Below are 72,089 nucleotides of genomic sequence, written 5' to 3'. Positions count from 1 at the left end.
CACACGGAGATAGGTGAGTATCCCGTGTGACTTCAGTTTCCGCCCCTTCCTCGGGGAGGAAGACCTTTACTCGTTTATAAGTTAAAATTTTAAAACTTTTATATACTTTTCTAACTTTCTTAAAACTCAAGTCTCACGCTGAGTCTCTTCCCAACAGTTAGCACTCTCACATTAAGCCTTACCCGACTAGTTCTTGACAAAGTCACAGCACACTCAAAATACAGACCATGTATATCGGCACTCATACTATATCCAGCTATACATAATCTGTGCGTTTTCGATTCAAGTCCATCGCCTTTTTAAACTCTGGACATTCATGATTCGCTGCACTATGTTCACTGGATATGTTTTTCCTTTTACAGTTAATACAAGAAGGAACTAAATCCTTTCTCGAACATTCTTTATATGAGTGTCCTGCTAGGGAGCAATGGCCACAAAAGGACTCGCCTTTGCAGTATTTGGCAATGTGACCAAACGCCATGCATCTGTAACACTGGGTCACCGTGACTATGTCACGGACCCCGCAGGCAGACCAATGGATAAATACTCGTCCTGCTCTTGTTAGCTGCTTATGCACTAGACCCACCACCTGAATTATCCAGTTGTTCAAGTTTTTATTCTTTGCCTTGTTAACCGATATCACAGTAAAACTTTCTTGGAGTAATTCTTGTTCTATTCCGTAGTCTTTTAGGTTCTTTAACCATAATTGTTCTACCAGTTCAGTTTTGTCCACTTCCTGTTCAACGTCATAGATTAAGACCATAGGATTCCGCTTCTTCACCTTTTCAACACACAGTTTTAGATCTTTAAACTTAGAGCACTCCGTTATCACCTCTATATCTTTTTCAGACTCTACCTCAATCACAATCTTTTTGTCCTTTACAGTTCTGAGGTTCCTTCCCTTGACATCTTGTAACACTGGTCGTACTTGAGTTATTAAATCCTTTTTCATATCATCAATGCTTTTATGCTTATTGTTCTTGGTCGTGATTATTGCGACTTTAGGCTTAGCAAAACTTTCTTTTACTACGGTCGCATATTCCTTCTTGACCTGAATTTCCTTCTTTTCAGCCCTGCATATCTTAAGATCTATCTCAAGCTCCACTATAACCATTTCCAGTTCGTCCCATATTTCTAATATCTTAGCCGCTGCATTTCCAGATATGCGATTTTCTTCTTGGAATAGGGCATTTCTTAACTTACTTCGGGCACTCACAACCTTATCTAGATTAGTTAAAACAACAGTTTCTAGCTCAGTACTTTTTGTTATAGAATTTAAGACAACTTTCATTGAGTGTATTTCTTCTGACTTCTTTTCCGGTGTCCACTTAGATTTTTGCACAGTTTCTGTTTCACTAGGTAGCTCAGCCACCTGGTTACTTTTAGCCTTCTTATTTATTGTGGCACCAGTCTTCTTGGGTCGCCTCTTCCTTTTCGAGGCGGAATCCTTTGGCTTCCCTTTATTTTCCGCTGACGTTTGTTTCACTTCTTCTAAAACTTCTTCTTCTAAAAATGTTTTCTACTTCAGTTAACGTCATTCCATCTACTTGACACTCGGAGTCATCACTCTCCGAATCAGACGACAAGTCGCTACATGGCTTCAATTCAACACCAGCTTTCTTATTGGGAAGAGAGCCAGCGCTCGATTTTTTTCCCGACATTATATTAAAAGGCAAAATACCTAAACTATTTACAACTATGTACAACTTTTAGTATGAGTCAGGCAGTCAATTTTAACAACCCCGTACTCAATTCAATTTTAATTCAAAACGAGAATCCGAAAATCTGTTCAGATTCTAATTTAAAATCTTCCCTCACTCAAGTGTAACAAATGAGGGTCCCAAGAACTTTTAAATACCTGAGGGCACGTTAATGAAAAAATTTATCTCAAATTCTCTCTGCTCCACCAACCTCGATACCCGTTCAGCCGGCCAGGGGTGACCCCCTAACCGCCCATCCCAGACATCGAGGACGTAGGGCAGCTAATTAATGCAACTCGTGCAAAAGAAAAAAAACTATAACTGGTGGCACAGTGGATAATCCGGATATACCAGACGTAACGTATGTTGGGTAGAAATGTTCTAGTTATTGCACCTTTGCTGGAGGTCTCCCATAGGGCCTGCCGAGTTTGTTGGAGGTAAGCGGAGAGACGGTACCTTTATACTTTGGGATTATCTGACAGGTCTATGGTGTAGTCGAAGAATGTTGCCGTTCTGCCTTCGGTCAGTGGTAGAGTAGCACATGCTTGACAATCTCCAGATCCAGACGGAGGGATCACGTTAGGGCCTGGATTGCGTGGGTACTTACACAATGTTACATGCTCCCGAGATGGTTATGAGTATGTGTCGCTACGTAGTCTCCAGTTTTTTCCGGTTCTCTGCTTTATGAGTAAAAAAAGTGTAAAGTGTGTTTAGAGTCGAACGGCAACAGGGGTATACTCCATCTCGGCGTTGTTTTCATTGTGGGTATACCAATTCGCTGGAAATGCCAGAGATTTAAAAGTGTGCGGATATTGTATTTGTGCAGCGTCATGTACCGTTGTTCTTCTGGACGTTTAGCCGCTGGACACTGGGAGGTAGACCATGAAACATTAGTAGACTAAGATTTACTCTGGCAGGTCCTGCTGCTTAATTTCCTGAGAATTCCGCGGCTAGGACCTTAAAAAAAGGGGGGGGAATAATCGCGTAGTGGGGATAGCGTTAGGATTTGAGAGGTTGGAAATATTAATGGGTGAATGTAATTTACATTAGTGTAATTAGGTATGGAAAGTGTGGGGCATTCGCTTGCGTTAGACAGGGTGGGGGAGGGAGACTGAAGGCTAGGGGGGAATAGAGAGAAATATTGGAGTCAACAGGCAAGATGACTCCAGATTTCGGTGGGGCATGCCCATGTCCCACCAGAAGGGAAAGGGGGTGGCAAGGATATAGTGTGTTCGTGTCTAACGGCACCAGGGGTTTCTCCCATCTCCGCGTTGCTTTCATTGTGGGTGTAACAGTTCACTGTAAAGGCCATAGATTTAAAAGTGTATGATTCTGTAAGTGTAGTGTTGTGTATCGTTGTTCTTCTGGCCATTTAGCCAGACCCCTGCTGGGGCCCAACGTTGTCCACACTGTCTCGTGGAGGCAGACCAGGTACCCAGTAATTTTAAATTTTTAATCTAGGAGGTCCTGCCACCTAATTTCCTAAGATTTCAGTGGCTAGGACCTAAACAGAAAAAAAAAAATATAAAAAAAAAAAAAAAAAAACAAATAAAAAGGGGGGTGGCAAAAACACTGGAAAAGTAAGGCCGAAAGAGGTTTATATTAATGCGGTTTAATTTTGGACGTTGTTGAATTTTGACATTGTGTGGGGTGTACGCTGACAGTTTAGGCAGAGTGGGGGGGAGGCTGAAGACTGGGGGAAAGGCAGAAGTATGGGGACAATAGAGAAGGCGACCCCAAAAAAGTCAGTGGGGCAGACCCAGGCCCCAACAGGAGAAGAAGGGGGAGGCAGGGGAGGGGAGGAGTTAGAAACTCGTATCCTCCTCCCCGTCCTAGGAAAGGGAATTTATAGGGTACTAGGTTAGGCACCTAGTTCGAATGGCCAGATGGCACTTGATGGGGTTTGAGTGTCTCAGTTTCCTTATTTTCTGCTGTGCGTTAATGGAACTTCTCTCTCAATCAAGGCTCCAGTCAGTGATTCAAAGCTGCGTCATGAGTTGTGGGTGGTACTGTACAGTTTTAAAGTTTGTGTCCGTGGAAGCGCCCTACGTCAGGTGAACAATTCTTGACAAAGTGCGTGAAGGCAATGTAGTGTTTGGCGTTATCAAGGACGTGCTGTTCCCGGTCTTTTGGAAGATAGTGGATTTTGGTGAAGAGAGTACATCTTAAGTCCTCATAGAGCTTGCAGTCATACATTAAGTGGCTCCAGCTTTCCGAGGAACCTCAGTGGTATAGGGGATCATCAATAATGCTTGTAATGCCTAGTGCTTGTAATTACAAGCAATAATGCCTAGTGCTTGTAATTTCCCTTTGATTGGCCCATGGCCATTTAAGAATAACGTGGCATGGAGGCCGGGGGAGAACCATTTCGGAATTTCTGGATAAACCCTAGTAGTGTCGGGAATGAACTTTGTTGTAATCTCTCCTTTAGAGGAGTTGGTCCACCTGGATTGCCAGGTTTGTTGTAGGTAGTGGGCTAGGCGTTTTTTCTCCGCTTTAGCTGGGTCTGTTGGGTAATACACGATTGATACTGATTTGCCCTTAGAGAGGTGATATAGGTAGGTATAGGTATATTTAGGTCTAACGGCTCCTGGGATTTCTCCCATCTCCGCATATGTACACTGTATCGGACAAGCCAGGGATTTAAAAGTATGTGGGTTATGTGTTGTGCCCTTGTTCATCCGGCCTGTTAGCTGCCGGGCCCCTAATGGGACCCGACGTTACCATACCTCGCCACGGGGAGGCCGGCCGGGTGTTACCTATATAGTACTCTGGCGGGACCTGCCACCTACTTTCCTGGGATTACAGTGGCTAGAACCTAAAAAAATAATAATAAAATAAATAGAAAAAGTGCTGCTCGCGGTTAGTTAATAGCGTTTGTTAGAATAATTTAGAAGCTTGCGAGGGAATATACGCTGAAATAATATTCTCTATATGCCTAAATGGGTCGGGCAGGAAATTTTGATGTAGTTAAATTTGGATGCGTGGGGCTGAAAACTCTGTGAAAGTCAACAGTAAAGGGGGTGTGAAGACTGAAGATTGGAGGGAAGAAAAGGAAGTGAGGGGCCGATAGAGAGGATGGCACCGCGATTTTAGTGGAGCAGGCTGGTGCTCCACCAGAGGGAAGAGATTTGGGGAAGGGGACGAGTGGGGGCAAAGCCCCCCTCTCCCCACGGGAAGGGAAAGAAAGCACCGTTCAAGAGAGAAACGGTGTATGTTGAGTCATATGACAACCTTGGATGTCCTTTACTCCATGTGCCCAACAGAGCAAGATGGGGTTCTTCTGGTTTTCTGTGGTGTCTTTGACCAAGTTGAATCAGAGTCTTAGTTGCGTTTCTATTACTCTGGGCCATTGAGAGATGGCTGTTGTCTCGTGATTGATATTGTCCTATTCATGGATTTGTGAACTTTTGGGATACCTCCACGCAAGTGGAGGGTAGGATCCGTTGTCTTGTGAACAGATTTTGCGGAAAAAGTGTGAATGCTTTGTAGGTCTCTTCCCCTTGTAGAACGATGTCCTCCTGGTTTCGAAGAAGCGAGTGAATCTTGGTGTATAGTTGACATCTGAGGTCCTCGTATTGGTCACACTCGTTGACGAGGTGCTCCCAGGACTCCTCCTGTCCACAGGAGCACCGCGGTGTAGCTGAAATTCCAAAGTCATATAGCCTCTTTCTAAATGAGCCATGTCCGATCAATAGGTATCTGGTTTGGAGCCCAGGCGAAAACCAGGCAGGGGAGTGTGGATAAACTTGTCCGACATCCGGTATAAACATCTTAGTAATGGAGCCTTTGTTAGTGAGGTTCCAGCGATTTTGCCATAGTGATTTCGCGTGTTGCGAAATCCGTCTGTTCTCCACAGTTTTGGAGTTTTTTGGGTCTGTGGTGAATCCTATATGGCAGACTATTTTTCCTTTGGAATGTTGGTACAGCAACCCCCAGTACGCAATCTCCAAGTCCAGGGGAAGGCATCCCGCCAGGAACTGGAGCGCGTGGATGCTCAGAGAGCAGCAAGCTCTTGTCGTTATGAGTAATATCGATCGTTGTGTCATCTCCAGTTCTTTCTTGTTGACAGCTGTGCTAGTCTTTGTATACCAGGCCCCAGCTGCATAGGCTAGTCCTGGGATAAAGAATGGCTTATAGAGCACGCCAAGGGCCCTCTTCTTCAGGCCACAGTCTTTCCTAGTGACTCTGGCCAGTAGGCTCGCATATCTTCTTATTTTTGTTCTCAGGTAGCAGAGATGTGGCGTGAAGCTAAGGTTTCTGTCAAGCATCAATCCGAGGTATTTTATTTCTGTTAGCAACTTTATGAATTTCCCGTTTATCTTAATCTGCAGTGGTCTTCTAGGATCAAGGAATCCTTTGAGAAGTACTGAACTTGTTTTGTCTGAGGAGATAGTAAGGAGATTTGCGCTAGCCCAATTTTGCAAGCCGCTAGTGGCCCGGTGTGCTATGGCCTCCAGTGGTGCCCGGCTGTCAGCCTGCATCATCATCATCATATTTGCACTCATTGGAGCGTTCCCTGAGCAAAAGATCAACAACGCAATTTAGCTATTTACATCGATCTATTTGGCCTTCCGAGCGGCAAGAACTCGCCCTGCTGCAGGGAAGTTCACCATCCCTAGCCCCGTGGAGGCAGGTCGCTACTACCTTTAAATTTACACAAGCTTTAAAACTCTAAGTTCATATAATTCAGATTGCTTTGATCAAACCACAATCTAAAAACTACATCAATTTAGAAGTCAAAAGTTTTGTACATCAATTTGGAAGTCTAAAGGTACCATGTACATATAATACAAAACTAAATAAGCAATTACAAGCAGTTGCAACACAATGCTAACATCCGCAAGCATGTGGGGATAAAGTGAACCCATCGGTTCAAGCAGTGCCCTGAGCACCACGAATAATATTTACATTTTTTAGATACGTCCAGAAAACTTTATATATACTTTCATTGTCAAAACGCCTTTGCATTTCATGGGGAGAGGAAATAACTACCCTGCTAAGAAGCCTTCGCCTTGGTATGTCAAATAATTGACATTGAAAGTTTACATGCTGACTATCCTCAATCTGCCCGCAACGACAGCGATCACTCTTTGCGAGGCCTAATTGATGTAGCCGCAACCGAAGTCCGTGTCCAGTAACAACCATAGCTTGAAAGACCCCAAGCTTAGGCCATCTACATATCTGTTCCAACTTCGAAACATCAGGCAAAGTTCAAACGTCACTCTGCCGTTTGAGGACGTCACTCAACTTTCTTACCAGAACTGATGGACCTCTTGCGAAATACGCTTGCCCTCTTCCTTCAAGCCGGGTCTGCCGTATGTTCTTCCCGCATCGGGGCAACAACTGACACCCATCAACTCCATGGGTAAGTTATTCTTGGTTCGGTATCTCAGGAGTCGCTCAAGAACAACCAAATCAACTGGCACTGTGCCAGCGATGATCTGCAGGGCTTCTGTGGAGACAGTGCGGCAAGCTCTGGTCACGCAAAACAGCGCGAATCGCTGAGCCGCCATCAAGTGTCGCTTCACGACACACCTGTCAGTTGCCAGATCGCAGGCTCCACAGGCATAGGTAATAATGGGAACAGAGAGGCACTTATACAGGATGTCTAAGTTCGGTCCTTTGATACCCCAGTCAGTTCGGGTTATTCTCCTCAGTTTCCCATACAGCTTTTTAATCTTATCCCTCAAGAATTTCGCATGAGGAATAAAACTCAGTCTCTGATCGAGATTGACTCCCAGATACTTGATCACCGGAGAAAAACCTAAGGAGAACCCCCCACCAAGGCCTACTGGGATGTTTGTTCGGACTAAGAAGTCCTTGAAGCATCATGCACTGCGAATTCGTCGACGATATCATTAGCTTGTGAACCGAGGCCCAAGTCTGTATCCTGCTCAAAACCCAACTGGCTTTTTGTTCCAGTTCTAATCGGGCGTTACCGCACACCAGTACGGCAACACCGTCTGCGTAAGCTACTATCTCCACACCATTCCAGACTTGGTTTAATAACTCGTCCAAGACGAAGTTCCACATGAAAGGACTAATGATGGACCCCTGCGGAACCCCTCTGGAAACCGAGTGACAAACTTTCTCGAAGCGGTTATAAACCACCACTCTCTGATCGTGAAAGTAGCTACGCAAGAGACGGTAGATATCATTGGGACAGTCCTCAATCCTCAATCGGCATAGAATGCTTTCCCACCATAGGCGGTCAAAAGCCCCCTTGAAATCAAGGAAAATGCTCAGACCAACGAACCAGTGACAGCAGTCTCACCACGGCGTCCTCAGCTGATCGGCCCTGTCTGCCAGTCGGGCTCCTGGTGTTTGTCTCCGTACACTTTATTTAAGCGATTCATAATGAGCCTTTCAAACGTCTTTCCAAGAACAGATAACAAGGCAATGGGCCTGTAAGAAGACGGGTCAGTTCTCTCACAATCGTCTCCCTTCAGGAGAACGACGAGTCTAGCTTCTTTCCAATTCTGTGGAAACGCGCCCTCTTCGAGGCATTGGTTGTAAAGCGACAGCAATAAATCAGGACATTGCCGGAAAAATTCCTTCAAGATCTCCCCTGAAATGTTGTCAGTGCCAGGAGCCGTACGATTTCTTATGTGCTTAACGGCCCACTCAAGTTCAGCTAGGGTAAACATCTCGCTGGATGCACCAGGACTACTGTCCTGGTCAGCTAAACGAATAGCAGTTTGCTCTGCCGTTTCACCATCGAGATCGTGAACGGGAAAAAGCGCATGAAGAACCGTAAGAATCGTATCGTTCCAGGTCTGAGTCTCGCTCAATCCCCCGAAAACCGAATGCTGGACTTGGTCAAGTCTAACCTTATCCATAACTAACCGGTACGGTAGTCCACAAGGATTCGAGTTGCCTCAGTCGGAGACAAAGTCCTGCCAAGCCTTCCGCTTGCAGTCGCGAATCGCCTTGGTATAATTTCGCCTTGCCGTAGCATATCGCTCCCGGTAGTCATCCAGGTTCCGGTAGACTGACCGTCTGGCTCGCTGAAACTTTCTGCGAGTCTGGTTGACAAGGCGCCTAAGTCTGTTTAACTCCCCGCACCACCAGGGCACATTCCATTTTAGCCTCCATAGAGGAAAGACCACTACCTGGGCCGTAGCCCATCCGTGGATTTTACCTAATGGGATCATAATTCATGTTCTATTAGAGTTCACAATTTTAATTTATTAAAACGCAATTAAAACTCACAACACAAAATAAACAATTAACACAAATTTCGGCCACTTAGCCTCCCATCAGAAAAATTAACTTTGGCCTTAAACTTTATCCTGTTAATCTTAATGATGAGAGTTGACGCCCCTGCCCCGGGGAGGCGGACCTCCACTATCTAGCATCAGACCATAACGTCTTTTAAAGGCAGCTTCTACATATTTATTAAAATAGGCAAATAATCTTCTGTCTTCAAACAAGACCCATAGTCCATCTCTCACCGACATACCAACTAAATTTTCCAAATCAAATCTTAAGTCGGCATAGTTTGGGCAATCTAACATTACATGTTCAGATGTCTCTGAAATTCCACACTCGCATAACCCACTATCACGCAACCCCAACTGGTGCAACCTTAAGGCAAGTCCATGGCCAGTTATCAAAAAGGTTGCATTCAAACCGAATTGCAACCAATTTTTATTTCTATGATTAATAAGATCTACTCGAGGTAGAAATTTATAGGTTGGTCTACCTTTTATACTACTATCCCATTGATCTTGCCACTTATCCATTATCATTTTTAAAATTCTTTTCTTTTCCAACTTAACATCACTTATCTGATAAATTCGATCTTCAGGGCAAGATGATATTCCAAACAACGTATTTTTAATATTATTTTTAGTATAGTAGACCAACCTATAAAACAGTACCATATATTGAGCTGGTATTTTGCCTGAAAGCACCTGTAAGGCTTCAGAGGAGACGGTTCGACATGCTCTAGTAATACCTAGTAGAGCAAATCTCTGAGCCTGAGTTAAGTACTTTATAATAGTAGAGTTCTGTACTTTATGAACCCAAGCTCCGGAGGCATAGGTGATTATAGGCACAAATACACAATCATATAATAAATTCACTGCTCGGCCTTTGATGCCCCAATCATTCCTAATTACCCTCCTGAGCTTGGCATATAATGTCGAAACTTTTTGTATTAAAAATTTTGCATGCTCAGTGAATATCATTCGCTCTTGTATGCTTATTCCTAGATATTTAGTTACTCTCACATATCGAACAGTTACTCTCACATATCGAACCCTGAAGCCTCACGGTGGGGGCTCGGTTCATGCTAAGTCTTCCTTTCAGAAGCATCTGAACAGTTTTGTTTCTTGATATCAATAATTTATACATATCAGCCCAATTCACTAATTGTTCTAAAACCAATTTTGCCCTATTTTCAATTTCAGAACGGGCATTACCCCAGACAACCAGGACGAGATCATCCGCATATGCAATTTTATCAACATTTTCAACATTTACTTCTAAAAATTCATCTAACACCATATTCCACGCAAAGGGGCCGATCACCGAACCGTGAGGACAACCTCTATATACATTTCTTTTCACCTCACTATATTTAGTTCTTATTACTATTTCTCGATCTTGAAAATAACTTCTAAAGCACTTAAAAAGTACTTCTGAACATTCCAATTTCCTAATGCGACTTAAGATACCTTCCCACCACAATCGATCAAATGCACCTTTGAAGTCAATGAAAATCCCAAGAGCGTACCTTCCATCACAAGTCTCGACGGTCCGGACCAACTTATAAATTGCATCCTCTGTGGACTTACCCTTTTTGAAACCATATTGGTTCCCAGAGGACATATTCATTTCCTTGTATTTAATCATAATTCGATTCATAATTAACCTTTCATAAGTTTTAGCCAGAACCGACAAGAGTGCCATAGGCCGGTACCCTCCGGTTTCATTTAATAACCCATCAGTATTTTTAACCAGCAACTTTATTTCAGCTGTTTTCCAACTTAATGGGAAGGTACCTTCTTGCATACATTTATTAAAAATATACACATATAATTCAGGCATTAAATAAAAAACCTTCTTCATTACAATCACTTCTATTTTATCAAGGCCCGGCAACCTTCCATGCTTTGCGCGGTCTACAGCTTCTATTACTTCATTCATAGTAAATTGTTCTTCCACAATGTTTGACTTATAACTTTTATTCCCTTCCAACATTTGCATCTGATCCCGCCCCAGTTCTCTAGTGTCCATCGGGAAGAGATCTTCCAGGATCCTGCTTACAGAATCTTGCCAACTTATAATACACGTATTCAAATCATTAGGCGTATAAACTATGTCCTGCATGGCCTTTTTATTAGTAACTAACTTAAAAATCGAACTCCATGGATCTTTAGATCCCCCGCTCTCCAACAAACTTTCTCCAACTATCTTGTTTTGTCTTATTCAACAACCGGACATAATCTGCACGAGCTCTCTGGTAAACATCTTTATATAACCCACATAAATAACTATCACCTAACCTTCTAACACGCTGAAACTCCCTTCTTTCAGAGAACATATTCTTCCTTTTCTCCGTCAGTTCTGCTGTCCACCAAAAAAATGGCTTATTGACTTTAAAGTTCTTCTTCATAACTTTCACACACACATTCACAATAACTGTAGTCAAGGTCTTAACACAATCCTCTGCACTCTTATCAGTCCAAGATATATCACTGAACCTTTTAACACATTCTTGTTCAAATCTAGCCCAATTCACATTCTTGGTCTTAAACCTGCCAGTATCAATACCACCAGTACCACCAGGGAACAGACGTCGTTCTATTCCTTTCTCTCCTCATAGAAGCAATACAAGCCGTCTGAAGGAGCTCGGTGATTAAGGAAACTCTTTGGGCCGCCAGGCTACGACTCCAACGTTGTCTCCAGGCTTCATCGGCAGTTACATCGGTTAAGACTGACTTAAACCTCCTCCAGTTAGCAGTACTCACCACAAATCAATCCACGTAACTATTGACAGTTCTGCGTTCAAACGGACGGCTCTCACATCGTAAGACCCGGTGATCACTAGTCGACCAATCGGTCTCCACAGACCACTCCGCGATTTCATTGACTAAATTGCATAGCGTTTTCATTGACTAAATTGACCAGTGCATAGCGTTATATCGATGTTAGACTCGCCTTGCAGTGAAGAAAAGGTACAAGGTTGAACAGGGACATTTAGGATCTCGAGTCTATTTGCCAGTATACAATCTTCAAAGAGCAGTCCTCTATAGTCGGAATTTATACCACCCCAGCTTACTGACTTAGCATTGGCATCAATGCCTATGAGAATTTTATTTCCTGCTAACACAGCACGCAATTCATCTATGTACCGCAGATAGACCTGTGGTTCTTCCCGATACTGGGCGTAAATACTAACCAAATACACTCTGCCAAATGAGCCAATAATCTCCGCAAAAACACAGTGCGTGGAGCACAACTTCTGCAACTGTGTAACCACCAGATCTCTGTTACAGACGACTATCGCGGCCTGACAACCCTGACCAGACTGAACAACCCTATAATCTAGGGGATATCCGCGAACCTTATCATTCGCCGTGTACGGCTCTTGCAAAAGGATACAGTCACATTTTTCTTTCTTGGAGCGTTCGGCCAACTGTAGAGCCACCGGATACGATCTCTGACCGTTGATCTGTATTACGCTGAACCCTTCGGTAAAAGCTGTTATGGGTGTACTATCCATAAACAACCTTACTCTTTATCTGTTCTAAATAACTTTTGTAGATGGGACAATCTCTACTACGAACAGGATAGTCAGAGACGTTACCTCGCTTTTTACAGTTAACACAAGTTGGCTTCTCGGCCTTCATGGGACACTCCTTGAAAAAGTGGCTTTCTCCAGCACAATGACCACACACAGCCTTGAATTTACAGTTCCTCGCTAGGTGCCCGAAGGCAAGACACTTGAAACGCTTCACTGTGAAGTGACGATATCACGGACTTTGTAGGACAAACAATGCAAGAACATAGTGACATAGTCGCATAATATTTTGTGGAAGGCACCACCGATGGTTTCCCACATCTGCACCATGGAACTTTGTGAAGAATTTACAGAATCCCTGTAAAAGCCAGAAAAAGTGTGGTGTCTGGTTTGTGACAGAGTACTGCTATGTTCTGTTGTTCTGTCTCTGGCTGCTTAGCCGCAGGGCCCCTAAGGGAACCCCACGTTGCCCGCACCACCACTGGGAGTTGAGCCAGGCTGCCCATTTTAGTCTGGCTGGCCTCTGCCAGGGTTGCCTGAGCTTCCTGACGAAGACCAAAATTAAAAAAATAATAATAAATAAAATAAAATAAATTAAAAAAATATATATATAGATAGATATATAAATAAATTAAAAAAAAATATATATATAGATATATATATAAATAAATTTAAAAAAAAATTTAAAAATAATCATAAATAAATAAATAAATATATAAATAAATTAAAAATAAATAAAAAAATAAATAAATAAAAAAGTAAATAAAGTAACAGATAAAAAAAAGAGAGAGAGAGAGGGGCATAGAAGAAGAGAGGATTTGAGGGAGAATGAATTTGTGTGGGTTGACAGGGGAGAATAAATCCACCCTAGTTTAGGCGAAGTATAGGAAAGAGTGTGGGTTTAAAACTCACAGGGAACAGGCGCCCCTGTGTAATTGCCAATGGCATAGTGCCTGTAGATCCAGCACTGTATTCAGTGCCAGCAATCCCGCACCTAGATCGGTGCCAGCAGTATATCCTACACATTTCGGGTTTGCGATGACTTTTAAATCCCGGACTCTGAGGAGTTCCAGCATCCTGCACCTTGGATGGTGCCTGCAATAGATCCTACCCTATTAGGGTTTGCATGATTATGTCTGCGTTGTTCCGGGGGGATGGAGAGTTATCCCACGCCGGTCCGGTTTAGTTCTTGGGCTCTGAGTTCTGCAATCTTAGCTCGCCTAAGTGCAAATGTTTCTTGCGCGTAGGTGGTTAATGCCTTATAGGTATCTTCCTCAAGTAGCAGAGTGAATTCTTGCGAAGGGTTCTCTGTATTGTGGTGAAGAATTTAAGCCTAATGTTGTCATAACTGGGGCACTCATACATAAGGTGCCCCCAGGACTTCGCCGCCATGGCAACGTGGATCATTCTCGATTCCCATGGCGGTCAGTTTTTGTTGGAAGGATCCATGGCCGGTGATGATAAAGGTCACATGGAGCCCAGGCGAAAACCAAGGTTCCGGGTGAGATGAACTTATAGATGGAAGGAATCGTTTTGTGATGGCCCCTTTTGTTGTAGTGTTCCAGTCATGTTGCCATATCTCTTGTAGATGTTGTGTTATCCATTGTCTTTCCTGCCTGGTGCCGTTTGTGGTGTCAAGTTGAAAATTTAGCAGTTGTGTTGGAACTCCCTTCCTTAAGTGATAAAAAAGCCCTCTTTTAACAACTTCAAAGTATAGTGGCTGACATACAGTTAATACCTGCAGAGCAGGATTGCTGACGGTGCGGCACGCCCTGCAAATTGAAAGGAGCATGAACCTCTGAATTGAATCGAGCTTACGTTTATTTCTTGCTAGGATGGCTTTTTGGTACCAGATGGAGGCACCATAACACACAATTGGCACGTATACCGCCTGGTATATGAGAGTAAGAGCTTTGTGCTTCAGCCCCCAGTCTGCCCTGCTGACCCACCTTATCATAGCACTGTACCTTTGAATTTTGGTGGCTAGATACTTTAGGTGGTGGCGGAAGGTAAACCCCGAGTCTAAGAAGATACCTAGGAGCTTGATTTCAGTGTGCAGCAGTATGGGCATAAAGTTTAATTTTATTGTAGGTGGTCTTGTGATTTGTAGCCGGCCTTTATGGAGTATGGATTTTGTTTTCTCTCCTGAAATGGTAAGGTTGTGCAGGGCTGCCCAGTTCTGAAGTTTTACCAGTGCTCCATTTGCCATTTTCTCCAGGTTCATCCTGGTGTTAGTACATACCAAAAGGACAAGATCATCCGCGAAGGCCAAGGACTCAACATCTCCCAGGTCCATGCCCAGGACCTCATCCAGGACAATAGACCAGAGGAAAGGGCCAAGCACAGAGCCCTGCGGACAGCCTCGATCGATGTACCTAGTCACTGTCTGGAATCTGTTGGTAACTTGGACTTTTCTACCAGTTAAATATGACCTTAAACTGTTGTATAGGTTGTTGAAAACATTTGATTGCCGAAGCCCCCGAAGAACACTGGGCCACCACAGTCGATCCAAGGCCCCAGCGAAGTCTACCATGATTGCAAGGGAGTACTTAAAGGCTGTGTGAGTTGCTTGAGTGATTAATCTGTTAATGGCATCTTCTCTGCTGCTACCTGCTTTGAATCCAAATTGCTTGTCACTTGGAAGTTTTTGTTCTTCATATCTGGCGGTTAAGCGAAATAGGAGCAGGCGTTCATGTAACTTGGCCATTACAGAGGGCAAGGCAATCGGGCGGTAGGAGCTTGGAATTTGTGGTGGCTTGTCAGGATTTTTCAATATAAATTTCAGGGTTGCCGTTTCCAGGATCCTGGAAAGGTGCCTTCTGTCAGGCACCTATTTAGAAGGCTTCGGAGAGTAACAGGACAGTATTCTGCAATTTGTTTAACAACATCTACTTCCAGCAGATCTGCACCAAGTGTTTTTCCTACGTTCATTTTGTTTATTGCCAAGTCCATCTCAATGTTAGTGAAGGGGGGGGGATTCCACAGAGGCAGTATGATAGTTGTGATTTTCATCAACTATTTCTTGTGGTTGTTGAGTCATAGCTGCAGCTTCAATGGGATAAATGGTGTCTAGAATATTGTTAATGCTATCCTTCCAGGTTTATGTAGAGGAGCCATCCATCTTTAGTGTCGTATCGAGTACCTCTCCTCGCATCAGCTTGTATGTTACGATCTTGAAAACGTTGCCTCAGGTGTACTTATTCCCGAAAGTAGATACTAGGGGTTTGCCACGTTTGTTTTTTACTTTTACGTATTAGCTTTGTGTATTCATTTCTGACAATGCAGTAAGCCTCCCTGGCGGCATCTACCTCATGGGGAGGTAGCCTTGATCGAGCCTGCTGGAACATTTTTCTTGAATGGTGGACTCTTCTTCTGAGATCCTGTAGTTGGGGATTCCACCAGGGAACTGCATACCAGTAGGGCCTTCTGCGTGAGATGGAGAGATCACATGCAGATCTTATGGCAGTGGTAATAATCCGTACGCAATCGTCTGAAGGGAGTGCTTCAGGGAGTGGAGTGTCTTCAGAGAGTCTTCTTGTTAGCTCAGTCCGAAAACGTTGCCAGTCTGCATTTTTTGAATTGTACCGTATCACATCTCGTGGGATCGGAGGGGTCCGTTCCACAGAGCGAACCAGAGAAAATGATATGGCTCTGTGGTCCGACCTGGTCCAGGCTTCTTGTACAGTCCATTTCGCTAGTTTATTGGCAATGTCTGGTGTGGCTGCTCTAACATCTATGGTGCTCTCCCAAAGGGGGCCGCTGTAAGTTGAAAGTTGATCTGGGCGGTTTAGTACTTGGAGGCCTGTGGCTAGGAAGAATTCTTCTAGTTTTGCACCATTTCTTTGTGCAGATCTGTCAGGAGTGCGACTGTGACAGAGCAGAGATCTGCAGTTTGCATCCATGGCTATTAATAGTCGTCCTCCCGGGAGAGTCTCAAGAGACGTCTGAATGGCTGAGATCGCTGGGGTGATGTCTTCACCAGAGTAAGTATATATTGTTAACAGGAACAAGGACCATAACTGAGTTATGATTTGTGCACAGGCACTGTTTTCAGTGCAGAGTTGTGTAATCTTTGTTTTGCTGATTTCTGAGTTTCTGATGATTATTGCTGCCCATGGGGTTTCGGTTTTACAGTAGACCATTTTATAGGATGCTGGGTAACCCGTGACCATACCTGAGCCAACATACGGTTCCTGTAATAAGGCCACATCAATTTGGTTTTCCTCTATTTTCACTTTTAGATGGTGAGCTACCAGCCTCGCTCTTTGTGTGTTCAGTTGAACTATTTTTATTTCATGGTGGCAGTTTGTAGAGGGGCCTCTATCCATAGTTGATTCTCATTTGGTATTGGCTTTTGGCTTTCAGGTATACCATACAGTTCCCATCCCTGATTGAGTGTTGATGAGGAGCTTTCACTGCTTTGCAGTTTGCACAGACTGGGAACTGGTCTTTTGCTGGGCAGTCTCTGTATTTGTGCCATTTTTGGGCACAGTGGCCATATGTTGAATCACGCTTGTTGCATGTGTGTAATGTGTGGCCAAAGCGAAGACACTTGTAACATTTCGTAACTGAAATATGCTCCTTAAACCTATGGCTTCCCCAGCCTATGAAAATGCGACTCTGTGTTTCTAAGATTTTCCATGCTCTCGTGGAGAGCTGGATTACCCAATTGATATTTGAATGTGTTTTAGATTTAGTACTGTATTTTGGGCTAACGTCTTCTTCCACAGTGTCCTCAGGTAGGTGCAGACTTAGGTTTTTGTGGTAAATTTCCTTATTGAGTTCTTCTGCGGTTACACCTTGCTGTATGTCAAATAAGATAATTGAGGGTCATTGTTTCTTGGCAGCCTCTACCTTGAAACCGTACTTGGTCATATTTTCATTACTTAAGATTGTTTGGGCCTCTTCTCTGGAGTTGGTTTCAATTACCACGCCTGGGTGTCTAGTCTTCCGCATACTTTTGATCTGGATCGTCTTCATTTGGTCTTTTAGATTTTTTTGTTAAGGTCTCCTTTACAGCGTCACTTTTGTTAAGCTTCCCGTCTTCTGTCGGCTTAATCAGGATTATATGTGATTCTGTCTTTCTTGTAAGTGTTTTGGTTTGGGCTCCATCTGGTTTATGGGATGCGACCTTAGCGCCATTCTGCAACCCTCCGCGAAGGTAGGGGGCGTTGTTGCATTTGTTTTCCCCCTTTCTGAGGGCGAACCTCCCATTTCGCTTGCAGTTTTTCATATTCGACGTAGAGGTTTAAAATCACCGTCTTCATCTTACTGAATATGGTAATGAGGTCAGTGCGGATGGCAGCAGTAATTTTGTTTGATTTTCCCACATACTCCTCAAGGGTCCCTCTGATAGCCATAATTTGGTCAACTGGGGTTCAAGTTAGAGGGGGGTAGAGTGGAGTTCGGGTTTGCAGCTGGTTCTGGCACTTCGTTTGTTTCTTTATTTGCATCTTTGTTCACCTCTTTGCTGGTCTCTTCACCCGGTGCAAGCGAGTCAATTGTTGTGAATAATTGCGTTCACAACTACTTCTCTTTCCCTTTTCTGGGCAGTAGATTTCGCCTAATCGTAGCTCCTCGACAGATAAGTCTGCAGGAGTGGGAGAGATTTGGTCAGTTGTTGTGCTGTCTCTCTCTGCGTTGTTTTTTCCAGCACTTGAAATGCTGCTTTTGCTCTGCATGCAGTAGTATCTAGCCCGAGCCGTGGAACTTATCTTTGGAATCGTAGATCTTCCAGAACAGCACTCCCCAGGGTTCTTTTGCAGGGACCATTACAGATAAAAAAAAAACTTTACTATTTTTTTCCGCAGCAATCACAAGTTTGTTGGCTTGCGCGACCAGGCATAATGATTTTTAAAAAGAGGGAGAAATTGGCAAAGAACAAATGTTTAAAGTAGCACTACAGTTGGGGCAGAAGGCTTCTGCAATTTTTATTATTTTTATTTATTTTTTTATTTATTAGAAAAATTACTGCAAATTCTATTTAGTTTCTAAAGTTCCTTATTTTTAAAGGGTTCAACTGCTAGGCAATAAAAGCACTTCCTACTATGGTGAGGAGTGCTTGTGTTCAGTTATATTTAGCGTTAGCACGATTTTCCCTTGTTTAAGTGCCCCAGCGGGTAGTCGATCTCCACTGCAGTAAGACAGCGTATACAGACCACCTGCCGGTTGACCTGATTTAAGTGATCTCTAAAATGCTGGTCAACATGACCTTGTGCTGGAAAGCATTCCGCTGATTTTTGAAGTTTATAGTTGTGCCATCCAGACTATTAAATATTATTGTGTTTTATTATACGTGTTTTTTTTTTTTTTTTTTTCCTGCTGGCTCCCTGGTATGGGCAACCCGGGGAGCGAGATTGCTGGCACTCACTGGTATTGCACTACCTCCAGTGGGTGCGGGATTTCAAGTGCGAATTGCGCTACAGTAAAATCAGACTCAGGTAATTTAACATACTTTTTAAGGACTGCTTTGTAAAGACTATATATTCCCAAGTTCTCAAGGTAGATTTGGGCTTATGCCTGGGAGCTACCCTGAATAAGAACACACTTGCACACACACACACGAGAGATTAATGTTTGTCAGAGCATATAATTATATGTAAATATATCTTGTATATAAATCATGTATATACTATTATGTACATAATGTTGAGACTATATTGTGTGTAATTAATAAATGAATGAAAATGAATGAAATGGCTATAATGCTTGGCTGGACAAAATAAGATATGTATTCAAGTTTTTAAATTGAGAATAAAGTTGTTCACCTGATCATTTAGTGAGTACAACTTGCCTCAGGAAAAAGCACACCAGAAACTGTTTCGCTGGATATGAGAAACTCGACAAGATGTTGAGCATAATCCTTTAAAATATTCATTAAACAGGAGCCTGAAAACATGCGACCGCACAGCGAAAAACCTTCATGAACTCTTTCACAATGCAAGAACACTCTGCCCTTCTCGATTATTAAGATATTCCGCGAGTCTGTGGGAACCTCGATGATCCAGTTCTTTGTATCCTTGTACGCGACCTTCGCCACGGACCGAATCAAAGTACTCTTCTGGAAATTAGCTTTACTAACACCGCACGAACTGAAGTTCCGCTCGTACATCTCAGACAGGAAATCTTCTTTCTCGACATCGGCATCTACGTCGTAGATGATGAGACGTTTACCGGGCTTCTTGGGAACCTCGGTTTTCAAGCCTTTTACTTTTATCGTCTCACAGTTTAGTACACTTTGGGCGTCCTCTTTGCTGGCCACTTCCAGCACGACTCCGGTGTCCTTTAGGTTCTCATACGATGAACGTCTACGCTCTTCAAAACAGGCTTCACGGACTGCAAAACGATCTGTGTCACGGCCTCATTGGTCTTTAGAGTGTCTGAGTCAGACTTTATCAGAACGGCGTGCACTTCTGTCTTCTTAGGAACTGAGCTCTTCGAGCTTCGCACGACATCAGCGTACAACGTGGGCGCGACGTTGACAGAGGACTGACTCTTCTTCAACATTGCCTTTAGTTCTCGACATATACTTCTACTGTTTCTCGGCACATACTTCGATAGCCTTGGCTTCCAGCTGGTCCCACATTCCCAGAATGGCGTACATGGCCGCTCTGTTGACTTTGTTCGAGTCGTTGAAATTGTAGTCGTGGAGTCGCTGACGCACAACTTTAATGTCTTTGAAGTTTTCCTGCAGATCTACCTCGTCATCGGAGGAGTCCTGTCTGAGCCGTTTCACGGCAGTTCTATGAGTTGACTCGACAACCGTCGAATCGGTAGATAAGTCACTATCCAAGTAGACCTCAACAAGGTCTCCAGGCAAACGGTCGAGCACGACTTGAGTCGTTACTGGACCTGAGCCTCCAACGATGCCGTCCGCAGTACCAGAAGCACCAGGATCAACAACTTCCATCGTCTCACCGTCCGGTGCTTTTGAGCCTAGCTTTGCCCTTGGCTGAACAGACAGTCAGTTCTTTTGCGTAAAATACAGACACTTTTGCAACAGTACTTTGAAAAGTATATATGGATATATAGGCTTATGGAAACACAATGTTCGATGCGAAGAGAGTCCCGCGCTACACTAGTCACTTTTGACCGACAATAATCCGTCGATCAGGGCCTACTTAATCGACCTGGCGTCTCCTGTTCGTCCACCCCGGACTACGTGGAAGTGAGGCCAACCAGTCAGCAGTAGTCACCGCACAGGTTAATAAGAAGCCGCTTATTGGAAAGGCACTGATATCACTATAATAAACGCTAGATTAAAGCAATAAGAACACCGTGCACCCAGACCGCCAAAATGGTACCGCGACAGCCTGCAGCATCAGAACTAGGTCATCCGCATATGACTGGGTTTTAACATTTGGAATATCCAAATTAATTAGCTCGTCAAGGACCAGGATCCACAAGAGCGGCTCTAGAACAGAACCCTGAGGGCAGTCTCTGTGGACCGGCCTAGAAACAGAGGCATATGGAGTGGTAACAGTGATTCGCCTGTTTTCAAGATAGGATTTGAGGCATCGATATAAGCCTCCTGATATGAGCCTTCCGGAGCCTGGCCAGAACAGCAGGCCACCAGAGAGAATCAAAGGCTCCTGCGAAGTCAATCATATTTCTCAAGTGTTGGCACAATGACCACAAGTGTGACCAAAGCAACAACACCGGAAGCATTGGGAACAGCCACATGCTCTCTGAAACAGTGGCTGCGCCAGTGTACATAGATTGTGGACTGTTGGGTCAGGATTCTCCAAGCGGCCGGAGACAGTTCAATGATCCAGTTAGCAGAATTTTCATTTCTGGGCTTTGTTTTATACCTCGGTATGATATGTTGTCGTGGCTCATCGCCGGTGGGTAGTTGACGGCAGTTTTTGGTATAGATCTCCTGAACAAGTTCTTCTGGGGTCACGTCTTTGTCGATGCCTAATATTAGTATGCTTGGCCCTTTCTCTTTAGGCGGTTCAGCTATGAGGCCTAAGGAGGGTATTTTAGGATTTTGTAGTATTCCCCGTAAATCTTTCTCTGTGTCAGTCTGTATTATAACTCCAACGTTTCTTGTCTTTCTGACAGATATAATCTTCGCGTGTTTGAAGTCATCCTTAAACTTTTCGATTACTGTTTGTTTCACTCGTTTTTGGGATTTCGTTTAACGTTGGTTTCAATATTACTAGGTGTGGTTTCGTGATCGGGATTTTCTTGGTGGCTATTCCAGCCTGACCTGCAGGACGGTTTCCATTTGTAGCGTTGCTGTAGTTCCTCAGCGCCTGTGAATAAGTGGGAGCGCACTGTTGCATGTGGTTTGCCCCACTGTTTTGGAGGACCTACAATTTTGCTGTGGCAATTTTCACCTCTAGCTGGGTTTGTACCAGGATGGTCTCCATTTTCATCCAAATGGAGACGATCTCTGCGCGGAGAACAGCTGTAATCCTGTTGGTTGGCTCCTTAAAGAGGCTCTTCAGGAAAGTTCGCAAAGCAAGGGACTGCTCCAGGACGGTTACTTCCGGGAGAGCTGGGTCCATAGGGTCTCTTGTAGTTTATCCCATGGTTTTCCTGAGGCTTTGTCATTTTGGGTGGCAGTTTGCTCTGTGGATTCCTTGTTTTCACTTTGGGAGCGAGTCTTCCTATCAGTGTTCAGTACAACATATTTCTTGTACTTCCGCTTGGAGGCGGAAGCTCCAGATTGCGTGGATTCAGAATCCTCGTAGCAGCCCACTATGACAGGGTCATCACTGTGAGCAGTCTGCGAAATTGGCGCTCCAGAATTTCCTGATATCTCTTCCTTCTCCATCATTTTCGTATTATCGGGTTCACTTCGTATAACTGAGTCCGTATTGTTTTCTAATAATAAGATTCTTTATTAACATAAATTTTATACACTAGTGATTCCTTACACAGAAAGCCAGAGGAATCTTACAATCAGTTGTTTATACAAGTGATTTTGATTTATAAAAAAAAAATAATAAAATAAAATAAATAAATAAATAAATAAATAAAATAATAATAATAACTAAATAATAATTTATAGATCAAAGCAAAGATAATAGTCAAAATGTAAAAATGAATGAAGTAGTAATTACAGCGAAAAAGGACTACAAGTTGAGCAGAACATAAAATTACATCAGCTAACTAAGATCGGCACTTACATAAATGTCCTTTACAAACAGCAAGATGGGACAAGATGCCATCTCGATATGCCTTGTCTATCATCCACAGGTCGATGTCGATGTTGAGCGAGTTGAGAGTGTCCAGAGTCGCATTAGGGAAGTGTCTTTTGAAATTCTGTAACCGCTGGAGCCTTGAGCATAAGGAGGGAGTACTACGGAGATGTCTGCCTGGCAAACGCCAACCAACCGTGTTCCAGATGTTGATGTGATCCTGCTTAGCTGAGCACAGATGAAGGAATGACTTTATTTTTAGCACATGGGCTCTGTGGATTATGGGCGTATATTGCAGGTTGCAGCAGAGAGTAGATTTAGATGTTGTGTGTAGAGTGTAGAGGGTAGAGTGTGTTTAGTGTCAAACGGCACCAGAGGTTCCCCCCATCTCCGCGTGCTATACATTGAGGGTGTGAAACAGAACACTGTCAATGCCAGAGGTTTAAAAGTATATGGATTTTGTATTTGTGTAGTGTCGTGTACCGTTATTCATCTGGTCATTTAGCCGCTGGGCCCCTAATGGGACCCAACGTTGCCCCACTCCGCCCCGTGGAGGCAGACCAGGTACACTACTTAGTTATTTACTCTGGCAGGTCCTGCCACCTAATTTCCTGAGAATTCAGTGGCAAGGACCTAAAAAAAAAAAAAAAAAAACACGCTATAGATAGGGGTTAGCCAAAACAAAGGGAGTACTAGTTGGGCGATTTGATGTTGTTAAGTTTTTGGATGTAGGGCTCACACAATTTAGAGTTGATTCAGACACTAGTTGTAAGTTAGAGAAGGGGAGGGAGACTGAAGACTGGGGGGAAAAGACAGAGATACGGGGTCCATAGGGAAGATGACCCCCAAGTCAGTGGAGCAGGCCCATGCCCCACCAGAGTGAAAAAGAGGGGTGGCGAGGGGGAGGACACCAGGGATTAACTCCCCCTCCCGCCAGGGAGTAGAGGCAAAGGACCACGCAAGAGAGAGTGGCTAGGGAGGCCTAAAGGCAGCAGCTGAGCTGTGCTGGTGTAGGTTCTGTCACTCCTGGGACGAAGGAAGAAAGCAGTGTTTTTTTTTTTTTTTTTTTTCCCTTTTCCTGAGAGTTGTGTAGATCTGGTGCGACCACAAGTTGGCCCACTTCAGCACCCAGAATTGGAGGCCCCATAGTTTCCTGAGGCTGGTGGGTGGTGCCGCCGACCAAACTTCCACGGCATAGGAGAGTACACTACAGAAGTAAGTTGCAAGGTACTTCTTGATTATTTTCTTATTGTGCGTTTTGCACAGATCAATTTTCATTCCCCAGAACGCTCTAAGGGCTTTGAATACTGAGCTTGGATTTGTTTTTTATAGGTGAGGTTGGCATCAAGGATTACTCCTAGGAAATTGACACTATCTGTGGGAGTCAGGACATTTCCTTCCAATACCGGAAGTAGAGAAGATACAGTATCAGTAGAAGTCATCCGACTTGGTGTAAAGATGAGATAGTTTGACTTCTCTGCATTGACTGACAGGCCAAAAAATTTAGCATACTTATAGAATGTATTTAGGTAGCTGTTTACAGATTCAGAGGCGGTTTGTCTTTCTTGTGAAGGACCAACATGGCGTTTGCATGGCAAGTAGCAAACAATATCATCAGCACACGATAGGAACGCTGGAATTTGATCCATTAGTGGAACGAATATTGCTGCAAATAACAAGGCTGAGAGACTACTACCTTGTGGGATCCCTACTTCGACGCTTTTAATGACTTTAACGGCATCGCCTTTGAAGTGAAGCATTCTCCTAGATAGCAAATTATTGAGGATCTCGAGCATATTTCCGGATATCCCGTAGAATATCTGAAGTAAGACAAGAAGGGGTGTTATTTGGACTGAGTCGAGAGCAGATTTCATGTCGAGAAAAATGGTGTGAAGATCTTCGTTGTCATTCCAGGCCTGAAGTATTTTCTGTGATAATGACTGAAGGAAGGTTACCGTAGATCTATTAGGCATGGCATAATGGGTGTGTTCTGGCCTATGCGCAAAGATTGCGAGTGCTACATCATTATAGATGCACTTCTCGAGGCATTTCAGGAAGGGAGAGGCAATTGATATTGGTCTCAAGTCAGCCGATCTTTTCGCACGAGGCTTTTTCGGAACTGCCACGACTCTGTATGATAACCAGCTTGAAGGCACCTGTGCAAATTTGAGTACTTTGTTGTAGAGTTGAGTGAGCTCTTTGCTGATGAAATGAGAAGCAATTTTTAGACTAAACAGAGGTATTGCGTCAATTCCTATGGTGGACTTGTCAGGTAGTGAATTTATTATTTTTATTAGTTGTTCTTCGGAAATTTCTGTATTACTAGTAGGTGAAGAAATGTTAAACGCTTCGTTCCAAGAATATGCTTCGGACACACGGTGATCTCGCTTAAAACGCAGCACATGCTCACACCATTCCTGGACATCTAAAGACAGAGGCGTGCAAGTATGACTTGTGGACCACATACGTTTTCCCCTGGATAGACAGCGGTTAATGAAATTTCATTCAAGAGAGGAATGAAACGGACGTCGAATGACACTAGCTAGGTGTTTATAGCGCAAATATTAGGCACGCAGCAGAGCAATGTTTTTGGATTGTCCCCCTCCAAAAATAGTGGGGGGAAAGATTGTTCCAAGATGAGCCCAGAAGACTACTGCTACTTTCTGTACGATGCCCGCGGACATTCGCTTCACAGATAGTGAACTGCAATCAAGGTCACAGCTAATAAATATCAGATGACTAATCCCTGCGCCGGAGAGGAACACTAGGCATTCCACAATACGTGTCAATACAGTAGGTTGTCTATTGTAAGTCTATGCCAGAGGGGGTGGGAACTCGATAGTCATGATTTCTTCTCAAAATGATCGATTTTTTATCATATTCACAGTCTCAAAATGTTGGGACAGTATCACAGTCCAAAGTCACTCAGGTGGGAACTCCCTCCCAAGTCAAATGCAGAATCCAAACGTGTTGATCGGGAATATTTGGCAACCTCCCTATTTCCTTGTTCTCAGCGGCATGGTGATCTGTCTGCCAACAAAGGGAACAGGTAAAGAACGCTTGAAATCTGCTAAATAACCCAGTAGATGTAAAAATAGTCTCACCTAAGGAGTCCGCTAATGTTTCTTTAACACTTGATACACTTTGCCTGAAACAGAAAGAACTTAAACCACATGTTTTAAGTCAGGAGCTGGAAATAACGTGCCCACACCTCTCTGGTACTTCCAGAGAGGTGATATAGCAACCCGCATCTGACGAACTCAAGGTCCAGGGATAGCACACCGGCCAGCACCTGAATGGCGTGGGTACTGACCGTGCACACCGCCCTGGTGATGGTCAGTAGCCTTGCTCGTTGTATTGTTTCAAGCTTTCTGTAATTGACTGCTGTTATGGCCTTCGTGTACCAAAATCCTGCTGCGTATGTGATTATTGGTATGAAGATGGCTCTGTAGTATATGGAAAGAGTTCGTTTCTTCAATCCCCAGTCGCGGCGAGAGATTCTGTTTACTAGTGAGGTGTAATTACGGATCTTTTTACGTAGATATGTCAGATGAGGGGTAAAGGATAGGTTCTTGTCCAGGTTATGCCTAGATACTTCGTTTCGGTGGCAAGCTTGACAGTTCTGCCCTGTATTTTTAGTTGTGGAGGTCTCCGGATGTCCAGCGTTCCTTTAAGAAGTATGAAGCAGGTTTTGTCCAGTGAGATCTGGAGGTTTTGCTCATTAGTCCAGTTCTGTAGGGTAGCAAGTGCTCTTTTTCCTATATCTTCAAGCTGTGCTCTGTTATCGGCTTCCAGGTTAAGGTCCAGGTAATCTGCATACGCCTGAGTATTGACGTTTGCTAGGTTGGTAGAGAGGAATTCGTCTAGGACGATGTTTCAGAAGAGGGGCCCCCAGACGGACCTCTGTGGGGAGTCCCTGTAGATTGGTCAGGTTATCTGGTTGTATGATGTTCTTACAGTTATGCTGCGGTTCGAGAGATAGCTGTCGATGCAAAGATATAGGTTTTGGGGCAGGTTTGTGGCTCGAAGTCTACCCAGGGCGCTTGACCACCAGAGTGAGTCCAATGCCCAGGCGAAATGAATTGAGATTGCAAGGAAATATTTCTTGGTAGAGCTTTTGGCGGTTGTGACGATGTTATCCAGGGCATCCACAGCTGACCGTCCCTTCCTGAAGCCATACTGGTTTTGTGACTGGAGATTGGCGTTGACATTGTTCGGGTCGGGTTATTTACATGCTCCGCTTACTTCAATTGTTTTAGTTTCTTAAACTAGTGTAACCATCTTAATTTTCATCTAATGTCTTAGATCTATATTCATAGCTCGTGAAGAGCGAAAATCAAAGTGCTTTAGCTACTATTTCGTCCAGTAATTTTGGATTTCCTGGCAGAATTGCTAAAGTTGAATCGGACCTTATTGTTCGCCATTGTGAGTACAGTGTGTTTTCATTTATCCGTTCGAGCCCACATACTGTGAAAAGTAAGCGGTCAGCTCTTCACCACCCTACTTAATCCTAGCCTGAAGGAACATTCCTGGGTCAGTAAGTACTCTGTTTTTACTTTGTCAGCAACCTTGACATATCTTTCCCTGTAGTGTTTAGCGATTTTTGGGTACAATGCCGTCGAAAAATATACAACCCTGCTCGAGCTGCGGAAAACTTTCCGACTGCCTAATAAAATGTTCTTCATTATCATGCCAGCTTCTTTTTTGCAATTTTTGTAGTGGCATTAAAGATCTAAAACGGACAGCACAACTTAGGAAATCAAAATGGAGATGTGTACCCTGCCGCAAGCAAAATAGGGATTCGTCAGATACAGCTGACATATTGGCTGCTCCCTTAGTGCATCTGCCTCCCTCCCCCACAGTTTCTCCCTCTAGAATGCCGAATGTTGTTAATGACGTCACCACACATATCAATTCCACTCTCAGTGAACCGGCTACGAATAGCAAGTTTTTGCCTGGGGTTACTGATAATTATTCTCAAACGGAATCACAGGCTCAAGTCAGCTGCGCTTTTTGCGGGTGTAACACTGAGAAACTTGAAACTATTGAAGGCATTCTAAGAAAACTGTATTCAGAAAATAGCTCGCTAAGGGAACGTCTGAGCCAGCTTGAAGATTGTCAACGAAAGTCCTTGAGCGTACTACAAGGTCTCTTGCCCGTGAACACTAGACTCCCTGGCCCTGGCCCACTGGAACGCCCATCTCCCACACCTGAGTCATCGCTACTACCCGAAACGGATACATGTACACTCTCTAAAGACAGCGCCTATAGCGCCATGCTAATATCAACGAAACGGAACTCTGACATTGCAGGCATGAATGGAGCACAGCAAGGCCAGATGCCCGGACCTCAACCGAAGCAAGCATCCCCACGCCAACGGTATTCCAGAAACAGCAAAACCACCTTGATTGGCACGAGAGTAGTTAACACTAGACTCAGAATACGAGATCGCCAAGCCACCAGCAATACTCATGCAAATATCTTCATTAGCAGGCTGGATCCGTTGACAAGAGTTGAAGAAATTCAGGCACTATTGATGGAACTAGGCATACCCGGTAAGCCTTTCAAAATAAATACCAAGCATCCGTCTTATGCTTCCTTTAGGATTCAGATTGATGGGCCTAATTACCAACAATACCTCAATGCAGAATACTGGCCCAGAGGTCTGTTGGTAATGCCATACTATGGGACACCAAAGAACAAGAACTTATCAAGCCCGAACCCCATTCCACAACAATGTATAACTACACCAGCATAGCTACCTGTCCTCTCTAGCGGAGTCTCCCAAATTATATCCGAGAGCGAGTGCAACTTATGGATGTCTAACGTGGAGATGACGAGCGAACATCGGACCGATCGCATTCCAGTTAGAATATCCAGAATGAGAGCACATCGAACGCGACATCGATCCTGGGACGAGATTTCAGATCATTATGTGAAAAGCAAATACTGTTCCAAGAGTAATCTCACCATAGTACAACTTTCTGCCGAAGTAAAAATTCGATGTTTCCTACAAAACATCAGAAGTGTCAAAAACAAGCTAGATGGTCTACTTGATTTGCTTTCCTGCTCAGAGTACGACTTCGTCATTCTGATTGAAACCTGGCTCAGAGATGAAATGGAAATTGCTGCCTTCACCTCAAATCTTGGCTATCACACGCTGGCTGCTAATAGAATTGGGAGACGAGGTGGCGGTGTAGCAATCTGTCAAAGGAGTTCACTACCACTGATTAAGGCATCCACTTATCCAGGAGGTGACATAGAAGCTGTTCTTGGAATCTACCGAATTGCTGGCTTGTCGATCTCTGTGTGTGCCGTTTATTTACCTCCACCAGTTTCTGAGGATTCTGTACTTAATCTGACAGCATGGCTGTCATCCACAATCAATAATCGGCAAAAGCTCATCATCCTCGGAGACTTTAACCTTCCACTGCCAGCCACAAAGAAGATCCTAGATACTCTGTCATTGAACATGTCGGAAATGGGCATTGGTCTTATTCATGTTCCTCCCTCACACGGCGATGCCACCCTGCAGCGCATCTTCTCAAACTGTTTAGTAGAGGAAACCCTGACCATAACTGAGAATTTCCTCCCATCCGATCATGTTCCGATTGCTGCGATGATATCTCTGCAGGCACCTAAGGATGAACGTACACAAGTACAAACTACGAACACTGTTAGGAGAGTATACAATCCAAAATACATCAACATTGAAAAAGTTACTACCCTTTCCCAACTTTACCCATGGAATATACTGGCTGAGCTTAACATAGATGAGGCTGCCTACTGGCTTTCGAGATGGATGGAATTCATTGCAAGGTCTGCAATGTCCAAAACTTGCATCCTTAGTCCCCACTCAAAGCCATGGTGGAATGACCTCCTGACCAAGGCCTTTAGGGAAAAACAGGCAGCCCATGCCTCTTACAGTCATACGCCTTCACAAGAGTCATACACCAGATTTTCCAAGGCAAGGATGGATTTCCAGAAGAGGAAACAATTTTCTATTGACAATTTCATGAACGGCCGGCTATCCAGGGGAAAACGTGTTTGGTCCACTAGCCATACTTGCGCCCCTCCATCTTTAGATGTCCTGGAATGGTGTGAGCATGTGCTGCGTTTTAAGCGAGATCACCGTGTGTCCGAAGCATATCCTTGGAACGAAGCGTTTAACATTTCTTCACCTACTAGTAATACAGAAATCTCCGAAGAACAACTAATAAAAATAATAAATTCACTACCTGACAAGTCCACCATAGGAATTGACGCAATACCTCTGTTTAGTCTAAAAATTGCTTCTCATTTCATCAGCAAAGAGCTCACTCAACTCTACAACAAAGTACTCAAATTTGCACAGGTGCCTTCAAGCTGGTTATCATACAGAGTCGTGGCAGTTCCGAAAAAGCCTCGTGCGAAAAGATCGGCTGACTTGAGACCAATATCAATTGCCTCTCCCTTCCTGAAATGCCTCGAGAAGTGCATCTATAATGATGTAGCACTCGCAATCTTTGCGCATAGGCCAGAACACACCCATTATGCCATGCCTAATAGATCAACGGTAACCTGCCTACAGTCATTATCACAGAAAATACTTCAGGCCTGGAATGACAACGAAGATCTTCACACCATTTTTCTCGACATGAAATCTGCTTTCGACTCAGTCCAAATAACACCCCTACTTGCCTTACTTGAGAGATTCTACGGGGTATCCGGAAATATGCTCGAGATCCTCAATAATTTGCTATCTAGGAGAATGCTTCACTTCAAAGGCGACGGCGTTAAAGTCACTAAAAGCGTCGAAGTAGGGATCCCACAAGGTGGTTGTCTCTCAGCCTTGTTATTTGCAGCAATATTCGTTCCACTAATGAATCAAATTCCAGCGTTCCTATCACATGCTGATGATATTGTTTGCTACTTGCCATGCAGACGCAATGTTGGTCCTTCACAAGAAAGACAAACCGCCTCTGAATCATTAAACAGCTACCTAAATACATTCTGTAAGTATGCTAAATTTTTTGGCCTGTCAGTCAATCCAGAGAAGTCAAACTATCTCATCTTTACGCCAAGTCGGATGACTTCTACTGATACTGCATCTTCTCTACTTCCGGTATTGGCAGGAAATGTCCTGACTCCCACAGACAGTGTCAAATTCCTAGGAGTAATCCTGGATGCCAACCTCACCTATAAAAAACAAATCCAAGCACAGTATTCCAAAGCCCTAAGAGCATTCTGGGGAATGAAAATTGATCTGTGCAAAACGCACAATAAGAAAATAATCAAGAAGTACCTTGCAACTTACTTCTGTAGTGTACTCTCCTATGCCGTGGAAGTTTGGTCGGCAGCACCACCCACCAGCCTCAGGAAACTATGGGGCCTCGAATTCTGGGTGCTGAAGTGGGCCAACTTGTGGTCGCACCAGAACTACACAACATCTAAATCTACTCTCTGCTGCAACATGCAATATACGCCCATAGTCCACAGAGCCCATATACTAAAAATAAAGTCATTCCTTCATCTTTGCTCAGCTAAGCAGGATCACATCAACATCTGGAACACGGTTGGTTGGCGTTTGCCAGGCAGACATCTCCGTAGTACTCCCTCCTTATGCTCAAGGCTCCAGCGGTTACAGAATTTCAAGAGACACTTCCCTAATGTGACTCTGGACACTCTCAACTCGCTCAACATCGACATCGACCTGTGGACGATAGACAAGGCATACCGAGATGGCATCTTGTCCTATCTTGCTGTTTGTAAAGGACATTTGTGTAAGTGCCGATCTTAGTTAACTTATGTAATCTGTTTCTGCTCAACTTGTATTCCTTGTTCGCTGTAATTACTACTTCATTCATTTTTACATTTTGACTATTATCTTTGCTTCGATCTATTAATTATGATTTAGTTATTATTATTATTTTTTATTATTATTATGATTTTTTTTTATAAATCAAAATCACTTGTATAAACAACTAATTGTAAGATTCCTCTGGCTTTCTGTGTAAGGAATCACTAGTGTATAAAAAAATTTATGTTAATAAAGAATTTTATTATTATTATTATAATGAGTTGTTATTCTGCTATGTAGGAGATGGTCAAAAAGTATGCTAAGGCAGGAGAGAAGAGCAATTGGGCGGTAGGAGTCTGGCCTATCTGGCGGCTTGTTTGGATTTTTTTAGGATCAAGCGTACACTTGCTACTTTCCATGCACTTGGGAAATATCCTACTTGGAGACAGTGGTTGAAGAAGTTTAAGATAGGGTGTGGGGTATATTCAATTAGTTTCTTAACAATTTCTGTCTCGAGTTTGTCCAGACCAGGTGACTTACGTGTCCTAATTCTTGCTGCTGCTAAGTTCCTCCAAAGTAAATGGTGGTTCCGTTGATTCTGTGCTGTAGTCATCATTTTCTCTGCATAGCAAGAGCTGCCGTGGGGTTGTTACCATTGCCGGCTGCTTAAAGATTGCATCAAGAATATTATTTATCGAGCTGGTCATACTTCCCGTTGGTGTTATGGTTGACGGGATAACTTCTCCTCTGGGGAGTTTGTTGGTGGTAACCTTATATAACCCCCCAGGAGTTTTGATTTCCAACTGAGGTGACAAGATCTTCCCATGATTTTTGTTTTCGTTTTCTAATTAGAGCAGTGTACTCATTTCGGATGTTCCTGTATTGTTGTCTTAATTCGTCAACGTCATTGGTAGGCCAAGATCTCCTGGCACGCTGAAAGATTTTCCTCTTCTGGTTCACCTCCCGTCGAAGATTCTGTAACTCTGCTGACCACCAGGGCACAGCACCTGGTCTAGGATTTTTCTTCTTGATTGCTGGGTCACACGCACTGGTAATGAGGTTGGTGACAGTTTAATGATGTAGTTAGGGTCTAAATGACCCTAACTGGTGGAAGAGGTCGCACAGAGTCTTTTGAAAGAGAACCCAGTCTGCCTTATCGACCGCATATCTCTGTGTCACCAATCGTTGGATCGGAATGCGGCAATTGGAGCGCTTCATTTCAAAGGTAATAGCCCAGTGATCAGAGGTGATCCAAGCCTCCTGGACCACCCATTTCTGGAGGTAGGCCTGCCATTCATCTGGTAGCAAGGGTTACATTTTTGGAAGTCTCCCACAAGGTGTTGGAGAATGTAGGAAGATTGTGGGACAGGTTGAGGACTGTAAGAGTGGAATCAGTAAAGAATTCTTCCAGGCGCTGTCCATTCCCTGTACTCCATCGGTCTTCAGAGTTGCTATGCCAAAGCCTTGAATGGCAATTGCATCTGCATTAATTGGTAGTCTTGCCGTCGGTAGTTGCACCAGAGCTGTTTCCAAGTATCTTATAGCTGGCAATACATCCTCTCCGGGTCTGCAATATAGAGAAATGACATAAAAATCCCCAAGCGGGGTGAACAGCTGAGCACACGCCGCCCAGGTCGAGCAGAGATGTGCGACCTTCATTACTGTGATCTCAGGATTCCGAACAGTGATCGCTGCCCACGGTGTCTCTCCTTCCATTTGAATTATTTTGTAGGAGAGTGGATATCCTCTCACTTTTTTATTGTTTGTATATGGCTCTTGTAGTAGAATTACGTCTGTATTAGTTCCACCGGCCTTAATCCGAATTTGGTCTACCACAGCACGAGCCCTCTGTTCATTGATTTGAATAAACTTGATTTCTCTAGTATTAAAACGTTTATGCAGGGTATCTATAGTTGGTTCTTATTGGTAAATACTCTTTTGTTTTAAGTAGATAGACGACACTTACTGGCCCGTATGGAGTGGTTATGATTCATGTTCTAAGCCTTGCAGTTTGCACAGAAGGGCTTGGCTGATTTTTTGGGGCATGTATTGCACTCATGTCCTTTCTCTGCCCAATGCCCACATGTTGACGTTGCCTGGGCGCATGTGTGTGTGTGTGTGTGTGTGTGTGTGGTACCGGCAGCATTTGAAACATTCGGGGACTGCTACATTCCCTTGAAAGCGGTGGCTTCCCCATTCAATGTAAATTTTGTTTTGCGTGGAGATCTTTTGCGAAGCAGGGAGAAAACGTTCTTCAACCCAATTGGTAGCTCCCCATTTCTTGATTTTGTTTTGTATTTTGGCGTGATCATGGTCTCTTTTTCTGCGTTTGGGAAGTCAGTCTGGAGATTTCTATGGTATATTTCTGCTTTTAATATCTCCGGAGTAATATCTTTGTCAACATCAAAAATGATGATCGCTGGTCATGGGTTTCTCCGCAACTAGCCCAAACGCCTGTATCCGTGGATTCTCTAGGATTTTGGCAGCTTCCTCCTGCGTTTCTGTCTCTATAATGACTCCGACTGTCCGGGTTTTCAAATGCATTTAATCTTGGTGGTCCTTAAATCTTCCTTCAATTGCGTGACTACAGTTGTTTTAACTCCCTCGCTGGTTTTTGGAGCGTCTTCAGATGTAGGTTTAACAATCACTATGTTGGGTTGTTGGATTAGTGGTCTTTTCGAGGAGGGGAGGAAATTGGAGGACCGTCTACTCCTCCCTGCCGGGGAAAGGGAAGGAAAAGTAGGCCAGGCAATGGCGCCGGCTCAGATCGCCAACGTGGCTTGTGTCATCAGTCGGTGGAAGGTCACTCATGGAGACAGCATCCCGACCAAGGTACTCAAAGGTCCAATTTATTTAATAGTCATTCATGGGACTGTACCCGTCCATATCATCTTCATTTCTTGATTCTTGTACTCACTATAGTTAAAGCTGTCGGTGGTGTTGTCTGTTTGCGGACAGTTTATGTCGTTCGGTGTTACGTTGGTATCAGGTGCATGCCGATTTTTGGCTGAAGATGTGGTTGTAGAAACATCCTTCTTCTTGTAAAGAGATCTTGTGCAAACTGGGAGAAAGCATTGTAGGTGTCTTCTTCAGTTAGTAGGAGGTGCTCCTGGTCTTGTAATACTAGTTAGGTGTTGGTTATGAATCGGCAGAGGACGTCTTCGTACAGCTGACAGTCGTACATTAGGTGTCTCCATGTTTCCCGTTGGCCACAATGGCATAAGGGGTTTTCGCTAAGTTCGAATCCTTGGAGTTTGTCTCTTATAGCGCCGTGTCCAGGTAGCAGATAGGTAACAAGGAGTCCGGGAGAGAGCCAAGGTCACTCATGGGACAGTATCCTTATGTATTGGATAATTTGGGAATACTTGTTGGGTATAAATTTTCTAGTAATTTCACCCTTGCTTGATGCTTGCCAGCGGTTTTGCGAAACCTGCTGGAGGTATAAGGAGAGACGTTTACGTTCTGATTTGTAGTCGTTTGTAGGGTCCACAATGAAGTCCAAGTGGGTAGCTCCTTGTCCTTTGGAGAGTTGGTATACTAGACCACGGTAGGCAATCTCCAGGTCGACGGGAAGAGCTCCCATTAGGGTTTGGAGCGCATGTGTGCTTACGGTGTTGCAAACTCTTGAGATTGTCAATAGAATGTACCGCTGCGTGGTTTCCAATTATCTTCTGTTAACGGCGGTGTTGGCCTTTCGGTACCACACGCCGGCAGTGTACGTAATGGCAGGCAGAAAGACAGTTTTGTAGAATATTTTGAGGGTTCTCCTTCGCAGGCCCCAGTCCCTGCGGACGACCCTCGCAAATAGGGTGGAGTATCCTCTAATCTTTCTTTGAATGTAGATCAGGTGGGGTGTAAATGAAAGATTCTTGTCGAATATGGAAACCGAGTTGTTTTAGTTCCTTTGTGAGCTTTATGGTGGTTCCATGAATGCGGATTTGAGGAGGTCTCCTTATATCTAGGGTTCCTTTCAGTAGTATTGAACTGGTTTTGGTAGAGGTTATGCGGAGGTTATGATTGTCGGCCGGCCCACTCCTGTAGGACACTCTTGGCATGGGTTCCTGAAGCTTCCAGCATGGGTCTGGAATCCTCCCTCAGTACAAGAACGAGGTCATCCGCATATGCCTGAGATGTGACGCAGCCAAGAAAGCCGTCGAGGACCATATTCCAGAGGAGCGTTCCTAAAACTGAGGCCGGAGGGCAGCCTCTGAAAATCTGTCTAGTAATGGAGCAGTATGGGACCTCAACGGCGACCGATCTGTTAGTGAGCTACGTCCTTATGCATTGGAACAGGTTTGCTGGAATGCTGGCCAAGCGTGCTCGGCCTATCGGAGTCGGCCGAGGACGCTTGGCCACCACAAGGTGTCAAATGCCCCGGCAAAATCTACTGCTATTACCAGAAGGTATTTTTGGTTAGTTGTCTCTGCAGTTCTAGTAATGTTTTCAGGGCGTCCTGGGTGTAGCAGCCCCGCCTGAAACTGGCTTGTAGCCTTGAAGGGTATTGTGTACGGCATGTGCGTTCTGTATGCAATAAAGAGTTCTTCTTCTTCTTCTTCTTCTGATTTTGTGATTGCAAACCTGAATCCAAGTAGTGAGTTTCAATTCTGTCTCTGATATGGTATTCAAAGAGCTTCATAACACAGAGAGAAGCGCCATTGTTCGGTATGACTCCGGGAGGTGAGTATGTGGCGCTGTGTAGTCTCCAGTTTTTTCCGTTTCACTGCAGTGGTGGCCTTGCGGTACCATATCCCAGCAGATTATGCTGCTGGAATATGGCAGGAAAATAGTTTTATAAAAGTGGCTGAATGTTTTTCTCCTCAAACCCCATTCCTTGCGTTTGATTGGCGCAAAAAACGCGGCGTATCCTCTAATTTCCTTTCGTAAGTGCACTATATGTGGTATAAAGCTCAGTTTCCTGTCTAGTACTACTCCATGGTCCTATAATTCGGTGGTAAGCTTAACTGTGTTACCTTGTATCTTGATTTGAGGACGTCGTCTGGTATCTAGAGTTTCTTTTAATAATACAGATCTTGAGTTTGAGGATGAGATCGTCAAGTTATTGCTGTTAGCCCAGCCCTTTAGAGTTTCTATTGCTCTGTTGGCGGTGTTCTCCAGTTCCACCCTAGACCCCTCTAAGCATCATCAGTATAGGCTAGGGGGACGACGTCGCCGAGTTCCAGATTCAAAAAGCCGTCTAAAACCAGGTTCCATAGGAGTGGACCCAGTATTGAGCCATGTGTGCATCCTCTGAATACTTCTCTTGTTACTGAAGAATACGATGCTTTGACTGTCACGAACCTATCCGACAAGTAGGATAGGTTCGTGACTTGATACAGATTTGACGGTAGATTGGCCTTCCGGAGTCGGGCCAGGACGCATGGCTACCATAAAGTGTTAAACTCCTCGGCAAAGTCTATTGCTATAACTATGAAAGTATTCCTGATCTGAGGTAGTTGCAGCATCAGTAATATTTTCCAGGACAATCAGGGTTGAGCATCCGTTCCTAAATCCATAGTGTTGGGGTGACTGAAAGCTGGATGCAGTGTAGTGGATTCCTATTTTGTTTCTTAAGAGTTGCTCAGGACTGATAAAAGTGCTATGGGTCTGTACGATCCCGGAAGGTCCAGTTGTTTGTTGGGACGTTTGGGGATTAGCCACAAGTTTGCAGTTTTCCAGGCCTGGGGGACCAGGCCTGCTTTCAGGCAGTAGTTGTATAGGTTAAGAAGCACCTCTGGAATGGTTTCGACGGCTTTCTTGACAATATCTGGTTCCAAAAGGTCAGAGCCAGGAGACTTCTTGTTTCTAATCCTCATGGCAGCTGTTTCCAGTTCAAGTTTGGTGAAAGGATGTTCTGTTGTAGTCGTGCAGTAGGTTTCATTGTCCGCACAGAGGGTTATGTGCTCTGGGGTAGTGGGGGAAAGATGGTCTTGAAACATGGTATCCATGATGTTAGTAATTGTTTCCTGCCAGATTCGGGTGTAAGTACCCTGCTGTGTCCTCGTCGCTGGTATGGTCTCACATCTGGGTAGTTTGTTTGTGGTTATTCTGTATACCACACTGCAGGGGTTATCATTCCCAATGGTAAAAACAAGGTAGTCCCAACTGAGCATCTTATGCTGACGTATTGTTAGAGACTTGCATCCCAGAAGTTCCGTCTTAGTGCCTCCACTTCTGCTGCCAAATGGGAGCGCCTTGCAAGCTGGAAGAGCTTTCTTCTCCGGTGCACCTCCTGCCTCAGCCTCTGTATCTCTGGACACCACCAGCCTATGAGGTTGAATTTTTCTTTTTATAGTGGTGTTGGCGGCTTCAGTGATGAGACCAGCGACTGTCATCTGGTGCTGATCCGGGCTGAGTTCAATGATGTTCAGAGATTGGGCTGCTGTGGTCAGCGTATCTTGGAAGAGTGGCCGATTTCTCCATGTTATATCTTATCAGTGCCTGCCTCACTGTTTGGTGTCGGCTAAGGGAGCGTTGGAGCTCAAACGTGATTGTCCTGTGTTCCGACGTGGTCCAGCTTTCTTGGAGTGTCCACGATGTTAGGTGGCCAGCAAGGGATTTGGTTGCCAGAGAGACATCGCTTGTGGCCTCCCCCATCGAACTAGAGAACGTTGCCCGGTTGTTTAGTCGGTTGAGGACTGTGTACGGACTATTTGCTAAGTAATCTTCAAGTCGTTGCCCGTTCTGTATTTCACGTCTATCCGGGATCTCGCTGAACCACGCCGGGGACCTGCAATTCATATCCGCTCCCACGATAGTCTTGCTGTTTGGCAAGTCTGTCTGGAGGCTCCTCGGATATCTGGTTGCTGGTAATATATCTTTACTTGGGTGACAGTATAGCGATACCACATAAAATTCACCCGGGGCGTGATAATATGGGCACATGAAGCCCAGGTTTTGCAGTAGTTGGTTAGTTTTGTTGCTGTTATATTTGAATTCCAAATCAATATGCAGGCCAAGGGTGTTTCTCTGGTATCCGGAACTATCTTATAGGCCAGGGGATTACCCCTGACCTCCTTGCGATATGCATATGGCTCCTGGATGAGGAATTTCTCGAGATTTGCCTCCTTCGCCTCCTTTTTGACCTGCGTTGCTACTATTTTGGACTGTTGTTCGTTAAGTTGTATGAACTTACCCTGTTATTGTTATAGGATTTAGAGCGTGTGGCCATAATCTAGTCTCATTTGTAAAGTGTTCTTCGCTTTACAGTACTGATAAAGTGTAAAGTGTATTTAGGATCAGACGACACCAGGGATTTCCCCCAGCTCCACGTAGTTTACAATGTGGTGTGATACAGTTCACTGTAAAGGCCAGAGATTTAAAAGTGTGTGGATCTTGGAATGTGTGGTGTCATGGACTATTGGTCTTCTGGCCATTTAGCAGCCTGGCCTCTGCTGAGGCCCGACGTTGCCCATACTTCGCCCCCTGGAGTCAGACCAGGTACCTAATAGTTTGTATTTGCTCTGGCAGGTCCTGTCACCTAATTTCCCGAGAATTACGTGGCTAGGACCTTTAAAAAAATAATAATAAAATAAATAAATCAAAAATAAAAATAAAAAAAAAATATATATAATGATTATATAATAATTGATCGGCGTAATGATCGCTTGAAGTCTGATAGGCCAAAGTGTGAGCGAAAAGTAATTTGTAGACGTCAGAGTGTTTGGCACATGGATGACTGGAACCAGCGTATCTCAGCAGAATATCGCCCAAAGCATAACACCGCCGCTAGCGGCTTCTTTTTGTCCCATGGTGCATCCAGATGCCATCACTTCCCCAGATAAAAGACGAACACGTACCCGTATATGGCGCAACGGGAAACGCGATTCATCGAACCAGACGACTTTCTTCCAATCACTCAAGGTCCAGTTTCGATGCTTGCGTGCCCTCTGTAGGCGCTGTCGCCGGTGAACTGTGGTGAATATGGGCACTCAGAGCGGCCTGTGGCTATGCAGCCCTATTTTCAGCAGGGTTCGATGTACTGTGTGTTGTGGCACATTACTCCCGTCACCGGCATTCCAATTACCGGAGAGTTGCGCCACAGTCGCGCTTCTGTTGCCACGTACCATCTGGGAGAGCCTTTGCTCAACTCGAGCATTGATGAGTCATGGTCGTCTAACACCTCGTGGGCGGTTCGTGGGTTTTCCCTCCTCGGACCACTTTCGGTAGGTACTAACCACGGCTGACCGTGAGCACCCACCAGCCATTCCGTTTCGGATATGCTCTGACCCAGCCATCTAGCTATTACAACTTGGCCTTTATCAAACTCGTTTAAGTCTGCTGATTTTTCCATCCGAAGAACAAGAGTAACTCTGATTAACGGAGCTCAGTATCAGGTGTTTCTTTTTTACCGTGTTCTGCCCCGCGCACGCGCTGTAGGTCACCTGCAGTTGCTTCGATTTGCATAACGACTCGCAGGTCATAATGTTTTGGCTCATCGGTGTATGACTGGCTATTAATATTGAGGTTGAACCTGATATATGAAAATTTGAACTTCCGTTCTAATAAACAACGTGGATTTAAAAATGGTCACCAACAGAAGATGCAGCCAAAAAGTAAATAACTATAGTGGAAAATTATTCAGGGTGGTTCAATGTCCTGTGGTTGGGAATATCTGCCACAGGGCTAGACCTGCCCCTCTGTGAAAACTTATAAGATTACGCTGGATTCATTTTGGGATTGCAAAGTTCACAACGAGTTGTCATGAGATTGCACTAACTCAAATAAGTAACGCTTCACCGATGGAGAAGACTATTATTACTTATTCTCGGCGGATACCACCACCCAGACGGCACGATGTAGTGCAATATCATTGGAACTCGTTGTGAAGGTAGTTACAATATGAGATAAAATTTAATCGATGCCATTTCAAATACTTTAGAGATCCCTACGAACAAAAGATGGTGTATCTACACTGAATGTTCATTAGTGAATTTCTAATTCGTAGTCCTACGCTTTATGCACTTATGTACTTAAAAATATATTTATTCGCACCACTGGCATCTCTCATATTGTGGAAATATACGATATACTTGGCAACTGGATTGTCATGATTGCAACACCTTGAAACGGTGCCGTATGAGAAGTGATCTTGATGAGGCCCTCGTTACCGCGAATAGGTTACACAGGCTTCCCTAATGGGGGAAGCGTTGCCTATTCGGGAGATTCTTGAGTGTTTAGTTCAGTGAGTGAGTGTGAGGAGTAACTGTCTCTTTTGACAGCATTTACTCTTCTTCTTCCTCTCCTACTATCACTTTCCTACACCTTTTTTGCTTTCCTAAATATAATAGAGACACTATATGGATTACATAATGATTTATCCCATACCATTTTTTAAACGGTGTAGAATGGGTGATGGTATCCGCCGAGAATAAGTAACAATAGTCTTCTACTGTGGTGAAGCGTTACTTTCGAGGTAGTGCAATATCCCAGCAACTCGTTGTGAAGTTAGTCGCAATATGAGATACAATTAAATCGATGCCATTTCAAATACTTTCGTTCACTATGATCAAAAGATGGTGGCTCCACACTGAATGTTCGTTAATGCTCTATAACTGTATGAATTATAGATTCTTACACATAATAACCAAGGCTGCTTGATTTGGATGCTAATGATTATATAGTAAGAAGACACTTTTTACTAGATCAGAGTCTCCATCTTCTGGGCATAAGTCGAGGTTGCCAAAAAAAAAAAAAAAAAAATATATATATATATATTATTTTTAGGCCACCCGAATAATTAAATTCATCTGCCTTGCAGTCTTGTGTCTGTTAATTGCGTGTGATCTACGGTCGATTTGTCTGTTTTGCTGGACAAAAAACCCCAGTTTTTTCTGTGGGAAAACCTTGCTATCTACGCCTCAGACCGACTAATTCTGCCACCGAGTGAAAAAAGCCCATTAAAATTCCCCGCGTCGTCGACGGTATTTGAACCCGGGCCTTTTTCACCTAGAGTATGGAGGACGATGACGATACCACTCTGCTACAGGCGCAGACTACTCAAGTTGTCTAGAGACGCGGCACTGAAAATAGACAGCTCGACAAAATTAACAGAACAATATTTTTTTCATGAATGAAAAGTGTCGCCGAAGGCAAATATTTGCAATAATAGGCATGCAAATTCCGTGTATTTAGTTTGGTCTTTGATAATGTCGCAGATATTCTCTCAGAGATGCCAGGCGGTGTTTGCTACCTGGGACTCTAAACGATGATGGGATATTCGGGTGGCAAACGATGATATTCGGGTGACACTCAAGTCACGTAGACCTTATTTCGGTGCAGTCCGGTCGGTATGTGACAGCCAAATCCTCTACTTGCAAGTTCACAATGGTGGGCTTGTTAGTAACTCTGGGTCACTAACCCTAAATAACCCTCATGGTCAAGTTCTGAAATACAGCACCTAGCACACCGTCAGTGACTACCCAAGTGCGAACCAACATAAGCAAGAAGCGAGGTGTGGCACACGATACGGACGAATGCTGCCCTCTCTGTGTTACCAGGAAATAGTAGGCGGTAGATGACTCTCATCAACCGGTACAATACCACTGCTTTGCTTATTGTAGGCTTGAACTGGTGGATCCTAGTCTCCAGGGAAGAGCCCTTCCCCACTCTTTATTCATGCAGTATGATTAATATCTTTTTGAGGTTATGATGGACATCATGGCGAGATCCAATCTTCCTTACATTTCGAAGGCACAGCTCTAAAATAGTGTTCGCAGGCCGGCCGCTAGTTAATAAACCGGACCGCACCTATTGGGAACTGTCTAGGAGGCTTCCGGATCAGATAGTGTATAATCTTGCTGCCTCTACTGTGCTAGATATTGACTGGATGGAGTCCGAGTAAGTGGAAACGGACGTTATCGAGATTAGAATTGAGACCACATATACTGTATCTGCAAAAAGACCTAAACCTCGCAAACACTTCCTCCTTCATTTCACAAATACAGTATATGTGGTCTCAATAACGTCCGTTTCCACTTAGAGCCTGCCAAACCCCATGTACTTTTCTGACAGAATCTCAGTGATCTGTTGATTCTGTTGACTCAATAACGTCCGTTTCCACTTAGAGTCTGCCAAACCCCATGAACTTTTCTGACAGAATCTCAGTTATGTGTTGATTCAAACTCTGTTCATCTTGGTTGTTTGAATTATTCGCTGTATGTCTCGTTTAGCTTCATAAGTGGTACTTGTGCATATGTCCGTTCTGATATTCCTTGTCAGAGACCTAGTAATTTGAAATCTTCTGTGGCTTAAAATCTCTCTACCACAATCTGTCAAATTAATCTGTTAACTGTATTGTTCTCCAAACTCCACTTAACCACTTATCTTTGGTGACACTCCGATTTCTAGGCAAGATGATATATCTCTTTTTTTGGTATTACCCTGACTTCTGATCTTTCTTGGCACAAGAACATTACAAATATTGCTTCCTCTGCGTCTAAGAAAACTGGGATTTTTCTTTTGCTCTCAGCGTTATTTTTCTTCCAAACAGCCGTTCACTCTGTACGAATCGCAATATTGTACCCACCTCTGGGCTGGTGCCTCCAAACTCTCTCTTTCAGGCATCTAGATTCCATTCCAGAGAGGACAATTAGTTAAATTTTAATGACTCAGCTCTAACGGAGTCTCTCCACTCTCTCTCTGTCATATACGTTCTGTTTCTGGTACATGCCTTTTCTATAGATACTGCCATGAGAACCTTTCTTCTGAATTGTTTTCTATAATTCCTGCCTTTCAAGCCTTTCGAACACGTGACACAAGCAAGTGACATTCTTTTATTGTCCAACTGTAAATTCACAAAAGAAACTTTTCTTCTTCCTCTTTTATTCGTATTTCTAGAAAATTAAATCTACAAAAATTCAAATTCTATCAACAATATCAACAAATATCTTCTTTCATCTCCACAACGCATGCACGGTACTAAGTACTATAGATTCGAGTACCTCTAGTGTTTGGGGTTATCATAAAAAAAAAAAAAAAAGAAATCGAATTACCACCTTACACAGCACATTATGCAAAATTATTGATGCCTATAAAACCTCAGATTGCGATTACATCACTTTATTTCCGTTTTTTGGCTTTTTAGGATTAAGCGCAATTTGGCACTTCTCCAAGCTTGTGGAAAGCATCCCTCATTAAAGCAGTGATTAAAGAGGGTGAAAGTGAAAGTGAAAGTGAAAGTGTGTTTAGGGTCCAACGGCACCAGGGGTTTCCCCCATCTCCGCGTAGTTTATATTGTGGGTGAACCAGTTGACTGGAAAAGCCAGAGATTTAAAAGTGTGTGGGAATTGTATTTGTGTGGTGTCGTGTACCGTTGTTCATCTGGTCATTTAGCCGCTGGATCCCAATTGAGGCCCAACGTTGCCCCACTTTCGCCCCGTGGAGGCAGACCAGGAACTCACTTGACTTAAGTTACTCTGGCAGGTCCTGCCGCTTAATGTCCTGAGATTTCGGTGGCTAGGACCTAAAAATAAAAAATAAAATAAAATAAAATAAAATAAAATAAAAATAAAAAATAAATAAATAAATAAAAAATAAAATTAAAAAAAATAATAAAAAAAAAATAATAATAATAAAATAAATAAAATTATTAAAAAAATAAAAAATAAATAAATAAAACAAAATAATTAAAAAAAATAAAAAAATAAAACTTGAAGATATATAAGTGTGTATATATATATACATATATATATATATACATATATATATATATATATATATATATATATAGATACACATGCAGTTGTAATTTATTTTTGAATGTTTGCATACAGCGCATAGCGTTCAAACGGCAAGAGCAGGGCAATGCATGTGATAGGCCGAGACTGGGCGAAAATTATTTTTGATTTGATTAATTTAGGATGTAGGGCGTTTGCATCGTGTATAGATAGAGTGGGGGAGGAGAGTCAGAAGGCTGGGGGGGTAAAGGTAGAAGTATGGGGGCGACAGAGTAGATGTCCCCAGGTGGTCAGTGAGGCATGTCCATGCCTCACCAGAAGGAAAAGGAGGGTCGGCGGAGAGAGGGGGGGACAGGGTGTCTCCCCTCTTCCCGCCTGGGTTTGGGTTTAAAGTAATCGAGTCAGGTGCTCGATTTTGTTCGCCAAAATGGCTTGGTGGCAGTGAACTACACGATCCAGGTCGGTGTGTTCCTTTGAAAAGTCCAGGGTTGTGGTCTTTCTAATGGTTGTAAGCCGTGTCCTTTATTCTTAGTAGAATCCGTTTCCTTGTAGGGTCCACGATGCTGCAGTCATGACACTTCGTCGTTATCAGTTCTCAGCTTGAATTAGTTTTATTGCTGTTGGTCACGGTTTGGTTGTTGTACGATGAGGGTACGTCTTCTCTTGTACAGGTCTTCTGCGAATTTGGAGAATGCAATGTATTGCTCTTTACTGTCGAGTAGGTGCTTTTCTCTGTCTCTGGGCAAGAAGGTGATCCTGGAGATGAGCTGGCAGCGAAGGTCATCGTAGAGCCGGCAATCGTACATGAGATGCTGCCAGCTCTCAGACTCTCCACAGCAGCAGGCCGGGTCCTCTGTGATACCCAGGGCTGTGAGTTTTGCCTTGAATGCTCCGTGTCCGGTAAGTAGAAAGGTTGTATAGAGGCCCGGTGAGAACCACAGCGGGGCCTTCGGATGCAATTTCTCCACGTTGGGGAGAAATTTCCTAGTGATCTCTCCCTTGGAAGAGTTGTCCCATCTAGATTGCCATATTTGCGTGAGGTGAGCAGTGAGCCTTTTCTTTTCGGTCGCTCGGTTAGCAGTGGGATCTGCATTGAAGCCCATGAAGGTGCAGGCGTTCCCCTTAGAAATTTCATAGAGGATACCGATTCTGGCCACTTCCAGGTCGAGTGGAAGGGTTCCAGCCAGCACCTGCAGCGCATGTGTGCTTACTGTGCTGCAGGCCCGTGTGATGGCTAATAGCATGGCTCTGTGAATTGAGTCGAGTAACCTGTGGTTTACTGCCATGGTGACTTTAGAATACCATGCTCCCGGTGCATAGGTTACTATCGGTATAAGGGCTGCTTTGTATATGAGCTTGAGGGTTTTGCTGTTTAGCCCCCAGTCCCTTTTTGCGACCCTGGTGATGAGGGCCGTGTAGCCCCTAATTTTCTTCCTGGTGTAGTTGAGATGCGTTTTAAAAGAAAGGGGGGCGTCAAGTATTACACCCAGGTACTTGAGCTCTTTTGATAGTCTCAGTGTGGTGGTACCAATCTTGATCTGAGGGGGTCTCCTCGGATCAAGGAAGCCCCTTAGGAGGATAGAATTAGTTTTTTTCTTTGGAGATACTAAGATTGTACTTTTCGGTCCATTTCAGAAGAATTTGTAGGGCATGGTTTGCCTTTGTTTCAAGTTGTAGTCTGCTGTTTCCGGCGACCATAAGGATGAGGTCATCTGCGAAGGCTTGCGAGGATGCTTCACCAATGTCCGTATTAAGGAGTTCATCCATTGTGATGTTCCACAAGAGGGTGAGTATTAAATCTGGATTGGTTGGTCTCGACGGCTTTCTTGACGATTTCATGCTCCAATAGGTCGATAACCGGTGATTTCTTGTTGCGCAGTTTTGCTGCAGCAGTGTGAAGTTCGGTGTGATGGACAGCGGTTCTTCCTTATTGGTGATAGTATAGGTATCATTGTCTTCAGATAATTGTTGCTGTTCTGGTGTAGTGGGAGTAATATGTCCCAGAAACATGCTGTCCAAGATGTTGTTGATACTATCCTGCCAGGTCTTGGTATAAGTCTCTAGCGGCGTCTTTGTTGTGGGGATAACTTCTCCCCTGGGGAGTTTATTTGTTGTTATTCTGTAGACAACACCCCCCCAAGGGTGCTCGTTTCCGGTCGTTGAAACTAGTTGCTCCCACGACCGCTGTTTCCTGAGTCGAATTAGAGCTGTGTACCAATTTCTTGCGGCGATATAGTGGTCGCGGAGTTGGTCTATTTCTGCTGCTGGCCAGGAACGTCGTGCTCTCTGGAATAGTCTTCTCCTTCTGTTCACCTCGCGTCTGAGCTGTTGTAGTTCCAGGGAACACCAGGGGACGACCCCTGGAGTTGGGTTTTTCCTTTTTATTTAGCGGTTTGCAGCGGATGAGGTCCATCACGGCGGTTTTGTGCTGGTCCGGGCTCAGCCCCTCTATTTGGAGGGCTTGTGCTGTTTCTCTTAAGGTAGTCTGGAAGAGTGGCCAGTCTGCCTTCTGTATGGCGTATCCATGTTGGATTTATCGGGTTGGTTGTTGCCTGACTATGGTGCGTCGGAGCTCGAAGGTTATGACCTACGGTCCGATGTGGTCCAGCTTTCCCTGACCATCCACCCTGAGAGGTGACCAGCCAGAGACCTTGAGGCGAGTGTAACATCAGTTATGGCTTCCGACATTATGCTAGAAAAGGTGATAGGGTTATTTGGTTGATTGAGTATAGTGAAGGTACTGTTTACCAGGAACTCCTCTAGGCGTTGTCCATTTGTGCCGCTGCGATGCCCTGTGGTTTGGCTGAACCACGCTGGGGATCGACAGTTCACATGCGCTCCCACGACGATCCTGGCATTCTGGAATTCTGTGAGTAAACTCTGCAGGTACCTGGTAGCTGGGAGGATATCTCCCATTGGGCGGCAGTACAATAACTGCGTAGAGTTCCCCGAGCGAGGTTATAATATGGGCCCAGGCGGTCCAGGATGTACAGTTGCTGGAAATCTTGGTTACAGTGATACTAGGGTTCCTAACCAGGATTGTCTCTGTTGTCCTGACTATTTTGTAGGATAGGGGATATCCGCTCACCCCCCCCCCCCCCGCCCCCGGCTGTGCACGTATGGCTCTTGGATAAGTAGGATGTCGAGGTTCTGTTCATTTGCTTTCTTGGTGAGTTGTCCAGCCAAGGCCTTAGATCGCTGTGCGTTTAGCTGCGCGAAGTTTTAAACTAGACCCTGTCTAGGTTAAAAGGTTTAATGCGTGCGTTCATAATCGATCCTCATTTGGTACGTACCCTTAGCTTTGATGTAGATGGGACACTCATTGTCCCTGAGTGAGTGGTCCGCTGGCATCTTCTGTGATTTACAGTTTGCACAGGTGGGCGGGTCATCTTTTTTAGGGCAGGTACCAAACTCATGGCCTTTCTCTGCACAGTGGCCGCAGGTAGGCTCTCTCTGGGCACAGGTGTGCGTCGTATGTCCAAATCGACAGCAACAGAAGCATTTGGGACAGACACACGCTCTTTGAAGCGATGGCTGCCCCAGTGTATGAAAACACTGGTTGGTTGGGCAATCGTCTTCCATGGCTCTGTTGTGAGTCGACCACCCAATTTGTGTGGTCTTCTGTCCTGGATTTTGTTTGGAATTTTGGGGTGATCAGTGTCGCTGATTCCACGTTTCGGTACTCATGCTGAAGGTTCCTGGAATATAGTTCCTTCTGCAGAGCTTCTTGTGTTAGATCCTTGTTGCTGTTAAAAATGACTATACCGGGTCCCTTTCTCTTGGGGGACGCTGCTTCTAAACCAAGTATCTGGATCCTGGGTTGTTGAGGATTTCCTTTGCATCTTTCTTCGTCTGAAACAAACCGGCAAACGGTTGGTTTCACCTCTTCACTAGTCTGGTGTTGTGCTGTTGATGTCGGTTTTACTATTACTAGGCGCGGAGTCGGCAGGGGCGTCTTGTGTTTTGTAGTAGTTGCCATGCGTGGCAGTTGAGAAGAGGTATCTGGAGCCTTGGTCCTCAGCGCTTGTGCATATGTGGGTGCACGTTCTGGCATTTGTTTTACCCCACACTCAGGCTTCCAGTTTAGCATAGGCCCTTTCGCTCACGAGGTACCTTCGACGAGGAGTGCGTCAAGTTTGTTCCACAATGTTATTATTTGAGCCCTTAGTGCAGTGGTGACTCTGTTTGTTTGCTTTTTAAAGAGGGATTCTAGTACAGGATTTGGAGATAAGTGTAAAGTGTAAAGTGTGTTTAGGGTCGAACGGCACCAGGGGTTTCCCCCATCTCTGCGTAGTTTACATTGTGGGTGAACCAGTTTACTGGAAAAGCCAGAGATTTAAAAGTGTATGGACTTTGCATATGTGTGATGCCTTGTACCATTGTTCATCTGGTCATTTAGCCGCTAGGCCCCCTACTGAGGCCCAATGTTGCCCCACTTATGTCCCGTGGAGGCAGACCAGGAACTCAGTAGTCTGTTTCACTCTGGTAGGTCCTGCAGCTTAATTTTCTGAGATTTCGCCGGCTAGGACTTAAAAAACATAAAATAAAAATAAATAAATAAAAATAATAAAAAAATAAAAAAATAAATAAATTAATTAATTAAAAAAAATAAAAAATAAATAAATAAAAATAATAAAAATAATAAAAAATTAAATAAAAAAATAAAAATAAATAAAAAATAAATAAATAAAAATAAAAAATAAATAAAAAAATTAAAAAAAAATTAAAAAAAAACGCGTCGACGTAGGGGTAGAATCGATTGGTTTTTCTAGTCCAAGTTATGGGTGTAAGGTAATTTAGACATGTTAAGTTTTTGATGTGTAAGGCTTTCGCTAGCGTAGATGACTTTCATCAACTGGTTAAATCCCACCACTTTGCTTATTGGAGGCTTGAAGTGGTGAAACCCATGTTTAGTCTCTAGAGCAAAGTTTCCGGCATTCCCCTCCCTTCCATACTTCTCCTTCAACCCATGAACGGTACTAAGTACTATAGGTTTTGATAACTTTCGTGTTTGGGGTTTTCATAAAAAAAAAAAAAAAAAAAGGGGCTTTCGCTAGCGTATAGGTAGAGAGGAGGGGAGGCAGAAGGCTAGGGGAGAAAGACAGAAATATGGGGCCAATAGACTAGGTGGCCCCAGTTTTCAGTGGGGCATGCCCTTGCCCCACCAGAGCAGAAGATATGGGGGGTGGAGAGGAAGGGAGAGGAGGCAACGTCCCCCTCCCCCAAGGATGTGGATATAAAGGTGAAGGGGGTTAGAGTGCCCTATTCAGATCGCCATATGGCTACTGGCAGCTACTGCTGCATTTCTGTTTACAAGTTTCTTCTTTCATGGGGCAAGTTACGCCCTTGTGCTTGGGTCCCTCATCTTTAGTTGCAACCGTTACAATGTCCTGGCAGGTATCTTAATAGTGGTGCTTGATGTCAGTCATTGTAGATTGTGATTAATGTCCTTCTCCTGTCGAGAGGTCTTGTGCGAACTGGAATAATGCTCTATATTCATCCTCAGTATCTATGAAATGGGATTCCAGTCGTATTTTTGTTATAAGTACCCCTCTGAGGTCTTCATATTGTGGGCGATCGTACACTATGTGATTCTGTCTCCCGGCACGTACAGTTGGGGTCTTCAGTGAGTCCGATTCCGTGCAGTTTCTCATTGTAGGGTTCGTGTCCTGTTATTGGAGATGTCATATGGTACCCTGGGAAGTACCGGGTCGGCTGTTTTGGGTAGATTTTCTGGAGGTCTGGTAGATATCTTCTGATTATTTCGCCCTTCGTGGTCTCCGTCCATCTTCTCTGCCATAATTTTAGCAGGTGGGTCTATAGTCTAGTTTTTTTTCTGTTTTTAGGTTGTTCGCTGGGTCATTTGTGTAGTCCAGATGTGTGGTCGCCACTCCCCTGGATAGCAAGTATAGCAAACCTATGCGAACGAACTCCAGGTCCAAAGGAAGCGCTCCAGCGAGAACCTGCAGTGCTGGGCTGCATGCTACATGCACGCGTCGTAATTAAGAGTATGGTCCTTTGGATCATGTCCAGGATTCTTCTATTCACTGCCAATGCAGTTTTTGGGAACCAAATTGCTGAGGCGTAAGTAATTGCGGGGAGAAACGTTGTCTTGTAATATAGCGTCAGGGTTCTATTTTTGAGTCCCCAATCTTTCCTTGTAACTCTGGCTACCAGTGCAGAATAGCTCCTGATTTTTTTTGCTTATGTACTTTACGTGTGGCTTGAACGAGAGGTTGTTGTCGAGGATCATGCCTAGGTACTCAAGTAGGTTTAAAAACCTAATGGTGACATTGTAAATTTTGATTTGTGGCGGTCGTTGCAATTGCAGGGTTCCTTTAAGCAGCTTTGAAGAGGTCTTTATGGGTGAAATTTTGAGCTGGTGTTTTGCGGCCCATTGCTGGAGATTCTGCAGCGCCTGGTTTGCTTGGGTTCCCAACTGAGCCCGGAAATCCGCTCCCACGGTTAATATCAGGCCATCGCCGAATTCTTGCGTCCCGACGGGTCCCAGATCCATCACCAAGAACTCATCGAAGACCATATTGCACAGGAGTGTTCCCAGCACCGACCACTGCGGACAGCCTCTGTGCACTTCTCTTGTGATATTTTGATATTCTACATTGATCTCCACTCTTCTATGTGACAAATAGTTTTCCATGACGTTGAATAGGTTGGTTGGCACCACTGCCTCCCTCAACCACCCTAGGACGCTTGGCCACCAAAGTGAGCTAAAGGTCCCAGCAAAGTCAACAGAGATGAGAAGCAGGTACTTGTTTCTGAATTCTTGCACCGTCCTGAGTAGGTTTCCCAGTGCATCCACTATCGAGATCACTGGCTTGAAGCCATTCTAATTCGCGGAATAGAGTCCAGAATTGCCGTAGTGGGCAATTATTCTTCTGTGAAATAGTCTTTCAAATACTTTACTTACCGCCGAGAGGAGTACAATGGTTCGATATGCATCTGGGCTTTCTGGGTTTTTTGTTGGGATTTTTGGAATTAGTTTTAAGTTGGGTTGTTTTGGAATTAGTTTTAAGTTGGGTTGTTTTGGAATTAGTTTTAAGTTGGGATGCTTTGGAATTAGTTTTAAGTTGGCCGTTTTCCATGCCTTTGGAAAGTTTCCGGCTTCCAGGCATCTGTTGTATAAGGTGAGCAATAGGTACGGTGCGCATTCAACAGTTTTCTTTAAGATTTCAGGTTCAATCATGTCAAGACCTGGGCATTCCTTGCTGCTTACTCGACCAGCTGCCACACTGAGCTTGTCCATGGTAAAGGGGAGGGGCTCCATTGCCTGATTCGTGTAACTGACATTGCTCTCCCATATTTGGCTCTATGCTGGTAGTATCGGCATCGGTGGTTTCTGGTAGATTGTGTCCAGTATGTTGTCCATCGACTGCTCCAAGGTTGTGGTAAGATTTCCCTGGCGGGTCCTGGTGGTTGCATTCACTTCCCCTCTGGGCATTTTGTTGGTAGCTACCTTATAGACTAGGCCCTGGGGGTTATTGTTTCCTTCTGTCGATATTAAGAGTTCCCAAGAGCGTGTTTTGCTCTTCTTATAGCGGTTTCTTATCTCCCTATATTGTTGTCTCAGGGATTCGGCTTCGTTTGCAGGCCATAATCTGCTGGGCCTCTGAAAGTCCTTCCTTGCTTTTATCGTTTGCCACCGGAGCGTGGAAATTTCTCGAGTCCACCAGAGTACTATTCCCAGTTGAGGGTATTTTTTTCTTATTGCTTGGATACTGATAGTTGTCATCAGTTCCGTAGTACCTTTCTGCAGTTCGTCCGGGCTGTTCAGTGGGTTCAGGGTTAGTGGGTTACTATTGATCGCTGTGGTCAGTAGTTCTTTGAATAGTGGCCAGTCCGCTTTGGCAACTGCATATTTATGGCATTGTTGGTGGATTTTTGCTATTATCATTGTTCATGTTATAGTGCACCGAGATGAGAAGCAGGTACTTGTTTCTGCATTCTTGCACCGTCCTAAGTAGGTTTCCCAGTCATCCACTGTCCAGGTCACTGGCTTGAAGCCATTCTGATTCGCGGCATAGAGTCCAGAATTTCCATAGTGGGCAATTATTCTTCTGTGAAGTCCAGGCTTCCTCCACCGTCCAGTCGGCCACGTGGTTTGCCAGGTTCCTAGTGGTTAAGGATATGTCGATTGTGTCCTCCCAGAGAGTGTTCCAGAATTTCGGTAACTGGTGTGGCTGGTATAGGACCGCTTACTGTGATCCTGTCAGGTAATTCTCAAGCTGTTCTCCGTTTGCTGTCCCTTTTCTATCATCTGTAGTGCTGTACCATAGCGGGGAACGACAGTTTACATCCGCACCTATTATGATTCTTTCGTGTGGCCGGGTGTTCTGTAGGTAGCGTAGGTAGTTGATGGCGATTTCTATTTCTTGTCCCGGTCTACTGTATAGAGCCACCACGTGATGAGTTGAGTACAGGCTGCCCAAGCCGTGCATAGTTGCGTTATTCTTGTTGATTTTTTTTATTTATTTATTTATTTATTAACACACAACTGTATATACATTCTCAAGTTATCTTAATCAATTTACATACAATATTAATCAATTTATATACAATATTTATATACAGATTTATATACATGCTCTTATATATACTGTAGTCTTTCTGTACATTGATTGTGTGTGTGTGTCCTGATATGAAGGGTGGCTCCTAGACACAAGCCCATCTCCACCTTTTACTCCTGAGAAAGCTCAGAACGTCTGCAAGACAGGCCTGAAAAAAAGAGCATTATGTCAGGCCATTTCGCCACCAGGGATTAACTAACACCTGGATCCACCATTCTCTATGTGTGCTGTAATGCACAAATCCTGCACCTACCGGAAGTAGTGCTATACTGGTAAGTGCCAGCAATCCCGCCCCCAAGGCTGCCCAAACTTGGAGGCCAGTGAAAAAAAAAAAAAAATAAAAATAAAAATAAAAATAAAATAAAAAATAAAATAAAAATTTTCCAACTAAGAACAATGTACACTTGTTGAAAAAAAAAAACAACATTATACGATTATTTACATGCAAATAGCAAATACATACACTTACATTAACTTAACACTTAGAAACATTAACATTAACATTATCTCCACTTTAGAGTCCATCCACAAATGCAAGCCTGAATTGGGTGTCCAGGAGCAGAAGATCAACTCGCTGTAGACAAGAAACATCCTATAAAGATGACATTACACGAAGTGTTCTGTCGTCAAATGTGCAGCACTTCCCTTAATTGGTATCCTGCAATAGATTTCTTAGCTTCTGTCTTCTTTTAAAAACTTTGGCCGAGAATTCCTGAAGTAAAGCAAAGATGTCCCACCTCTGAACCAAGAGAGGTAAATTATTCTCCGTGAGGTTTGGCAACCTATTTAGTAATTCCTGCCTGTCTGAAGTATACAGTCCGCATTCAAGGATGACATGTCTCCAAGATTCCACCTCACCGCACGAACAGTAGGGGTCAGGTTCTAATCCTCTTTCAAATAGTTTGGCCCTTAAGCCATGTCCAGTGATTAAGTAACTCGTTGTCATGGTGGGAGCAAACCAAGACGACACCCTCCTGTCCATTGCAAAGCTTACGGCTGGAATGAAGCCTCTTGTAATGGTTCCATACTCACTGAAATCCCAACGTTGCTGCCAGCAATTCACAAGCTCGCCCCAAATTCTACGTTTTTCCTCCTTTATGTTGTTATTTGGATTAGAGGTGATATTCAATATTTGTAACGCCCTTCCCTTCTTTAAGTTATATACAATACCTCGGAAAATAATGTGTAAATCCAAGGGGATGGTACCTGCAATAACCTGTAAGGCATTTGTCGACACTGTCCTTGGAGCGCGTATAACTGTAAGCAACATTGTACGTTGCAGGGACAGAAGCTTGGCTTTAGTTGTAACCTTGGTAGCAGCCGCAAACCAAATACCAGCACCATAATCTACAATGGGAAGAAATATCGTCTTGTAGTACAATACCAGAGTTTTTTTGGATAAACCCCATTCCTTGCGGGAAATTCTAACAACTGCAGCTACGAACTTTTTGATTTTTTCATTGATTTTAGTGACATGTACATGAAACCTGAGACGATCATCTAAAGTTAAACCCAGATATTTGGTGTTCTGTACATATGGAATTTGAGTACCATATAGGGTTACCTTTGGCGGCCTTCCATAATCGAAGTGGTGTTTAAACACCATGAAATTGGTCTTGGTGACAGAAATCTTTAGTTTATTCAAACCCGCCCATGCCACTAAATTATTCAAAACTGACTGAATTTTTTGTTCGAGAATTTGTCTTGATCCTCCCTGCACCGCCACCACCAAGTCATCTGCATATGCAACTTTGATGAACTCATCGCTATCCTTCGTGAGCCACTGGTCTAGCACTGCATTCCAAAAGAGAGGTCCCAAGACTGAACCTTGAGGGCATCCTCTTGAAACGGTAGTCGTGTATGATAAATGCTTTGCACATACTCTAATTTGTCGATCCTTAAAGTAAGATCTGAGGACTCTGAACAGGTAGTCATCACACTTTGCCAGTTGCAGTGACCTGAGAGCACTCTCCCACCAAAGGGAATCGAAAGCGCCCTCAAAGTCAATAAAAACAGCAAGAACATATTTGCTGTTTGCCTCCTGAATGTAAGTCAGCAGGGTTGAGATTGCGTCCTCAGTGGAACGTCCTTTTTTGAATCCAAACTGGCAATCAGAGGAGAGATTATGTTCTGTAAATAATTTAAAAATCCTTGGGGCAATCATCCTTTCAAATAATTTGCCAAGATTTGCCAATAAAGAGATTGGCCTGTATGCTCTGGGGTTTGTTTTTGGCTTTCCCGGTTTATGCAAGATTTTTAAGAGCGCAAGCTTCCATTCGAGAGGGAAAAGCCCTTCTAGCAGGCATTTATTAAATAAGTTTAATAAAATCTCAGGGAAGAATTCATAAAATTTTCCAATTACTTGATTCTCAATGAGGTCAATGCCAGGACATTTTTTATGGTTCAATTTAGCTACTGCAGCACCTAGCTCAAGCATATTAAAAATGGCAGTTTCGGTTGTCCCCTTATATTCACGATTAATGCGTCTAATTTCCGCTTGATCAGGGCTGTCCATAAACTGCAAATCTTCCGGAAATAGGCTACTCACTATCCCTTCGACTGTAGATTCCCAGTCCGAAGTTTCTTGATTCTCTCTAATTATCGTGTTGTAAATTTCACCACACAAAAGTTTATTTCTTGAAAGCTTATAGATTATACCCCAAGGGTCAGCATTTCCTGTTTCCTTCACCAGACGTTGCCAACAATTTTGCCTGCTATCAGCAATTGCTTTATGGTACCTCTTCCTCAAGTCTCTGTAATCATTTTTCAAAGCCTGAGTGTCTGCGTCCGATAGATGCCTGTTCCTTTGGTATGCTTTTCGTGCTTGTTGAGTTTGTTGTCTCAATTCAGCTAGTGTCGAAGACCACCATGGGACAGAAGTTATTCCTGTCTGTTTTCTTTTCGTCGAGTAGGCCATCGCTTGATATAAATGATATTGAACCAGAAAAACATATTCTTTTGCTGTTAAGGTGTTAATGATTACTTTGTTATCTCCATTAAAAATTGTATTCAGATATTCACGAAACTTGGTCCAGTTCACCCTGTCCATCCGAAAATGCCTTAAATCCCTTATTGTTATATTCACTTGCCTATCCTCCGGTAAAATCGAGAAGGTGATTGCTCGATGGTCACTATTAATTAGATACGGATTGACGTCCCAATTTTGCACCCTATCCACCAGATTAATGGAGGTTAAAGTAGCATCTATATTAGATTCACCATTTGTCGTCGAGAATGTATATGGTTTATTTGGCAAGTTCTTTACACAGAGATTATGATCCAAGATCAGATCAACCAACTGCTCGCCTCGAGCATCAGAAAAGCCGCTGTTCCAAAGTGTAGACTTAGCGTTGAAATCTGCTGTAATTAGTAAGTTTTTAGCTGAAAATCTGCTACATACCCTGTCAAGTCTGTGTAAGGCTGGCTGAATATCTTCTGAGGGAGGAAAATACTGGGAAACCAGATAAAACGACTGGTCCCTGGAGGAAACCAGGATACAAACTGTGGTAGCAGAACATTCACTTGAGATAGTTGTTATTACTAGTTCACTGTTAAAGATAATTATGGCGGCCTTGGGTCGATCGTCACTTGAGGCAATAATCCTTGCCGAAATTGGATATCCTATAACTTTATACGCTGAACCCCCTACCTGAGAAGAGTAATACGGTTCTTGCAAGCATACAATATCAAACCCCAGATCATCAGCAGCTTTCCTAATCTCGTCCGCCGCTGCACGAGATCTTTGCCCATTAATCTGAAGAATTTTTATTTCGCCGTATTGCAGGTTAACACTTGTTGAATCAATTACCGTTGTATTATTCATGTCTGGTTCTTCGGTCTGTCAATTCAACAGCTTTAAGATACTCAGGGCATTTATTATCCCTGACCGAGTGATTACAATCCCTACCTCTACGTTTACAATTAACACACTGTGGTGGTTCCTCCTTGTGAATACAGTCAGAAAAAACATGGCCTCCACCCCCGCAGTGGCCACAAGATACAGCTTTATGGGAACAGAACTGCGCACTGTGACCATATCCTAGACATCTGAAGCATTTGCTTACAAGTGTAAACTTACGAAATCTATGTGACGTGAAACCTAGATAAATTTTGTCACTCTGAATCACGTGTCCCATAAGGCGTGGGCTGAAACCAATAACCCAATTGGTCACTCTGGTTCCGGTGCCAGAGTTAAATCTGAATGTAATCTCATTCTTAACTTCCTCCTGGCTAAAACCAAAGTCTTTTAAATTTTTATTAATTAAATCCTCCAAAATATCCTCCTTAGAATATTCCTTCGGGACACCGTAGATCAAAATTGTAGGATCGGACAATCTGGGTTTTTCTATTGATAATCCTGCTTTTTTTAATGCAGAAGCACTTGAGATCTTCTTGGCATCATCAGGATTTGTTGTCTCTAACAACACACCTTTATTTCTCAAAAGACGTACACCCTTGATTTTCATGTCCTTGTGATCTTTTTTAATCACTTCAGTAACTGCCTTCCTGATATCCTGGCTAGACGCCAGGGAAGATTCTGCTGAGGGCCTAAGTATTAGTATGTTTTCGGAATCAGAGATCCCACTTCCGGAATCCATCCTATCTTCACCAGCAATTGGTCTGCCCGAAGAAGCTGCCACCTCCACTGAAGACGTTAGCAGAGGAATCTCTGTTATTTCAGGAGTCTGTCTATTTCGCTTTGTCCCACCAAGAACAACTTCCGTAAAAGTCTTATGAGGATGTAGATCACGTTGGATCTGTATCATCTTGTCCAAAAGACCTGCTCTGATTTCCAATTCAGATGCTTTGGTCTTAAGTCGTTCATTGTCAATTAAGATTGCGGTGGTAACTGCCTCTAGATCCGCCCATAGACTATGAATGCGGTTAGAGGCAGACTTAGTTATCTTGCTAGAATCCTTTGATAGAAACTCTCCCAGAGCTTTCCTGATTTTGGCAACCGTCGCATATACAATTGAAGCATTCAAAGACCCACCCAGGTCCAATCCCTCTGTTAGAGAAAGATCTTCAGAAGATTCTGTTGGAATCGAGTTACTATCGACAATGACCATCGGCGGCTCAGAAGCCAACGAAACAGAGGGACTCTCCACCACAATGTTTTTATCTCCTCGAGCTTGAGTAATTCTAGGAGTTTTGGGAGTTTTCTTCCCCCTGCATCCCTTTTTTTTCTTAGATGAATCCGTAGACTCTGATCCAGAAGAATTCTCAATGTCAATATCTTGTGTCAGTATCCTAACTTGGTCATGGTCCAAGTCAGTATCCATGTCAGATAAGTGTAGGCAAAAAAAAAAAAAAAAAACCACACGACTATTGTCTATCCTCTTGTTCTAAACTTGTCTTCTCAATCCTAATAGGATACTCATTAGTACCCTAAAGACAGAGTTATATCAATATGTCTATGTTCAATATGTATTTCACTTATCCAGCTGGATGGAAAGTGGAAGGGAAGTTCTGAAATCTTCGAAAAGCAGTGTCTAGATCTCAGTCCCTAATAGCCTGAGGGCGCCAGAAAAATTCTTGAAATTAAGTATTTTTATAAGATCCTCACCTACCAATAACGGGGTCCCAAGGACCAATAGATGAGGAGAAATATCAACTTTAAGATTGAGAAATGATAGCCCAAACAAGCCCACAATGTTATCCAGCAGAAGGCTTAAGTAAACTAATGAACAAACGATATTAAGTCAAAATACTGCGATGGCGCTAGTAAATGTTTTCCGTCTCCATGACTAATTTCAAAAAATGGAATATTTCAAGTCGCCATTATCATCCATACAAAGTCTATGGGATAATGGTATCTCTATGGGAGATTTCAGTGATATATGTATAAGCACTATGCAATGCAATGTACGACTATGAAATCAATTACTCAGTTTGTAATATAATCTCATGCAAATAATTCCACAACCCCACGGTCCCAACAACCAAAAAATCACCTATGAACTCACCACAACTTTAACTTCTAGGAAAACATATTTACACATAAGGGGGTTGTCAATGAACGCATTAAATATCTCAAAAAGCAGGAGCACATTCAGAACACATGAGCCACACTGGACGATACAGCGCCCTCTCGCGTTATTCTTGTTGAGGTAATATTCTTGTTTCTGACCAATACCGCCGCTCACGGGGTGTGTTCCTCTGTGTGGATCACTTTATATTGTAGTGGGCAGCCCGCCACCGCCTTTCATGGACGTACAGCTCCTGTGATATAATGACGTCTATGTTCTCTTCATTAGCCTTGACCCGAATCTGGTCAGCCACCGGTTTTGCTCGCTGGGCATTTGTTTGTATTATTTTGATCATGGTTGTGTTATATTTCTTAATTTTTGTACCCATAATCGATTCTGTTTTGGTAGGTTGCTCTTCGCTTTTATATAGATTGGGCAGTTAGGATCCCTGATTGAGTGTGTATATTCGAGTTTAATTGTTTTCCAATTTGCGCATATGGCTTCATTGTCTTCGTGTTGGCATTCTTTATATTCGTGGCCCTTTCCAGTGCAATGTTCGCGTGTTGGGACCTTCTGGGAACAAACGTGGCTGGAGTGGCCGAACTGACAGCATCTAAAGCATTTTAGAACTGCCACACGCTGTCGAAAACGATAGCTTCCCCATTCAATGTAGATTCTTGTCCGGTCCTTTAGGACTTGCCACGCCTCCGGAATAAGTTACATACTCCAAGCTGGTTTTTAAGCCTTCTCTCGCCTCTATGTGGAACTTTGGTGTTATCACTTCTTGCGGCTGTTTGTCCGGGATTTCGCATTGGAGGTTTCTGTGGTAAAGTTCTTCAGCTAACTGGCTGGCCGTAATTCCTGGCCTAACGTCATAAATTAATATATTCAGCTCCTTCCTTTTGGGCGACTGGGCCGTTAATTGAATTGCGTCAATCTTTAGGTTTTCAATGATGCTCTGGATTTCTTGCCTGGTCTCTGTCTTTATTACTAGTCGTGCGTCTCTCATCTTTCTCATCCCTTTTATTCGTGTTAGCTTCAGGTCCTCCTTCATGTTGTTTATTACTTTTGCTTTGAGGTCTTCGCTTGTTGGAATTTTTCCAGTTTCTTTCGGTCTGAGTTTCACCAGGTTTAGTTGGTAGGAGCGTCTTCCTCTTCTAATGCGTTGTTGTTGTTGTCTGTTGCGTTTCCGTTGCTGTTGGGGTCCTCAGCGCTTCTGAATAGTCTGGGTGCGCTGTGGCATTTCACTTGCATCGCATCCCATATAGGCCTGTAGTCGTGTGGTAGCTCTCTCTTTGTCAAGATGTTCATCGTGTACGATTGTCTCCCTCTTGTGGAAGATTTTGACAATCTCAGATCTGAGTGCTGCTGACAGTCTATTTGAATTTTCTTTTAAAATGTTCTCTAGTGCGGTTTAAGAAAGAGCGTCTTTTCATATATGGTACCCTCTGGAATGACATGGTCTAGGGGTGAGTCCTGCTGTTTGTCTTCTTTCGGGTCAGGCGCCTCCGTAGCCAGGTGGGAAGGAGCAGCAGCGCGTAGCACACGCTTATTGATTAGACCGGGGTTCGAGCCCGTCACCACCAAATACGGAGGATGCAGAAAGGTCAGGGTATGACCACCGCATTTTCTGGAGCAATATGGCCTTAGTTGTTATGCTCCTAAAAAATCAAATAACAGTCTTTCGGATCTTTTTGTGATGCGTCTATTTCTGGCTGTTCTTTAGTCTCTGCCTGGGAACGTGTTTCCCGCCCAACGTTGGGGATCAGCTGATTGCGATTTTTCCGCTTGTTCAGTTGGGATCAAGAACGGAGGTCCTCCTCTTCGTCCTGGGATTCCACAATAACAATGATCCCCTGGGGATCATTGTGTTTTCCTGTTCTTACGTCAATTTCACGATATCCGGGTAACCAGTACAGTTCGGATTATCGGGTGTATAGTGCGATAATAGGATAGGCCACTGAAAATGATGGAAAATGATGCCCACCACAAGTCCGTGGCTTAATTTGATGGCATAGTTGGTTATGGGAATTTTGGGCAATCCCCCCCTGTCAGCTGTGGGGGGAATAACACCTAGGTATGAAAGTGCTCCTAGAAAAATGGGGTTACTTCCTCTTACGGTTTTCGGAGGCGCTAATCACGCTGGTGAAATCAGTTTTACAACAGGAACAATAATTAGAGAGATCTGTCTTTTCCGTGGAATGTCTATGGAGGGGGGAACACTGAGCACATGGTACATTTAGTTCTGCAAAGGTAGAAGTAACACAAAATGGTAGGGCTCTTGCAGCCCAGAGATCACTAATTGGCGAATCCTCCCAAGTCAACAATCAGATTTGTACGTGGCAGCCGTGTTATATATAAGGTGGTCAGGTATATATAGTGGTCAGGCGAGAGGGTGCATAAGTACACGTGCCTTGAGTGACAGGGGTTCAAGCCAGTGACTGCTGAATACGGTGCTGTTTCTTGTATTCTCTCTATCTTGTGAACTCCTCTGACCGTTTGGTCGTCCCGGAGTATAAACAGAAAATTTATTTATTTTGTTATATCGGAGCACTCTTCATTACCTCGTTGTGAGCGGCATGGTGACCTGTCTCACAACAAAGGAAATAGATAAAGAACGTAAAAATCTGATTATATTTTACTAGAAAGTTAGAAAAGTCTCGCCCTATGAGTCCACTGTTGGTTGATCGTCAGCTAGATCCAATAATTTTTAACTGTATTACATTAAAAACACATATTTCAGACAAATTATTGCAGAGCGATAAACAACACGTCCGTACTGTAAGCAGTGGCGGATTAAGGTCGGTTGAGGTCCCAGGCGCTGAAGAAAATATTGGGTCCCTTAAAAAAAAGAGAGAGACAGGGAAAATAAAAATACATGTATTTTTAATTACATGTATTAACATGTACATTTATAAATTTGTCCAATGCTCCTTTCTGTTGGTTGGCAACTTGCTCGCGTGTTTTTTTAATTTATCCTTTTTCAGCCCCTGATAGATGTCGTTTCATTTTTCTAGCTACCATTGGTAGCCTACTAATGAAAAGAATGTTTGTTCAATACTATAAAATATAAGAGTCTGAATAATTAGAATACTAGAGAAGAGATTTTTCGTTATAGTGCAATAAATTAATGATTAATTAAAATTCAAAAATTATTCATAAACTACGAAAATCCAGGCGCTGATGTAACAACAGGAATTAATTTTATCTTAATATAATTTTAACAATATACGATATACGCGTATTTGCGTATATCGTAAGTCTGCCCTGCAGGAGAACCTTTGTAAGTACAAAGTAGCAAATACGATTCTATTGCTCAGATGAGCGGTAGCGCAGCCGCGCGGGGCCTATACAGCGTAGTATGTGTATAGTATGCAGCGTAGGAATGAAATAATGAAAATAAGCGATAAACATGCTGTCGGGTTTTACTGCCGATTGTAAACTTGTACGTAATTAAAATTGCACATATGAAACCAAACTTGTTGTCATTAGAAAAAAATGTAAACTTGGAGTTTTGCGGGGCCCTTCAGAAGTCGGGGCCCAGGGCGCGCGCCCGGTGCGACCGCCGTTAAATCCGCCGCTGTTGACGCTGACAAAAAATCCTCCGTCTGTACGTTTCCCTCTGCTTCATGATTATCTTCCCATTCTACAGTTTTCTTATCATCACTTTCCTCTTCATTAGGACGAGAGCTGGCTTTATGATGATCAGGATCGTTTTCGTGGATGTCGCACAGCGTAATTTCATTTCCGCGAGTTTGATCTTGCAGTAACTGTGAATTATGCGTTTCTTCAGTTTGTTGCACATTTTCGGTTTTTAAAAATTTTGCAAGGGAGTTCCTCTGTTTTTCCGTAATTTTTCTTCTCTTTCTTTTTTTCTTCAATTTATCAGAGTCACACATATACTTTCTTCCTGCATCTCTTGTCTCTACTAGTCATGTTGCGAAATCGATATGAATATGTTATTTATTTTCACACCTCGCGAATCGCGATAAAGATGTACGATCAGCTGTCATAATATATATACAAAATTTGTATATATATATACATATATATATATTCGTATTTGTGAGGAATATTTATTCAAATGAAACTCCAATAAATTATTATATAATTATTATTGTTATTTGTAAGGAGAGATATTTTAATTATATTTGAAAGAAAATATATTTTTCCGTGTTCTTTAGAGAATTCTTGGCGGGCTTTCAGAAAATGTTAATAACATGATTATTGACATTTATTTCTTATGTATATTAAATATATAACCATTTTATGGCGATGTCGCTAGATTAAGTATTAAAACAAAAAAAAAAAAAAATGAAACCATTTTTATTTTGCAAAATCAGTCAGCGGCGCGGGGCCTTGTGCGCTCGTACCCCCTCGGGCCGGCTCTGAGGGTAGTGTACGCCCCTTTGTATTGGCTAATAATAGCTGCTAACTCATTCGTACAGTGTACAGAAATTATGATATTAGTATTCTCCGTAATATTACCCATATATTTTTTTTGTCTGTAAATTGCGTGTGTTCTTGGTCGATTTGCCTGTTTGCTGGACAAAAAAACGGCAGTTTCCGGGGGGGGGGAGTGAAACCTTGCTATCTACTCCTGAAACAGTCTAACTCAGCCACGGAGTGAAAAAAAAAGCCTACTAAAGTTCCTCGCGTCATCGACGGGATTCGAACCCGGGCATTTTCCACCCGGTGGGGGGGAGGACGGTGGCGTTACCACTATGTTACCCGCCCACACCCGCACAGTGTACAACAGATTTTGAAAATAATTGTGGGAAAGTTTGTCAAAAACGTTTTCTAAGTCAAGAACAACTAAGACTATATTGTAACCTTTCCGCTTATAGTAAGGTGAGCAATCAGTACGTTAGCAATGCAGATTACAACATATATATATCTTGTAATCTACATTGAGTAGTGATACCGTCCTGCACCTTCCTTGCCCCTTCTATCTGTTTAAAAATACCGTTCGGCCCTCTACAAAACTTTCCGGGACTTGGCCTGCCATGAGAAAACCCGAGAATATTCCAGCCAAAGTTTGCCCAATCGTTTCCCAAACTTTTTGTAAAATTCTGTTATTAGTCCATCCGGACCTTGTGCTTTATTCCCTTTTATTTTGCCCCAAGGTTACGGACCTTTCCTTCAGAGAGATTGGCTGGTCATGTACATGTCGACGAACCGTAGAGAACCCTGACATGTCCCAGCTTACTGGAAACGCTGGCCCTTGAAATTTTGCATACGTCTGTTTGGTAGCTTCATTAAAACACTCCATGATGTCCTTCGTGGTATCATATTGGCGTGATCCCACTTGAATCTGCTGTATGGAGCAACTGTCCTGTTATATTGATCGAAAATAAACTCTGCCCCCTTGTCAGCAAGCCTGTACCGCAATCGCATTTGGATTGCTTTATTTCTGTCTGTGTTTGTATTTCTTCTTGCACCTGTTGCACTCCCATTTCATCATAACAATACTTTAACGGTTGCCTCACTCCATATAGATGCCTTAGCACTTTTCTACTTTCCACCCCTCTTTCCTTCACAAATTTTTGAAACGCTGTCTTTGCTGCCTGCTTAAAATTTATTTTACCCATTCTTCCCATGTCCAACCCTTAGACTGCAACAATTCATGCGTTAAACTCTCAATGTTTCACAAACCATTCTGCAAGAGAGCCAAGTTTAAGCGCCAGGTACCTCTAACCTGATCATTTGTTGTACTTAGCGGGAGGTTCATTATTACAAGTTTGTGATAATACTGACAGAAATACTGACATACCTAACCTTGGTTGATTTATTTACCATACTTCTTGGTGCATAAATGCGATCAATGCGTGTGCCTACTGTGCCCCTAGACCACATTGCGCCATGCGTTGTAGGATTATGCCATCGCCATACATCTATAACATCGCACTTCAGACAGATATTGTTCAATGCCAGAGCACCCTTCGTACCTCCTGCGGGATCACCCTTGCCCCTCTTACCTTTGACTGGATCTAACACGCATTTCCAATCGCCCACAAGAACACTCCAACGGATACCCACCGTAAATGGACATAAGTTATTGATTAAGTGTACCCGTTCTGGAGCAGCAATTGGTGCATACACTTTATCATCCGTATTGTGTGTGAATCTAGCTGCCAGTCTATACAGGCTACTATACCTTCCACATATCTTTGAAGGTTACTAAACCTTCCTACATTGGGAGGTAGAATTATAATGCCCGACCCCCTGGAATTTCTTTCGCCAAAACTCCAAAAATTTAAGCATTAAACCTGTTTTGAAATTTTCGAATTTGTAAGACACTATAAAAGTAATTTTCTTGAATAAACAAAAATTCTGATTCCCATCAATAACGTAATTCTCCAGACATGTTGTTTGTATCCCTGGGAAAAGCCTCGAACATTTAAGGTACCGATAGTTACTATTCGTACAAAGGACGATCCCAAGAGGGGATTTGGGATCGTCCTTGGTGCGAATGGTAACCTATTTCGTTTGGGATACACTAAGACCATACAAGGTCCTGCAAAGCTTCTGCTCTTGCCTCTCGATTCCTGTACTTCGGGATTTGCTTAACTGTTGTGTAATTCCTAATAACGTTTGCCCCACTAGATTATCAAAAAAAAAAAACATATATCCCTCCACATGAATTGTGTTTTCCCTATCTTCCCATTTCGGGTTTGTTCTAATATTATTCTGGGTTTCCCCAGACGTTGCTCCCATTTGGTTAGTTTTTCACCCAGCATTTCCTGTCCTGATGGTACATATTTTTTTAAATGCTCCACGCCCAACAACTTTGGTCCTTCCGTTTCGGAATCCTCCGAATGCGACTCGCTCAGATCCTGTATGGAAACATTATCCTCCTCTATAGTTTGTTTCTTCCTTTTTCTCTTCCTCCTGTACTTTCTCCTTCCGCGTTTTCTCCCCTCTTCTGACCTCTTGCTATTTCCTCTATTTCCATTAAAGTGGAAGTCTCTTGTCTGATATCTAGAGATCCTTTCTCTTCCTCTGCTCTTGTTATTAATAACCCTGATTCTACTGACGATACCTTTTTTGTGGCTCCCTGTGGCTTTAAAATGACCATGTTATTTCCCTCTTTCAAACTCTCTTCATTTCCCTTTTCCTCCCCTCCTCTAATGGCATGTGCATAAGATCGAGCCGAGCAGCTGCCCGTTTTGTGGCTTGTTTTGCCACATTTGCTGCATGGTTTTTGGCAGTCGCTACTAAGTGTCCGACTTCCTTACAATAAAAACACTGCCCTTTCTTGCAATGCTCATCTAAATGGTCCGAGCTGCCACATTTCAAAAGTTTTTTCTCAACCCCCTATAATTCATTAGTTGCCGGTTTCCCCTGACATAAATATTGGGACTGGGCTTTCTCATTTCCATTCGCACAGTGACTTTTCCCGTATAGCTCTCGGCAGCCCTCCCACGCATGCATATCTGTTCTCGTAACTTTACCGTATTCTTCCAACGAGTTTTTCAGATATATATTCGGCATTTCGATTGAATATCGTTCAATAGTTATATATTTTCTGATACTCCCCACCAGTTGGGGTGTTCAAAAGGAAAAGCTCTCAGCAATGTATCTCTAGTCACGCGGTCGTTACCTACTTGCTACTTCCTCAAAGACAGGAGAGTAAACCCCTGCAATCTGGATAATTCACACATTCTGCTAATCCCTCAATTACACTCAGTTACCTGTCTTGGTTCATACTCTGTCTAGAATGAACTCCAAAGACCTCTCACGTATGCTGAAACTTATTTTAAACCTAAGAAAAAAAAATCAAACAACCGTGCTCGCAGGCACTGAATCCTTACACCATGGGAACTTTATCAGGGTCAGCAAAACGAAATTAATATTAAAACTTACTCTATCCAGAAAGTCTTTCCTTAAATTTCTTTCAGAACGTCCTCCAACAACGAAATAGCACTGTTTCAAGCTGACTTGCCTCTTATTGGTGGACGGGTAGGTACCCTGACGTTGCGATAGTGACGACGCAATTATGAAATATAACTCCAAAATATGAGAGATACCTGATGGTGTTCATTAGTTTAGTCTAAAAGACATTTCTTGTTGAAGTTTCAGAGTATGATGGAGCATGGGTTAATGTACACACATCATTTAATACCACCAAGATAATTTTAATCCATCGTTTTAATTATATCTCATATTATGAATACCTTCACAACGAGTTGCCTGGTATTGCACTACTTCGTTGTGACGGTATTCACGATATGACGTATAATTAAAACGATGCATTAAAACTACTTTTGTGGTATTAATGATGTGTGTGCATTAACCCATGCATAAGTAAACTCCTTCCAAAATCTGAGGCTTCAGCCAAGAAATGTCTTTTATGCTTATGAATTTTGCTAAAGGCCTGGAAAATGTTTTTCTTAGACTATGCCCGAGGAAGAGGCATCTGTGGCATCGAACAGCTTCCATTATACATAAGCAATTTTTATTTACCACGTTTAAACCACCAAGAATCAGCTACTGGGAAAAGTTGATAATTTGCTTGTAAAAACTTGGTATAATTTCGGCAGCAGGAGCAGAGCGATAATTCCAAATAATTCTGAGAGCCTAGTGTTTTGCTAGGCTAGATGCCACAGGTGTGCCCATCAGGACTACCCGAGAGTACTTTGTTATGTGTGACTAGCATGGCCGCTTAAGTTGCGGGATGGTTTAGCCCTAGAGACTTCCTACAATTCAATCTCTGCTAGTTAGTTAGTTAGTTATTTGGTTTTTAGGAGCATTAGAAACTAAGGCCATATTGCTCCGGGATATGCGGTGGTCTTTCCCTGACCTTTCCGCATCCTCCGTATTTGGTGGTGACGGGCTCGAACCCCGGTCTAATCAAGAAGCTTGTGCTACGCACTGCTGCTCCTTCCCACCTGGCTACGGAGGCGCAATCTCTGCTGGGCTACCTCTTGTTGTTTGATGTTCCAAAAGGATTTGAATTGCCGTTGATGTTGTATTTTTCTGTATTATAAAAAAACCTTGCTGGCATGATGTTGCTTGTAAATTGCACATATCAACTTATACCTGCTCACTTTTACAGTTCAATTAAAATTGCATCCTGGTTCAATTGAAGACGTAAAAAATATATTTACAATTCTTACACTAGAGGAAAAGTAGTATGCTAATAAGCTAGATTTACCTTAAGATGAGGTTGCTATTGATGGAGAGCACAGAGTATTACTGGTAGGAGTATGGATGAATGAGTTATGCCCAATTACTGGAACTTCTCTATATCCACAGATACAAGGCTCGACTATAATTTATACCAAGAGCTATTTTTCTACTCTTAGCCTGTTCAAAACCAAGTTTAAATTGATTAAAAACTTTCCATAATTGTTTTGGAAATTAAGTTAGAGATTTGTATACAAACAATTTCAAAAAAAGCTTAGATTGTATCAAATGCGATTGTAATTTTCTTCATATTTTATTTTTGCACTTATGATCTGTAGAAAATTTATTATGCTCTTCGTACCTAATTTGTATACAAATAAATTGTTTCATTTTGCAAAAACATATGTTCCTATTTAAAGTTTTTCTCTTTTGGTCGAATGAAAGAGTGAAAATATTATAAAAATGAAATGAACTATGTTCTTATTTTTAAAAGCCTTATTTCATTGATTAGGAAACCAAAGTTTATATAAAGAAAAAAAAAAAAAAATAGGATGGAACGGGGCTGATTTCACATATAAAGTTATTTTGATAAAGCAGCTTCTTTCCGAAAATATTCTTCTGATGTCTTAATTTTATTTAATTGCTTCAGAGATTATGTCAACGGAGTAGTGTACAAAAGCATGCCTGTAGTTCGTGTAATGTACGAAGAGCTGCAGTCTGTAGGAGATCCTGAACTTTTCAAGAATCATTTTGGTGACAGTCCAGCAGCTCGAGGGTTATTTGCTTGTGAAACGGAAGCCACAGTGATGCGACCAGGATGGGCCCAGGATGCTCTTTCTGGTGTCTGGATGGTAATAGTAAACACAAATATCTTCCCTCAAAAAGTCCGGACTGAAAGTTGCAGGTATTTATTGTTTCTTAATAAATTTAATTTGTTTTATACCTTTTCATTTTTTTTTTAATTTTACGAGATTAAAATGATTTTAACTGCCTTGAGAAATCACATTATTTTTTATCACCTGTTCTGAGAGCCCACATATTTTAAATTTATTTTAACTTTAATATTTGTCCCTGCAAATATTAGATGTTAAAATTAAAGCCATTTGTAATTCAATTTAGCTGTTGAACAATGCTTGGAGTCTTCTTAATGCCTAATTTTTATCCATTCGATTTCAAAGCTAATTAATTTTATTTTGTTTCTGTTTTTAAAAACTGAAAACTTTGTAAATGTTGCATTTTGTAATTAAAATTCTCATTAGTTATAAAGAAAAAGGGATTAATTAAGTTTAAAAATTAAGAAAACTGTTGGTAGCTTAAAGGAGAATCATAAAACTACTAATCTGTGCTAATTTTACATTTCTAAAAACTTTTATTGTGAGAAAATTTAACATCACTCCAACGCAACAAATTAAAAATTTAAGAAAAACGTATCGAAATTAAGGTATTTCAATGAAAAAATAAAAATTGTTATAATTCTGCTTGTATACATAATAAAACACATAACATTTTTTATGAACGTGAAATTATCATGTCTTTTTTAAACTTATAACTCTATATATAGACGCATCCTGTGATAACAGAAAAATAATAATAATAAAAATTAAAAAAAAAAAAAAATATATATATATATATATATATACAAAAAAAATAATATATATATATATATATATATGAAAAAAAAAATATATTATATATATGAAAATATATATAATATGAAACCGAACTAGAAACACGCTAACTTTGATGACAATAAAAATAAATAGATCAATACCGTCAAAGAGTGTGGCTAATATATCAAAAATTCAGGATATCATTCATTTGTTATATGCGGCCAGTTTCCTCATTATCATTCCTCAGTTTCTGGAACTTAAATTAACCAGAACGTTCCCAAACTTAGAAACAGATGAAATGATAAATTTGGTCCTTAATATGGAAGGTGTATTTTTGGGATGTTTATGCTGTGGGGAAGGGACGCCGCAGCACGGCACCGTCGCCCACCTCCGCCGCAGCACGGCACCGTCGCCCACCTCCGCCACAGCACGGCACCGTCGCCCACCTCCTCCGCCGCAACACGGCACCACCGCTCGGCCCAGCGTCGGCGACGTGTAATCTTGTGCGCTAGATGAAATTTTTTTTTTTTTTTTTTTTATTGAAGATAAATTCCTTGTTGTTTCAAACTGTTGCTGAGATCAGAAAATGAAAATCCGTATTCTTCCAGTTTTTTCCTTCCAAAGTTCCATCTGTTCTTGAAAAAATTAAAATTAAACCTCTATATATGTTGATGTGTAAAACCAATTCCAAAGTAAAATTAGGCAGTTGTTAAAAGGTTATTACCTATTCTTGAAAAGCTGAAAATTAAATTTGTGTGTGTGTGTGTGTGTTTGAAGTCTTGTCTGAAAGCAGTGATTGTAATTTTTTGTAACCTCAGTATATGTTGTTGGTGTGTAAAATTTAAGATTTTAAGATTAAGTTGTTAAAAGGTTATTTTTCTGCTTCCTTGAAGTCTTGTCTTGTTTTTCTGCACTGATAGTATTATATTTTTTTTTTTTGTAACCTCTGTATATAATTGATCTGTGAAACCTATTCCAAGGTAAGATTTAAAATTAAACTCTTAAAACGTTATTATTATTCTCTCTAAGATTTTAGTCCTCTTTCAGTTGATTGAATGTAAATGAGTTTATTTACATGTTAACACCAGAACATAAATTCAATCTGCCGGGAAATACACTTTTGCCTGCGTTCGAAAACTACAGCCGACGAGTTGTAAGAATCAGCCCCTATTGATTCTAACTGAGTTGGAAAGAACATTCCAAGATTTCTGGTATTCTTAAAGTTTTCTTGACCAAAGTTCCACCTGTTCTTGAAAAGTTGAAAATTTAGAAGTGATATGAAGTTTATTTGCAATCTGGTTTTTTCTCTAACCTCTGTATATGTTGATGAGCAAAATCTATTTAATATTTCAAATTAAACAGTTATTTAACGCTTAAAAAGGTTGTTTTTCTCTCTAATACTAAAGAATCAACACAGACACAGATAACATTTCCAAAAAAAACTGCTACAACTAAAAGTAGTTTACTCTAACAACTTCCTGTCCCAAGATTCGCTCGATAGCTGTTTTTCAACTTCGGGTTTGTCAACAGTAGCCCTAACCTGGAGTGAACAGAGAAGCATTATCTACAGATGTTGGGTATACCACTCAGAATAATCACGATTAATTGTAAGTGTATTTTCTTTTAGGAAGTAAATTGTTTTATAACAATTAAACAGTTTCATTTTCAACTTAACTAAATGTAAGAGAGAAGAGAGACAATTAAAATTCAACTGCTATGCCATCTACCAGGCCGTTGTAAAGATGATGAGAGAACTAGAGTCCAGTTAAATTCGCAAATATAGTGCTTTCCCATTTAACTAGAAGGAAAAAAAAAAAAAAAAACAAAGACAGAAAATGTTCTCTGGGAAAAAAAATAAAATATGTGAGTGACTATTATATTTATGGACATGAATTTTACATTCTGTGCTTCCCTGTTCACTCCAGGTTAGGGCTACTGTTGACAAACCCGAAGTTGAAAAACAGCTATCGAGCGACTCTTGGGACAGGAAGTTGTTAGAGTAAACATGAGATCCTACTGATACCTCTTTAAAATCGACTGCATTCATCCGAAGACCTTCTTCATCATCAGTATCGGGGTAGATCGATTCGCTGGTGGAAATCAGCGTCATAACAGTATGGCTGATCTGCAAGTGCAGATACTATGGACATACTAAGGATTGGTCTATATGGTGATGAACAACGTGGTGGTGAAAAACATATAGGTGTAGAGTGCTAGATCTCCACACTTTCTGCTATTTCCAGAAGATCGATGTCATCCCCAGACTCCCAGTAACCATATCCCTCTGATTCAAACATTCTCTTACAGTTGAAATTAAAATTAAGAAATATCACTCAGTAACACGAAGAGAGAACATGAAAGTGTAACCGAGTTTTTCCCTTTTAAACCCAATCGGGGATTCAAATCCACGATGTTTTTGCCTAATCAGATTGTTAGGAATTGTTAAAATTACATCCAATGAGGGTTCTAGATAAGGTTACAGCATATTCAGAACACTGATAGGGTCATCAGGGATTTTAAGATTTTCGTATTATTCATTGGAAATATATTCATCTCCGTGTCAACTGTATCACAAGACATTGTGAAGAAAACAAGAAAACACATTTTTTCCACTTAGCTGGATGAAAGCACAACACATATACAATTTCAACCGACAGAAAGAAAGCAGTTTATTTTTAATTCCCACAGTGTTCACTTGAATATCACTAACGAAAACACCCCTGTACACGTCGTTTCTACCAG

This window comes from Mastigoproctus giganteus, chromosome 8 (assembly GCF_048544385.1).
Source record: "Mastigoproctus giganteus isolate SK-2022 chromosome 8, ASM4854438v1, whole genome shotgun sequence".
Taxonomy (NCBI): domain Eukaryota; kingdom Metazoa; phylum Arthropoda; class Arachnida; order Uropygi; family Thelyphonidae; genus Mastigoproctus; species Mastigoproctus giganteus.
Note: the sequence above shows the minus strand (reverse complement) of the source record.